Source organism: Passer montanus, unplaced genomic scaffold (genome assembly GCF_014805655.1).
Source record: "Passer montanus isolate IOZ18808 unplaced genomic scaffold, ASM1480565v1 scaffold172, whole genome shotgun sequence".
NCBI lineage: Eukaryota > Metazoa > Chordata > Aves > Passeriformes > Passeridae > Passer > Passer montanus.
The window spans coordinates 103796-171260 of NW_024364493.1; the positions used below are offsets into that span (position 1 = coordinate 103796).

At 43.4% G+C, this 67465-nt stretch overlaps 1 protein-coding gene across 1 annotated transcript; it reads left to right on the top strand.

Annotated features, from left to right (window-relative positions):
• Positions 1 to 14783: 14783 nt before the first annotated feature.
• CHST15 (carbohydrate sulfotransferase 15) lies at positions 14784 to 59181 on the top strand. Its single transcript, XM_039704347.1, has 8 exons — positions 14784 to 14843; positions 40307 to 41375; positions 42119 to 42458; positions 46134 to 46280; positions 50670 to 50826; positions 53607 to 53763; positions 57214 to 57361; positions 58539 to 59181. The coding sequence occupies exons 2-8, from the start codon at positions 40833 to 40835 to the stop codon at positions 58727 to 58729; spliced, it is 1683 nt and encodes a 560-aa protein (XP_039560281.1). The 5' UTR covers positions 14784 to 14843; positions 40307 to 40832; the 3' UTR covers positions 58730 to 59181.
• The last annotated feature ends 8284 nt before the right edge of the window (positions 59182 to 67465 follow it).

A 67465-nucleotide genomic window follows, 5' to 3' on the forward strand; every position in this document is an offset into this window, starting at 1 on the left:
TTTGGAAAACAGCAGTTCCATTTTGTAGGTGAATACTGGCATTCTTGAATCCCTTCTCATTCTAAACTGGAATAAAATGTTAACATTTGCTGGTGCAATAATCACTGAGTTAGCAGTATTGTGCTTTTATGGTTGGAAAAACCCAAACAAACCCAAAGAAAAACTGAAGGTAGCAACTTACTGAAATAAAACATTGACAGATTCATCAGGAAACTAGAAAATGAACTCCAAATTAATTTGTCACCTCGAACACTGCTGCTGTAAAACCAACCTGGTCCAAGTGCTGCTCCATGTCTGTCTTAGCAAGGATTTTTGGATACAGCCCCAGACATTCTCTGTTTCTGCCCCAGCAGCACCCAGAGGGTGTGAGACACAGTGAGCTTCATCCTGATATGTTTTGGGGTGAAAAAATCAAATATTTGGGAAACCACAATGTCTATCGTTCAACTTGCAGCCTCATTTCCTCTCCGAACTGCAGATTTGATCTCAGCACTTCAGTTCTACCTCAGCCCTAAAATGAAGCAGTGCTGAAAATGGTGGGAAACTTTATGGCTGGTGGACACAAAAGGTGACGCCAGTCCCAGAAAGTCCATTTTGCTCCAGAGCTCTTTAAAGTGAAAAGCCTCAAACATTTATTCCTGCTGACAGAGTTAGAAATGTATGAGGCTGTCAAAACCCAACTCAGATGCCATGTTGTGTCTGTCACGGTGTTGGTGGAGTTTAGATAGGAATGAGAAAAGGAATTTGTCTCCTCGGTAGCAGAAAATTGCTTATTTTACAAGGTGCCACGGAGAGTGTTATCTACTTGGGATTTATGGGGTGGAGGCTTTAATAATGCATTTCAGCAGGAAAGGAATATTTGTTTTATGACATCCTTCCCAGGGTGGTGCTTTGCTTTTAGATGCACTGTGGTTTGAAAATTACCAATGCACCTATCAGGGAGCTGAGACACCACTTAACCCCAGGGCAAGGCACGACGTGCAGAGGGGTGGGAGCCCAGATTTTCCCCAAGACTTGGGGGCAGCTGGGCTGCAGAGGCACCCTGGTGGGACAGTGTCAGGGGCAGAGCATCGAGGCATTAAATGCAGCTCATTATTTTGGACAGCACCTCTTTGTGTGGAAGCACCATTAGCTACAGCAGTGGGGCTGGAGGTGTAAAAACCAATTCCTGTAGGACAGCACCAGTGTGAAACACTGCCCGCTGACATCTGATAACAACAGCGAGATAGCACGAGCACTTTGAGCCAAATAAGGATAAAAATGACGCTGTTGCTTCTATATTGAAGTCAGAGGCTCTGCAAACAGGCTGTAATGTGAATTTTTCTGGCCAGCAGCAGCTCTGTCAGCTGAGTGGAACGGCCACAGCCGGCTGAGCAGGGGGGAAGCGCCGTGTGACAAACAGCCAACAGGAGGGCAATATCAAGGAGGTGCAGAGAGTTATTTGTTGCTTAATGAAGAGCCTCTCGAGGCTGAAAATTTACAGTGCTTTCACAGTTCAATTTCGTTGGAGGAGGGAATAAAAATAAGCCTTGAGTGGAGCGCAGAGGAAGCGGCACAGACCCCGCAGACCCGCGGCCCAAAACTGGATTGACAAGGGAAGGCTTGAGAACACCAGCCAGCCAAGGTCAGCCAGGGCATTGTATGGGGGTGGTAATTAGGCCCCTAATTAGATTCTCTAGGGCAGGCTGGGGAAGGAAGAATGCTTTACAGTAGGAGAAGGAAGAAACAAATTCCCGGCGCGCTGTCAGAGGCGTCCCTTCAGACCAATGTGCCTCATGATGGCCATGGCAAGCCAAGTGCTGGGGAAAATGAGGAGCAGCCTGAGCAGCTGGGGGTGGGATACAAGGACCTTGTGACAGGAATAAGTAGGTTTTCCTCACCAAAGAAACAGTGAAGTTCATAGAAGTACCTGCTGTGAGTCCTCCACCATCCCCAGAGGAAAGGCCTTGGTCAAACAAATGGGGTCAGAGCTGGGTTTTGGTGAAGGAAAGGGAGGATTGGAGGTCTTCAAGACAGGAATCTTCCCTTGCAAGCCAGACTGCACTCCCTGTCTCTCCATAATGTTTAGTTAATGGGAGTAAGGTGAATTAAAAAGGCTGAAAATATTCCCTGGAGAAAACCAGGTCCCCAGTGAGTACAAGAAACTGAATTTGTGTCATACAAACACTGCACATTGATTTTCTGAGGTGGATTCTTTGCAGAATCACACTACTCACTGACTTGTGTTTGGCTTCATCCTGATCCCCTCCTCCTGGTCAGATTTAAAAATCACATTTCATCTTATTTTTCATTTCCCGGGCTGTGAGATCAATAGTCTAGTCACATATAAACATAATCCAAATCTTCTTTTTGTACTGTTTTTGTTGTTATCACAGAAAGGACTTGGACTGAAAGGAACATTTTACAAAAGATTGTTGATTCTGCTGGGATGAATCAAAGCTAGAGCTGTAACATTGAGGGAAGAGAATTCAAACAGAAAGGCAAAAGTGAAGGATCTGGGACATACAACAAATGCATCACTTTAGGTATGATTTTTCACCTCCATTTTACCCTGTTCATAGGAAGAAATTCTTCCCTGTGAGGGTGGGCAGGCCCTGGCACAGGGTGCCCAGAGCAGCTGGGGCTGCCCCTGGATCCCTGGCAGTGCCCAAGGCCAGGCTGGACACTGGGGCTGGGAGCAGCCTGGGACAGTGGAAGGTGTCCCTGACCATGGCAGAAGAGTTAAAAATATGTGAACATATCTCCAATCTGTCCACAAATAAAATCAGTGCACTGTGCTGGGCCAACCAGACAGGAGGGAAACTGAACCTAATTAGCATTGCACTCTACTCTTGTGGTGTTTCTTATCTCTGTACAACTTGAAAGTAAAGTTTGGGGGTACAGATTATATTGAATGTATAGCACGGAAAATCCTCCCCACAGTCAATTATCCCCAACAATTAAATCTGAGGGGGACCAGTCTTTTTTGTGGATGGTCATTGGAAAGAGCCCAAGGCCTTCAAATCTACTGAAAAGAGTTCCCTATGGAAAAGTTGCACTCCAAAAGAAATCCCCAAATTTGGTGGTGACACTTTTCTGGTTGTATCTTCCTGGAATTTGGGTACTTTGGTCAGAATTGCAGCCAATTCAATAAAGACCATACATGTCAGCAACACTTGTCCTGTCACTTTTTTGGCCCAGCACTGGGACGGAAAGAGGGAGACTTTGGATAAGGGAGAGGACTTTTGGAGCAGTTAAAAACTGAGCTGTGCTCCTTGGCTATAGTAAATGTAAGAGGTCATTGGCCCAGAAAGTTAATCAGAGGTCACCTTTTCAGCTCCCCAAAGCAGAAAGCACCAGCAGCCTTCCCTCAGCTGGCGACCAGTTGAAAAGGAAAAAAATAGATTGTCATTTTTTCGGGCAGCAGCACTTGCCAGCCTCAGCTGCAGCCAGTGGTGAGATTCCTTGTTGCCTGAGGAAGTGTCCAGCAGAGCTGCAGGGAACACAGAGTACGGAGGAAGGGCTGGCTCTGTGTTCCTGGGGTTTGGGAATGCTCTACCTCCATGGAGCTGCCAGCCCGGCAGCCGGGGTCAGCGGCGGAGCATCAATCCAAACACAATTTCTCCTGGCAGAAAAAGAGAAGAGAAAAGGAGCAAGAATAAAGCTTGATTGTGGAGCTGGAAATTGAGGGATGTGGCAGGAGGGAGAGGAAGAGGAGTGCCCGATCTGGCAGGGCAGAGGTGCAGGGGGTGAGTGGAAGTCGGAGTGGAGCATCCCACTGCACGCCCTGGCCAGGACAACAGGAAAGGCTCAGCAAACATGGAGCCTTGGGGAATACAGCAAATATTTCAGCTTGGGATGGAAGCACAGATCTTATTGTATGACACAAATTCAGTTTCTTGTACTCACTGGGGACCTGGTTTTCTCCAGGGAATATTTTCAGCCTTTTTAATTCACCTTACTCCCATTAACTAAACATTATGGAGAGACAGGGAGTGCAGTCTGGCTTGCAAGGGAAGATTCCTGTCTTGAAGACCTCCAATCCTCCCTTTCCTTCACCAAAACCCAACTTTGACCCCACTTCTTTGACCAAGGCCTTTCCTCCAGGGGTGGTGGAGGACTCACAGCAGGTTTCAACCAGTGAGCAATGATGGGTTATTTTTATTTCCTTGAATAAATGGACAGAAAAGGGGAATTTTATCACCTCCCACCGTCAAAAGATGTGCAGGGAGTGCAGAGGGAGTTCACAACACCCTGGTGGCTTCTGAGAGCCTTCCCAAGTTCACTGGGCAATACTTTGTGTTATTTGCAGGCAGTAATTGACACAGGCAGTTAATTAAACAAAAACAGCAAGACAGTTTCTTGCTAAAAGGGCAGGCAACAATAATTTTCCAGAAATGGATCCTTCCAGCTTTCACTGAGGATAAACATTCAGAGCCCTTGCAAATTCTGATAAGTGACTTCAAACCTGCCTTGTTATCTTGCCTTTTTTTTTTTTTTAAATACTCTGAAGTTGTTGGGAGGAATAAAAAGAGCCAGAAATCTTTATTATTCTTCCTAAGGGATTCATTGCATTCTACTTTGCACTGCTTCATCTTATTACCAATTTTCACTGTACATGCTTTTAATAAATACTTATTGCTATAAAGATAATAACATTCTTATCACATTAATGGTTTTGCAGTGGTGTAAATGAAAATTAATATTAATAACATTAACAGTAACCTTGATACAGTACAGCACCGGTAACTGGGAAATATTTGAGTGTTTTACAGTACAAGAAACCTTTATTTTCTGTTTTTTCTATGCCAGCAATGGAAGGGAAAGTAGGAAAGACAGAAATTTAGATATTTGTGGAAAAGGCTTGGTGATTATTTCCCATTATAGATCACTGCAGTCTGGTTTATTAAAAATATCTTCTCATCCCCAATTCTTCCCTGAGGTATTTCTGCTGCCTACCAGCTCTGCAATGAATGAATGCAGACACCATATGGGCACTTGTCTTCCAGGCTGTGTGTGGGTCTTCTGGGGCTCTGCTCACATTCCAGCAGATGGGTCACACTGACATTTCTTTTCTGAACCAGAAGAGAAAAGAAAAAAAAGGCAATAGGGCTACACTGCCATTCTAGGCAGTTCTGCATCTTCTCATCCAAAAAGCTGAATGAATCAACCACAGGAAATTTTGCTCTTTTTTAAATTGCATCTCTTTGCATGAAAGAAAAAGTCACCTGCAAGCAAATCATCAAATATGGTGATTTTTTTTGTGTGCTTGTACATTTCCCAAACATTCTCCTTTGTTCATATGTAGGCTGAATTTGAGCAAATGCAGCTGAGCACCAAAGCTTTTTTGCATGATTTTTTTCACCTGTGCTGGCCTAAAAACTCCAACAGGAGCTGCTGATACCAGTGGTTGTAGGTTGTGCAGCAGAGAGAATAATCAATTCTGAGCAAAGTGCTCTCTGTTACTACAACATAGAGGAAATTCCAGTGTGCTGGGAGTGAAGTCAGAGGGAATAAATATTGCAAGATTTCCAGTACTTAGCAGAGATTGCTGTAAAACCAAGAGTTTATGTGAGATTAAGCCTTGAGATTTTCAAGTTGAAAAATCTGATAATGTCAAAGTTATTGTCTTTACTGGGCTGAGCCCTGTCACACTGCTCGTTTGCTTTTGTAGTTTGGGGACATTTTTACACACTAAGGCATAAATTTAACAGAATAAAAAGCAATGTAAAAAACTGCAGATGGTAACTGAAGAGCAACCGAGCATTGGCTCCAATGGTGAATTTAACTTTAGGGTTCCCTGCTTTAGCAGATGGCAGATTTCAGGCCTGACTTTGCATTGATGTAACTTTCTTAAGTGCAATCTTTTGGTGGGGGGGGTCAAATTCACCAAGATTTTGCTTTAGTTGAAGTTGCCTCAAACATCAAATGTATGTTTGGGTATGTAACTCATGTCATCTCAGGTGTTTGGGTTTTCAGTTTGGGGAAGGCAGCTGGATTCTACAACAGGATGGAGAGTGTCAGCCAACACCTGGTGACAGAAGTTACAAGACATGAAATGAAGAATTCCTTTAATATGATCATGTAGAATAACATATTGCTCTGCTTCTAACTGGAGATGGAAATAAGAAAATGTGGCTGTAGCACTGTAGGAATCTGCATTAACTCCATAAATGACTCCTGCAGAGCCTGAGGAACTGTGCAAGACTCTGACTTTGCTGTCAACATATCCTTTTCCACAACATTATGACAGTGTTTCTATCACTAGCTATAAATGAAAAGTAGATGCATTTTACAGGAATATGTAGATCCCAGCAGGCACATTCACCTCTCTACGCTGGCACCACTAATCTGTCTCTCTCCATCACTCTGATTTACAGCAGTCCTCAAAATGCAGACTAAGGCCTCTCAGTAGTGTTTATCTCACTGTCACTTTGTCACTTCGTCTTGCTCCTATGCCTCCGAGCAGGCAGGAGCTGGCAGCCACTGTCTCCAGCATAAAAGTGGATTGAATAGATTAAAAGTGGCCAAAGGGGGTTGTGGAAACCAGAGGTGTGAAGGAAGGTGGCCAGCTCTCCAAACGGAATGATTAAAAGATGGCAATGCAGCCTTGGCGGGTTAATGCAGCATCCACTGCCCACAAATAACACCATAATTTCACCATCCAGAAATCCTCCAGGGAAATAAACATTTCTCATCATTGCCAGGAAAGAGGAATCATTAAGGAACAGAATGATGATGAAATGCAGAAAGTCTTGCTTCTTGAGCACAACACATTAGTTTCTGGGACATGAGGCTCATTTGTAATAGGGATCTAATTCATATAATCAACACCAAGGCTAAACACTGAAGAGAAGATTTTCTGAAATAAAGACTGATTTCTGTGCCAGACTTTCCATGCTAAATACAGTCCCAAATTGCATTTCTGTGTCCAGGAGCGGGTGTTTAGAAGCCTAAATATCCATTTGTGCATACCAACAGGCAGCTTGCCTGTGCAACCCGAAGAAAAGCAAGACAGGGATGGGTTTTCCAAATCTCAACTCCCTGGTGGTGCTTCTTGGCTCTGAGTGAGAGCAGAACTGGCTCGCTGTGCCTCTCTATCCCCAGTGTTCCTGGGCAGGATCCACAAGGCATTGAAGTGCTCCATGGCACCGCTCCGAGCCCTTTGGATGGGGATGAGGCTCTCGCTCCGTCTCATCTGCTGTTACAGCAGTGCTTGACATTAATATTTCCCCCTTCAGCACAAGTTCCCAAAGCCCTTTTCAAGCCTTATTAAGGTTCACATCACACTCAGGGATGATGCAGAGGTCCTAATGACAAGGAAAAACGAGGACAAGAGAAGTGACTTGCTCAATGTCACACGATTGCAACCAGAGACCGCAACGGGAGGATTTGAGTCTCAGTAGTTTGTTCTGAGCCCTAATGAATACTAATGACTGGCCATATTGATAATTCATAGTGCTTCCACTGGGTTTAACACACACAAAGTGCTGTTGAAATGCTCATTTTTTTCAGTGATCACTGGGGCCCTGCATGGTGTTCATCCCACAGCCCACTCCACTCTGAAGATGTGGAAAACCACGGAGTTAATCAGATATTGCTCCACCAGTGGGAAGCTGAGCGTGGAAGTGGTTGCGTGATGAGCCATGACAGAGGATGTTCACAGCGTCTGGCTTCTGGCAATGTCACCCAATGCCTAATGGAGGGGTGCAGGAGCTGAGAACTTGGTCTCCCTGACTGCCAGAAGAGGAGCAAGCTCCATTAGAAGCCCATTCAAAGCATCTGAATTAGAAGCTGTTTCTCTCTGCTGAGCCTCTGGAGAGATGAACATTAAAGGTCTCAAGCTAGACATGTGAATATTCTCCCTTAAGTGCTTATTATTATTCCCATTTTGCAGGTGGGTGAACTGGAAAGGACAGGACTGTGCTAAATTAAGCGAGCTGCCCGCGCTGGTTAGGCTCCCTCTCTGCTCCCTCATAAAACTCCTGGAAATGTCTATGAGAGAAAAGAATGTAAAGCTGCATAAATCTCCAGGGGAATATGTTTAGGTTGTAAAAATACAGAGACAGCATGGAAATACCTCCAAGTGCTCTGGGAATATATGGTGAGTCATGAGCACTGTATATTAAATGGTCAACGCTTCTCCAACAGAAGCAATTCCTCATGCGAGACCACAGGAGTCACAGGAGTTGGCTTTGCCCCAAACTGCCTGATTCAGCAAGATAGCAGCAGTGTGCAGGAACCCTGCTCTTATGTTTCAGATTTTAGGCACTGGGAAAAAAGGAGAAACTGAGAGATTTTTGATGGATTTGAGCATGGCAGTGTTTTTAACTGTGTGAGTAGGAAGTTACCAGAAAAAATAAAATGCAGTAAGAATAGATAATCACAGAAGCACAGAGTGTTTTGAGTTGGAAGGGATCTTAAAGCTCATCTTATCCAACCCCCAACACCTTCCTCCAGACCAAATTGCTCAATATAATTATTGGATGAAGTGCATCCCTCCCATGCTATTTCTTCTGTCTCTCAGTTTTCTGCCATCTCTGGCATTCTTCCTAAAGCCAGAATTCAGTTTGCAATCGTGGTAGTCATTAAAAATTATCATCTAAGAAAGTGTTTATCAGCTCTATCATTGCAGGTGCACTGGAAGAATGATTGCAAATTAAAATGGCTTTGTAACAAGGCTTGAGCTAGCAAAAAGGAAAAAAAAAAGCAGAAAAAAGGTATATTAATTTTTCTGAAATTAGAAGATAGAATAACACTCGCAGGAAACATTTATCATTATGTCAGCAAGGAGGTTACATGATACATCTTTTTAATAATGGTTTTTATAACTTTGAAGGTAAAGACAGTTGGTCTATCTTGGTACTTTTCATAGAACATCTAACAAGTTAAATTACTTTATTTGTGTATGTAAAATGAAGGCTAATACAGCAAAAGGAGGCTTAGAAATTAATCTCTTTGCAGTCGTACAGGGGCAGGGCCCATCCTCTGCTCCTGAAGGAAAACTCAGGATGGCACAGGCCATGTCTATGCAAGTAGACCCCACAAACTCAGCATTAACAAATCAGCCTTGGTACTTGAAATATTTATAAATTATGGCTAAAATAAACATTTTTTTCCCTTCAGCACTATGAGATGTTTATCCAGAATGTAAATAATTTTTAAGGGAAGATTCATATGTGCACTCACACGACTTGTATGTAAATGTGCTTCATGCCACAAGCTGTTTTATTAATTCTTAAGCCACTGCTGAAGGCTGGGGTTTGCAAGGAACTTAATGAATGGAGAGCAACAGATAGCAAAGGGGGAAGACTGGGGTATGTAGGGAAAAGAGCCTACAAAATGAAGTTAATCTGTTTTTTTCTGGAGGTAGACAGAAGGGTAAAAATCACTTAAGGAAACAAGGCACACATATAATCCAAGCACTCATTACAACACATCCCTGATCAAATTTTAAATGCTTCATTTTGAATTCAGAGGCTGGAGGAGGAGTAATAAATGACATGCAAGTGAAAACTCAGGGCGTTGGAGTGTGAATGTAGAGGCCCAGTGACCTTAAATTCCCCACCAGAGGCTCAGGAACCAAATGTGAGAACACAAAATACATCTGGGAGCCACAGTTTGTGTATGGGACACAAAAGGAAAAATGTTCTGTAAGAGGAACTAAACAGCTCCAGGAGTGACAGCCTTCCCTCCTTATCCACCAGAGCAGTGTGAAACCACGGGGTTGCTCAGATGGGAAAAAAGGAAACAGGAGCAGAGATCCTCTTGACTCCAGTGTGTGCCTTGGATCAAAACCACACACGATGGTGGGGACGCAGAAGACACCTGATCATTTTAGCAGATCTGAGAAGTCTTAGAGCATCTTTCATCATTTAATCTGCTGCTCAGCTATCTCGAGCTCTTCATTAATCAAAGCTCTAAAGCAGTGCAGATTTATAAAGACTTTTTAAATTTAATATTTTATTAAAGCAAACCATTTAAACAGAGCTTGAAGCAACCTAATGTCAAGCTCTGGGCTGCTGCCTCCCTCAGTTTTGCCACGGCTGTGATGAGCCCCTGGGTGCTGTCACCTCTCTGGGAGCTCCAGGAGGAGCAGCGTGGAGCTGTCACACGTGAGCTGCTCCTGGTGCCAATCTGAACCCGTCTCCAGCTGTCTCCTGGATCATAACTCCTCCTTCACATCCCCTCAGAGGCTCACAGAGCTGTGCATGCAGCAGGTTTCAAAGCTTTGCCTGCCCTGGGAATCACAAACACGTGCCTCCAGAAGCAGCAGGTATTCACAGGCTCCAAGGCTTCTGGTGCCACAAAAGAATTATAGTAACTCTGAGCACTGAACCATTTAAATTCTATTTTAATTGATTCCCGGCTACCTCACAACTCCAGCATATTGTTAAATCAGTGGTGGATGAAAGTAGCAGGAGGGAACATCTTCTGCATTGCTGCAGGGAGAGCATATCTAAAACAAGGCAGTAAATCCTGGGTGCCTCATTGCCAGAGAGATGCAGACAAATTGGAAGAAATTCATAAGAAGAGTAATAAAAATGATTAAAGGTCGGAAGAGACTGAGTTATGAGTGAAGATTAGAGGAACTTAATATGCATCACTTGGCTAAATGATGACTAAGAGGGGAATGATACCCTTCAACAAGTACTTGGAGGGCATAAAGATCACCAGTAAAAGGGAGCTCTGGAGGGTGCTGAAGGACACACAGCTCAGAATGAAAGAATGGCATCAGGCAAAAGGCAACTAAAATCTAAAAATCATTAAAATCTAACAGAGCATTTGTGGGAAACCAGATTCTGCCACATTCACCTAATCAAGTTTCAGTTTTAATTTTTTGCCTGTTCCAGGGACAAAGGCATTGTCTTCAATTAAAGGCTGAGCATGAATTCCCAGAGGCATTCCAAGGATGTGCATGCCGAGAAGAATGATTCCCAGCCCAAGCTGGGAAACCAGCAAAAAAAGGCATTCAGAGTATCTGAAGGTTGATATACCCTTTACTCAGAGCTGAAGGATGTGCAAGATATGAAATTAGTGATGTGAATGTGCCTGTTGCCAGGATACCAGGGGCAAAATGAGAGTAATAATGCATTTCTTTAAAATATACACATTCCATTAATTCCAGTGAGAATTACAGCAATATTTTAATGGCAGAGCAGACAACTAAGAATAGCAAATCTCTCCGCAATTTTCTCACGGCACCAACTCACAGCCTTGGAGTTGGGAGAAGAGCTGAAACAATCTCTGGGGGTGCTGGAGCGCTGTGGCTGCACATCCTAAACCCAGCCTGCATCCATCAGGATGGAATTAGGCTGGAATTAGGCTGAGCTGCGGCTCTGCTCAGCGCTGAGCTGTTAAATACAACATCCACAGCACCTGGTGGTTCTCCAGGCTCACTGCACGGAAACTCCCGGCTGGATTTACAGGGTTTTTTTATTTATTTATTATTATTATTATTTTTTTTTTTTTTACCCAGGAAGTTGTTTGCTTCCAGCTCCACCACACCTCTGCTTTCCCTGAGAAAGGGGAGTCCTGCAGGTGTCCCCTGGGGGAGGTGGCAGGTCCCTTTGCTCCCGGCTGCTCGCGGCACAAAGGGGATGGAGATGTTTTGGGGAAGTTTTGGTTTTTTCCTGTCACTTTCCACATCTGTTTCTGGTGAAATTAGGATTTGATGTGAGGATATCACTTTGTGCTGGCACCCTGCAGCAGCATCCCTTGAGAAGGGCTTTGGGAAGCACTGCCTGGGGATGGAGGTCATGGGAAAAGGGCTCCCCAAAAGCAGCTGGAGTGGGAAGCAAAATCCTCCTCGGTCCTTGCGGGCAATGAACTCCTTCCTCTGCTTTATGAGTTTGGGAGAGAGGAAGCACAAAGCAGAAACATCTGCATTTCTAAGCCCTCTCTGTGAGAATAACCCAGAGATGCTGATGCTGGGAGAGGCACGTGGAGGAAAAGCAGCCCTTTTTCTGGGATTAGCATCCCATTACAGCGGTGCTCTGAGGACACAATCTGATTTATTTATCCCAGTTAAATCTGGCTATAAATGCACAGCTCTGCTACTGGCAAACACAGCCACTGGACCTGTCCACCAGATTTCTGCCCCAAGCCACAGCCAGCAGCAAGGAGAAAGGACTCACATGGTTAAAAAAATCACCTTTTAAATTCACAAGTTTGCACCACTAATTGAGGGCCTGCTTTTCAACACTGCTAAAGGACTCACCCATCTTTTTCATCACATAAGCCTGCTCAGAGCTAAGAAATATGTACAAACTTGTTTTAAAAGTGGGATGATTCTTCATATGTTGCAGAGTAAGCATGGCAACCAGCAGAAATCAGATTTACAGAGGTGGAGGTCAGGACCTTTCTTTTTATGAAACCCAATCTAGTCAGAGATAGCTCTACTATAATTTCTATATTGAAACTTCTTCATTTCCTTCCTCTTTGAACTCTGAATCATGAGAATTAAAGGTCAGTCTTAGCTTTCAGAGTTTTAGGCTCTTTATTCTGATTTTCCTTCCTCTGGCAATCATTACAAGAGCATGTAGTGACAGGACAAGGGGTAATGGATTCAAACTGACAAAGGGCAGGGTTAGATGGGATATTAGGAAAAAATTCTTCCCTGTGGGGGTGGTGAGGCCCTGGCACAGGGTGCCCAGAGAAGCTGTGGCTGTCTCATCCCTGGAAGAGTTTAAGGATGGGGTGGACAGGGCTCGGAAAAACCTGGGACAGTGGAAGGTGTCCCTACCCATGGCAGGGGCTGGGACTGGATGGGCTTTAAAGTCCCTCCAACCCAAACCATTCTTTGATTCTGTGATTTTTCCTGGTAACACTGTTCCTGGAGAGGGATTTATTGTGCCATTAAAGTTTGTGTTTTCCTCCCCATCTCTCCAGGTAACACTGGAGGCAGTCTGTAAGTGCCTGTGAGATGGGCAGACTCGGCCTTTATGGAGTGCCTTTATGGAAGTTTGAGCTACCACGTGTGGAAAACACCACCAAGATTTCTACTCCAGCTGCTGCTTGGTGAGGAATAATGTAAACAGAGACTTCCCCAGGGAATGAAGATCTTGTTTTCATGACAGCTTCTTTGATTTTTTGTTATTTAAAAATACAGAAAAAGGAAGGGACTGTAATTACACAGAAATCTGGCTAAGGATAATTGCTATTCAGAGCATCCCACGAGGCCAAAAAAGGCCTTGGAGGGCAGCATATTTAACTCAAAACAGAAATGCTGAATATGTGTGAGTATTTTATAAATCACAGGTGTCACCTCATCAGGGTCTTTTTTCTGGGTGTTTTTTTTCTCTTAAAACCAGGTGAGATTCAGATTTGATCTGAACAGAGATGCATAAGTGGGGCTGTTGGAAATGTGTGCATGTATGGCTTTTAAAAGCTTTCAAAAGTTTTTATATGGTCTTACAGGTGCACAATCACCTGCTCGAAATCCTTAATTTGTTTGGCTCCCAATCAGAGCTGTGTAATTTATAAACTTCTGCTTTGCATTTTACTATTAAGGTACATATGGTTTCACTGCAAAACAGATTCCCACAGAGCTGAGTTTTAGATGCTTCTGAAAGTTAAAACCAAAGATGGGCTTGATCACAAAAGGAAGTACTAAAATAGAGAATTCACTGTTCTTTCATGTTCAGCTTGTGCCTCATCACTTCAAACTCTTAGAAACAATATTGCTGAGTATTAAAAAATGGATTTAAGCTTAACAGTGTAAGGAGGGAAATATGAAGAGTTTTCCTTTGATAATATTGGCTTTGCAAGTGTTGCATCAAACCTTTGAGGGAAATGGTGTGTGCTGCATCTCAGAAGGGATCTGTGTCACAGATTTAATAACCAGACTATACATTTAACCATATATTTATCATCACAGAACCACGGAACAATTTGGGATGGGAGGGACCTTAAAGACCATTTTGTTGCAACCCTCCTGCCATGGGCAGGGACATCTTCCACTATCCCACATTGCTCCAAGCCAAACCTGGCCTTGGACATTGCCAGGGATCCATGGACAGACACAGCTACTCTGGGCATCCTGTGCCAGGGCCTGCCCACCCTCACAGGGAAGAATTCCTTCTTAAAATTTAATCTCTGCTTGCCCTCGGACAGTTTCACAGTTTTTTGGTATACTCACTTTATACACTCACATACATATATACATATATATATATACACATATATATACACACACACATATACATATATATATACACACACACATATATATACACACACATATGTAAGATCTCGTTGCTAACAAACTTTGCATTCAACTGACAGAAGACTTTGGATCCTTTTCCACGTTTGCGCTGTCGCCGTTCCAAGCCCGGAGCAGGGCAGAGGATGCTGATGCCGCCTGCCAGGTGCGCAGCAGGGCAGCTCTGGCTCTTCAACCTCGGAGCCCCGGCAGCACCCCAGCCGTGCCGAGAGTCTCCTCGGGCTGACCTCTGCCTGCACACAACATCGGGACAGCCCGAATTCCCGTCGGACAGCTCAGGAGCGGCCCATCTCCTCCTGGATTCTCTGCATCCATCCCCGGGCGCTGCCGCGGGTGGGTCTTGGGGCTCGGGGGATGCCCCGCGGCCCCAGCCCCGGGGGTTCCGCGGCGCTGCCCCCGCTCCGCTCGCACCCATCCCCGCAGCCCCAGCCCGGGGGAACCCCCACGCCCCGGGGCAGAGCCGAGCGGCCGCACTCCGCCTCCCGGGCTGCGCAGCGCGGCCGGGGAGCGGCGGGGCTGCTCCCTCCCCCTTCCTCCTCCTCCTCCTCCTCCTCCTCCTCCTCGTCCTCCGCCCCCCTCCCCCAGGGCAGAGCCGGCGGAGGCGGCGGGCGCGGGGCAGAGCGGAGCCGAGGCGGCGGAGGTAGGAGCGCGGGGATGGGATGGAATGGGATGGGATGGAATGGATGGGATGGGAAGGCGGGGGGTCCCCAGGCCGCGGCTCCCCAAGTTTGCAGGCAGCGGGACTTAGCGGGAAGTTGGGCAGCGCCGGGCACGGCTCGGCTCGGGGGACGCGGGGCTCCGGCCGGGGGACGCGGGACTGTCCCCGCTCCCCGCGGGCTGCGGCACCCCGGGCGCTGCCAGGGCATCCCCGGCGCCTCGGCAGCAGCGGGGGAAGGCGGCCCGGACCGGGGAAGGGCAGCCCCGAGCGGGGAAGGGCAGCCCCGAGCGGGGAAAGGCGGCCCGGAGCGCGGCCGTGCTCCGCGGGACCCCGCGGGGACAGCGCTGCGCGGGTGCTGTCACTGCCCGCAGCCGGGGACAGCAGCACTGGGACGGGGCTTTCCCGAAAGAGCCATTGCATCCCGGCAGCGCATCCCACCTAGGAGCGAGCCGGGCGTGGATGCTGCCGCTCGCGGTGAATATTTTTGGGTGAAGAGGGGGATTTCTTAAATGCAAGCTGTTGGCTGGTAAAAATAGCTTCATAGCTGCCGAGAATGCAGGCAAGGTTCAGTGACGGGTTATTATGGTCAGAGTCTGTTAAGCAACGATTCACCAGCTGAACTTTGGCGGTCTCATATATGGGCTTCTCTTTTTCTTCTTCTTTTATTATTTTTTTTTTAATTTTCTCTGCCGCTTCATTGTAATACTACAGCCGTACTCTGCAGTGATCTGAGTGTCTTAGGCACAGACAGATTTGTAGGTTAATAGGATATGTGAGAGTATTGCTTGGATGGTGCATCCAAACACCTACTAAACTCTCAGATTTGTATTTTTAAAAATTTTATTTTATTTATTAGATCATGCTATGTCCTAAAGTCCCCTTCACACTGACTTCCATGCGTATGACATCAGAATGGTTTCACTTCTTGAATGGTTAGCCAGACCAAAAACCCATCATCATCATCTCCTGTAGAACAAACACGTTCTTTTGTGTTTTGAGACTTAAAAGAAGGAGCAGAGTGGCCAGCTGGGCACATCACGGATTAAATCTCAAAGTTTGCTGGAACTGCTCATGAAAAATAAATATTTTTAAGGTTTAACTGCAAATCGTATGTGCTCATTTGGATAAACAAACACCTGATTGAACAGCACTGCACTTGATGCTGACTGGGGACTGCTTGATCTTTGGCAGAGAGGGAAATTTCCACCAATAAAACATCCCCAAATGGACATGACCCATACATATATATTTATATCTGTGCTATTTATAGACATAGCTATATTAAAAACATATATATATATATAATATAGGCTGTTTCTTATATACAGTCACTCACAAACAGTGAATCTTACTTAAAACCAGCAAACACTGACAGAGTAGCTGCCTTGAAGCCTCTTTTTGTCAGTGATTAAAATGTTGTCACACGTCTCGTGCCCTGAGAGCTTCTCTGCTGCTGCTGGTGCCATTTCACTCTTGGGCATTGAGTCAAAGGATTCATCTGGCTCTTCACATGCCAAAAGAAAGAAAATCAATTTGAATGCAGAAAGGAGGAAACTACTTGTATGAAGATTTAGTAGTGAAACTACCTTCTTTCTTTCCTTTTTTTTTTTTTAACAGCACTTAGATCCTGTGTCTGTGAGTTGCAGCCACTGTGCAGTTCTGAAATCAATAGGAAAATAGTTTTATGGTTCAGATTTTGTCACAGGAGAACTAATCTCAAATTCAGAGTGTTTTATTTGGTGGTTTGTAACAGGAACATGATCAAACAGTGGAGATTTACATTGCAAAACACTTAATTCCACTAATGCAATGGAAGGCAGTAATGGATTTTTATCTTCATTGCTAAACTAAAAGCAGGTATCTGGAAATCATATAAATGAGAAGGGTGAAGCAGACTCTCATATTTGAATTATTTCATGTGGTTGGAGGGGAAGGATGAAGGTGTGTAATCACCAGCAGCATGAACAGGGATTTTATGTAGGCATAATCACAGAGATGCAAATAAGGTACTGCTTGTGTTCTATTTTAACATTATTTCAAGCAACCTGTGGCAGGAGCTCTGGGAGAATGGGGAGGTTCAGTGCTCAAAGCTTTTGTTGGCAGCCCAAATGATCTCAGTTTTAAGGATGGGCTGGTCCTAAAGCACCTCTCAGAGCACTGGTTTGTGTTGAAGATCAAGTGGGGTGGCAGCAAACTTTGCCAGAGATTTCTTGTGGAGCTCCTCTGCTGACTAGGAAGGGAATCCTTCCTTTCATAAGCTACTTTTCCTGCACTGATTTCTTCCTTATATGTCCACAGAGCAAAATCTCACTATTGTAGCTCAGGGCTGTGTAACCACTGGGTGCTGATTGAATTTCTCCCGAGGTGAGCTGGCAGCAGAGGGCTGATCTCACCTAAATGACATGTGGATTTAGGAACTTGGAACACCCAACTGCACTTCTCTTCCAGCACAGCTGCATCACTTAGGTGAAGAAAAGCCATGACATAAACAGATACTGATATTCCCCTCTCCCTCCTAATTACCCCTACAGTTAATATATATCCCACAGTCATAAATTCCAATGAGATGTGCTCTTAAATCACTCAGTGCTGCCCTGGGTTCTTACCTGATGTGGAACACTGTTTCAAACATCTCAGGGGGTTTGCAGAAGATGCACCCTGATTTGAGCAGGGCTCGTTAATTGCTGGTTTTAGACTCCCATTTCCCCCTTTAACCCACCTGTTTTCCTCCATACCTCCCACAGGGAGGGGTAATTCTAAATTCCCACTGTACTCCTTGGCTGGAGTTAGGTTGCTCAGATAGAACAATCCAAAGTGCTGTGGAAAACCATGGTAGATTTCCAATAAGAGCATTTTTCCACAGCTTTCCCCCACAAATTAGCATTTCTTATTTATGTTTTTTAGTGAAGTGCCCTGTTTTGCTTGCTGACCAAGTGAGGTGTCAGATCTGGAGTCTAAACACAGCTATTCAGGGGAAGGGATCTGTAACCTCCTGCAAGTTCTTGTTTTGAAGCAGCCTGAATTGCACCCATCTCTCCACTTACACTGCAGTTTCACTAAAATTCTAGATGATCTAGAGCTTTGCTGACCCATTCTCTTAAAAATTTGTGTGGCTGCCTGTGTATCTGACAGAAAACGTGTTGTGTTTGTCCCCGCAGCCTGCTGGGTTGTGTTTCCCAGGCTCAAAGACATGATTACAATTCTCTCCTGGTGCCTGGGCTGGGTTTTTACAGGCGAGGGAGCCAGGGAAGCTCCCGAGGAGGTGGAGAGCCTTGCAATGGGAGCACTGTAATCCTTTGATTACACAGCTGTGCCTGACATGCCACTAAACAGCACTTTAGGGGCAAGCAGTTAATGTAGCTTTTCCATGGAATATTTATTAATTTATGTTACACCTGGTTTCCAGCAGCTGTTGAACGTGGCTTGTAAGCTTTAGATTTAAGAAGCATCCTCTGAGGGGAGGCAGGCAGGTGATGCCTTGAAAGAAGAAACAGAAGGAAAAATGTTGTCCTGATGGCAGTGACAAGGCAGCTGTGGGGAGGATGAGAGGCCTGGTGAGGTGGTGGATGAGAGCAGGAGTGAGGGACCCTTGGCACACTCTGTCCCCTCTGGTGGCAGCACACCACAGGTCACAATCTCGGACTGGTTTTTGTGGGAAGGGAACATGAAGCTCATCCAGTTCCAACCCTGACACCTTCCACTGTCCCAGATTGCCTTAAACCCATCCAACCTGGTCTTGGATGTTCCAGGGATTCAGGGGCAGCCACAGCTTCTCTGGTCACCCTGTGCCAGGGCCTCACCACCCTGACAGGGAAGGATTCCTTCCCAATATCCCATCTAACCCTGCCCTCTGTCACTTTGAAGCCATTCCTCTTCTAATGTCACTCCATCCCCTGTCAAAGTCATTCTCCAGCTCTCCTGGAGCCCCTTCAGGGGCTCTAAATTCTCCCTGGAACCTTCTCTTCCCCAGGCTGAACACTCCACTCCAGCCTTTCCTCACAGGACTGCTGCTCCATCGCTCTGGCCCAGAGCACCTCTCCTGCACCAACCCTCCAGCACCAACCTACTGCCTCTCCTCATTCCCAAATCCACCTTCTTCCAACTCCCACAACAGCCTGAGCTGCCCGAAACACCCATTTCCCAAACCTCAGCACCTGGCTGCTGCTTTCCTTCTGTCCTTGCCCAAAAGTGAGGTGGCTCACCTCAATTCCAGACACATTTTTGGAGCTCCTGGTGCTGTGGCCTTTCCCCTGTTGGTTTTCTGAAAGCAGCCACATCCCCTGCAGCCTTGGGGATGGTGGGGGCACCTGGCTGCTCCTGTGCCATGGGTTTCCTTGGAAATGAGCCCAATCCCATGCAGAACTGGTGGGATGGAGTGGCAAGGGAGCAGGCCAGGCTTTTATTTGTTTATATGCCAAGAAGCACCAGATACACACTGAATGTTCTTAAACTTATTGTGCTATCATTTACTCACTAAATAAGCACAATGTTTTATAAATAAATGGGGTTTTAGGCTAAATCTGTATCTAAGATGGGTTGTTCTTCACTGTAAAAGGTGCAGCTCTGTACCTAAATAGCAAAATACTCAAACTGACATTTCCCATTTGCTTCACGCCTTCCAGTAGGAAAAAATAAGTTTCATGAGGAGATATTTCTTTCCTCTAGAAAAACCTTGATTTTCAGTGTGGGTGAATGTACCCTGCTATCTAACCATAAAATTAGAAAAACTGATGAGAGTGAAAAAGGCTTTTGTATTATTATATTTTACTTTGGTTTTGCATTTATTGGTGTTTGGCTTAAATACAAGTTTGACTCGTAACTTCTCAGGATTGCATGGAATAGAGGGAAGGTAATTTCTTTCAAGTAAGTCATTGAGTTACAGGTGAGTTTGAGCTGGGAAGAATTCTGAGGTCAGACAAGAGTGAAGATAAAATGTAAAGTTCAAAGTCATACAGAGGAAACAAGATAAGACTGCTTTGAAAAATGAAAAACTCTACAAGATACAAAGGGAAAAAAAAAGATTTATGTGCTGCATGTGTACTCAGGAGATGGAAGAAGCCTCACAGTGTTCAAAGAGTGCTCTGAGGATGGGCAGCACATGGATGTGAGTTTGTAATGTTGGATGGTTTGCCCAATTTCAGGGGGCAAATTTCTTGGAACAGTGTGAAGAAAAACCACTTAATTAAAGTGCTTTAGAGCTGGCACCAAATGAGTAGTGAGATACCAACAAATAGGAGAGACCTCAGGAAAAAAAGTAGCAGAAATTAGGATTCTGCAAGGTTTTGCCCATAATTTAGAGGAAATGTAAGAGCCCAGTGTCAACCTTGCTGTGCCTAAATTGGGATATAATGGTCTGAGTGCCAGAATTTATTAATCCAGAGAAAAAGGACTCTTTGACTGGGGCAGCCAGGAGGTTTGTCTGTGTAAAGCTAGAAATAGGAGGAAGTGGAGAAGGATGGTTTAATAGTTTATTAGGAGAATGTATCACATAATGAGATGGGTTTGCCTGCAGGCCCAGCTCCTCACAGGGGAGCTTCATCTCCTGCAAATCCTTTAGCAGCTCTTAAAACCAACACTTCCTTGCAAGCCCATCAAATACCTTATCTAATATTCCTTCCCAGCCTCTTTGATTTTGGCTGCTTTTTAGTTGTAATTTGTCTTTCTTGCTCAGCTCTGTAGATACTAGATAATGTTAAACAGATATTGGTAATGCTAAGTAAATTAAATGGATAATGAATCTCAAATTTTTTTAAGTTCATCATTTTGTAGATGTATTTCACTGGGCTCCTGCTCTTGTCTTCCACCCCTTCCTAGTGCATTTTTAGGGCTGCTGCTGTGCAGCTCATCCTTGGGATTGCTGAAGCCTGAGGACATTTCCTGGGGCTGCTTCTGGAGAGGATTTTGGGTGCTGCTCTTGCAATGGAAGAGGAGCAGGTTTTGAACCTGTCCATCAGGTGTGGAGCCCGTGCCCAGGTGATTCCAGGGAAGGAATGCTGGTTCACACTGTAATATTGACACCTTCAGGATTAGGGATCCTCTGCCTGCTTTGTGTCTCCCTGGAGCTCCGGGCTGGGATAACACTGAGACATCTGGGTTGTAACTGCATCTGTGGCAAGCGATAAAAATTCAGATAAAAACCCTGCTGTGTGTTAAAGACTGCCAATAGAAACTGCAGCACGAGGTGCAATGATGGGCTGTTAATTTAAGAAGACAAAAACATGTTCTGGAGCACTCCAGCATGGAGTAGTACAGCTTTATGCCCTGAGCGACTCATCGGAGCCGTTCGGAAAGTAAATAATTTAGATGAAAAGTTTCATCAATTATAAAGCTCTGAAAACAGTTTCTCAGCTTCAGGATTAACTTGCCTGAGGATCAGATAAGGATAAATCAGAATGAAACCACTATTGCACTTGACACTTAGTATTAGAATTACTTTGCAAGGCTATTTATACCATCTTTAAAACAAGAAATGAGATGTGAGAGGTGAGCAGAAGGGAAGAGTGGAATCTGAGCTGATCCTCTCGCTGAGGAAAAAGGAAATAAAAATTTGTCTGACATCAGGTGATTTTAAATAGGGAGTTTTTAACCCTTCAGAGTAGATTTTTGAGCATTGCTGAGGAGATCAGCAAAATGAAAATAAAAAGCAGAGTAAATGCGATCTGGATTGGTATCCATGGAAATCCCACCTGGATTTATCTGGCATTAGGCTGGATGAGGAGTAATGCACCTTTTGGGCTTCACTGGTGTGAGGGGGACCAGGACGTGGGAGTGGGAACAGTTTTCCAGTTTTGGAGGGATTCAGGGCCCTGTGCTCACCAAGGAGTGTGACAAGGCTGGAAAATCTGGGTAACCCCAGAGCAGGTCAGGGAGCAGCTTTTCCTGGAGTCAGTAACTCTCTCAGATGGTTCCACTCACCTGCTGCTCATTCCTGCTTCAGCCGTGCAGATTGAGCATTCTCCTGGTTTAGCATCAGAGTCAGAGTGTTGCAATAACTCATTCTGGTGTAATACAGGGGAATGCATAAAAAGCCTCTGCTGAGTTTTGATAGTGTTTTCCTGTAATGATACCCATTAAGTGAGTGTAGTAATCTCTCCAGTTTTCCATTTTTTTTTGTCTTGCTGTGCTGGTACATTGGATAATGAATGAAGAAAAAATAAGAAAAACACTAAAAATGTGCCGTGAAAATGCTGATAAATATGTAAATACCAACAGTATCTTTTTTAGACTGTTACAATTCCTACAAAGCTAAAGCTTTCCAAAACTGCAAAATGAACAGGCACTTTATGACAATTAATATTTTTGCATTAAAAACATGCTTGTTACTGAAACAAGAGTATCCCATCCATCATCACTAAACATTTTACATTGCACAACTTTAATGTCCTCCTTTCTCTATTGTGACAGCAAATAATTCTGAGATAGCAAATATCATTAAGTTGCATTTAACAGAAAACTTGGAAGGTTTCAAATGAGATAACATAAACTCTATGTTCATTCCAAACAGCAATTCTCTGGATGAACCTCTGCCTTCATTAAAGTCACTGAAATGTCTTCCTGCTGACTTCAGCATGCCAGCATTTCAAAAAATAAATTGAAATGGGATCTTAAAAAGTTTTCTTCTTGATGAGTGGCTGGAGCTAAAGCCATTCAGCTGTGCATATGTTATTTAGCTCAGCCAGGAGGTCTCGAGGTGAAGATAATGTCTGGCGGGGATGAGGGAATGTGAGCAGGAAATAATATTTCTCTTTGAAATAATCCATCAGTAGCTGTGCTATCCCAGAGGCCCCTTTTTATGGAGATCCTGCAGATGTGGAGCCCCCTTTCCGTGCTGAGGGAAGCCAAGCATGCAGGTGGACATTCCTCTCAAGGATATTTAGGCCTTAAAAGTGATGGAAAAGCCCCAAAGTCCAACTCTTTATTTATTGCACTGCTGCAGGGCGCAAGTGCAGCCTTCAGACATGGCTTTGGGGACATTTTTAACTTTGTCCTTTTGGCATCAGGGGGTTTCTATGCAGCAATTGAATAGGAGGAAGGAATTAATTTGATTTAGCCATGTCAAGCTGAAAATGAAGTTCCTCCCTGCACATCCTTCGAGGAACCCTCCATGGTCTGGATTTAGCTGCCATCCGCTCCATTTTTACTGGTATATTTTTGGACTTCCTCTGCTGATAAATATTTAGAGTCTGTTTATCTTTCATCTCATTTCTGTTACATAGTGCTTACAGATTTTTTTTTTCCCCCATAAATACTTATTACTGCAGAAATTAGTGTTGCAAGCCTTGATATTGCAGTGCCAGCAATTTTGTAATTTTAATTGAGGCTGGCTGACAGTACTTCTATTAATTATCCAGGAGAGGCTTATGGCTTTCTGAAAGAGAAGTGTATTTCTGGCTGGAGGAGTTTGAAGGGGAGTTGTAATTGCTTTATGTCTGGAGTGCAGGTTTAGGTGCAGGAGGCTTGGCTGGATTAGATGTGGCCATTGCTGAGGATCAATAAAGCATGAAAAGGGGAAAAGCTGTTTCAAATTTGTAAAAGTTGTAGCCACCAGGATTCTGCTACACTCAGAATGAAAAATGCAGCTGTTTCTTTTGGGTTTAATCAACATCCAATGAAAGACAATTCGGAGAGACCTAAGTTGACATTAATTACTTGGAGCATGTGAATAATGGGAGCAGGTGAAGGATTTCCTTCACAAAATTCTGCACAGGCTTTTCTTACAGCCTTGGCTCTATGTGATTATTACTGATGCTGCCCAGCTAAATCTTAGTGCTCTTTTCCTGTGCCTTCCAAATTCCTTTGTGGAGGAAAAACATCTTGTGTTTTTCCTGATGTGAATATGACAGTCCCACTTTAATTGGATAACAGCAGTTGTCACCCTGCAAGAGGGATTGTGATGCCCATGGGCCTCAGAAGTATCTGCATGAAAATAAATAAATAAAACATCTGAAAAGCTTTGCTAAGAAGCAGTAAATCTAAAAATTGATTTGGTTAACAGCATTGAAATGAGGTGCCTCATTCTATTACAGCATAAAGCCACCAGATGTCACTTATTTTGTGCACCACTCTTCTGGGGAGAAGCATGTCCTTGGCATGGAAAAGACTAAAACAAAAACGGACAACTTACTTTAAGTGGCTTTGTTTCTGTTTGTGTTCTTAACTGGCAACTGTCTTTCTTGATAAATATTTTCATCTTAAATCATATACACTCATTTCTCACAGATCAGACAGACTTGCATTTTTTATGCACCATGAATGTCAGCAGTACCATTTTGAGATTCAGTCTTTAAGAAAATAATTAATAGGCTTACTCCATTTTCAGAAGGGGGAAATGTACATTTTAGGGATAGGATGGTTTTATTTTCATGAACTGTTCTGTCATTAAAGGCACTTCAGCCAATGGCTCACACAGATATTCATCTTCAGCCAAGTTAAAAGCAGTGGGGGGAGTTTTAAAGTCATGCAGAAGGTGGAAGTCCTTGTGGAGAGGGAAAGGAATAATTCTGAAATCAGAGACCAACATCTGCTTCTAGAGTGGAGCAGCTCATCCTCGGGGTTTAAAGGCTTCAAGGAGAAGTGGAGCAAAGCGGGGTGGGGATGTGTCCCTAAAGAGGAAAAACACTTGGTACCCAAGGCAAAGCTGGATTTCCTGGCTTGGCTGGGCACAACCAGTGTCAGGGAGCTGGAGGAGGTGACAATTCCTCACCAGTGAGAGCCAGCAAAGGGCTCCTTGTCCTGGGTGTGTCCTGTTCCACTGTGGGTTTTCCCTCCCATTACCAGAGATGCCAAACTGAGAGGTGCACACCCTCTTTCTGCTCCCTGGTAACAAAACCCTCATGCTCTTTCATTTTCTGGCCTGTACTCAAAGGCAGCACCATTACAAAGAGGAAATTTAATTTGCTGGACTTGAAGTAGAAAGGCTGAAAATGGAGTGTTTTCCTGATGGGTAATGATTACTGATTTTTTTTTTTCCACTCAGTGGTAGTACTGTAGTTTGTTTTTACATTTTAGATGTGTCTCCTCCCTCAGATTTCAGCTTGGGATGGAGTCCTGCTCACTCTGTGGATCTCATGCAGGTTGGAGGATGTAAGTCCACAGCTCTGAGTGAATGATGTGAGAGTTCCTTTCCAAATAATTTTCCATTTCAGTCCTCAGGAGCAGCTGTGCTGAAAGGCTACCTGCCTTCATTTTTCATCTGAGGTGAAAAATGTACTCTAGCATGGCATTCTCTAGCTGGAGGCAGAGTACATGACACATTTTCCCCTCCCTTTTCCCTTGGTGCTTGAGCAAAAATAGAGGTGAGCAAAACACTCCTTAACTAATAGAAACAGTGTTGGCTTCCAAATGCAGCACATTTGTATTTTAGCACCTCGTATGAAACCAATTACATTAATGAGGGCTCCAGTTCTTAACTGGGGGTTGTTTATGACAGGGAGGGTTTCATTTCCTACTGCAGGTCTTGCACCATTGCTCCTGAAAGTGCCATCTGCCAGCTTTGGACCCAAAAATGCTCCCTGCCCGTGTTGTGCAGGGAGATTCTGGCACAGCTCTGGGATGGGGAGCATGATTGCAGCTTGGGAAGCTGGGAAAATCCACTTTTCTCTGTCTGTCGAGCTTATGAGAGGCTGAAATTCATTCTGTTTAATATGGTTACTGAGGGAAAGTCAGAGTCCATGCTGTCTGCTTTAAATGGCTTATTTAGAAATTGGATTGCTGGTGGCTTTCTGTCTTGTGAAACACATATCTGAATTTCAATCAAAATCCCTCAATTCCCAGGTAATGGGATTCTGGATGGTGAGTTAGGAGATCTAGGTTTTTCTTGGACTTCTATCGTGTTAGTCCAAATGATGTTACAGGTGACATGTGTCGGAACTCTATCATTTTGTCACCCAGAGGGGGAGCATCACCTTTGAAAAGCACTCTGAGATCTGATGTTGGGAGTTCCACACCCTTCCTGGACCATAACCTAACCCCAGGATATATTTGAATGCACTCTGAGGCTCTGTGTACAGCATGAATGGCAACAGCTGCATTTTCTATTTTAATTACTTTCACCTTGGGCAGAGGCATCTCTGTCAAAACACTGATAAAATGATACACATTTTATTTAATTGTCCATGTCTGGGTAAAACATTTTGTCTGTTCCAGATCAGTTTTGTTGGCCCCATATAAGTAACCTAAAGGAGGAATAGTAAGAATAACATCAAATGCAAGTTTTCATAAGCAAAGAAAGATACCCATATAATTGTAAGGTTTCATTCTGATTTGCTATTCTTCTCAAAGTGTAATTTAAACCACTGAGCCATGCAATAAAGAAACTGAAGGGTGTTATCAGCATATGATTTACTTTTTCACTTAATGAGGAGAACTGTGGAATTTTTTGGGTTTATAGATTATTCTGAACTTCTGCAGTCACTTATTTTGATTATAAAATGTTTTGGATGCTGAAGGCATTTTCCAGGATTTAAACATGCAGGAAAATTTTAAATCAGATGATCAGAGGTGAGACTTATTTCTCTCCTGCACCGTGCTCTAGAATTCCTGATTTTCCACATAGTGGTGAGGTAGCTGCTGTAAAAAGAGCAGGACTTGGTTATCCACATGGAAAAACTGCAGAGTCACAGCGTGGTTTGGGTTGGAAGGGACTTTAAAGCTTGTCTCATTCCAGCCCTTCCACCACCCCAGGCTGCTCCAAGCCTCGTCCAACCTTTCATTTTTGTCCAGGAGGGTCAGAGAACCCATCCCTGGCTGCCTTCCCCTGTGGACTCTGGTGTGGAGCTCTGCTCTCCTCAGGCACTGTGGGGATGCGCCAGGGGATCACCACACTCCAGCTGCCACCTCCCCTTGACAGCAGAAGCAGAGATGAGCTCCTGGAGCAATTCTTTGGCCAGAAAGTGGAGGTTTTCATGGCAGTGTCACCTCAGCAGTTCATGAGGCAAAAACTCAACCAAAAGAACCAAAGTGTCTCCAGGCTCAGGAGGGCTCTCCCAGCTGGGGGCAGTGGTGAAGGTCATGCCTTGTGCAGGCTGCCCTAGAACAGAGGCTGGACAGAGTTCCAGAATAAAGCAGGGATTGACTCAAAGGATCTCCTCCATGGATGCCCCTTGGGCAGCACCAGAGCCCAGCCAGGGCTGCCCCCAGGATGAACCCAAATGGCCCCAAAATGCACGAGCGCTGCCGGGGTCTCTCCCTGGGCTCAGCTCTGCTCCATGTGCACATTGCAGTTCAGTGTCCAATCCCACTGCAGCCCCTGCAGTCCCACCCTGCTTGTTTTTCTCTCTGCAGCCCACGGGGTTTGTGCTCCTGGGCTGGGATTGGGATCATTTGTCCTTGGTGCCCAGCTGGAGCAGGAATTGTTTTGTCTCCCTGCTCTGTGCACAGAGCTCTGCATCCCCTGATGTGAAGCTCAGACCCACACACTAAAGCAGCACTGAATCTGAAAAATACAAAAGCCAAACCTGAGGCATCAAAGGTGGCAGCTTGAGGTTGATGGTTGGACTCGGTGATCTTAAGGGTCTTTTCCAGCCTTAACAATTCTCTGCTCAGGCTGCTGAGTTCACCCTGGAGCTGTTGCTGTTGAAGCCAGGGCAAGCCAGAGCTGCTGGGGTGTGAGCAGTGTTGTTTTTTGGACATCTCCTGTAGAGGACATAAAGCAGGGTGGAGGGGCTGCAGTGCCCAGAACTGCTCCAGCCCAGCTGCTGGGTCACATTCCCAAAGATTTGGTGGAATAAGTGGCATTTCTTGGCCTTTTGTTGCATGTTGCTGCCTTTAGCTATGGGCGTGGAGTGATCTTTGCAGAAGACAATGATTGATACAGCTTGTGGTGGCAGCTGCTGTGCTTTTTAAACACCATTTTTGAGGGTGGAAAGTGTTAAGGAAGCCTAGCACAGGGCAGCTTCCACAATGCCTTATTCCCAAAACCTTGCAGCTCCTTTTGGTGCCCACTAAAGAGTAACTCAGCCGCATTAGTGATGGGACGGCTGAGGATAGAGCTTTTTTCACATTTCTCTGGATGTGTGGCACCAACAGAGGTGTTTCCTCCTGCAGATTGATTCATCAGTTGGGCCGAGCTCTTCTGCTGGCCAATACAGCTTTTTTCTCTATAGATATCTGCATATAATATGAATATTTTATTTATCATTGTTTCATCATGATCAGGTGTCGCTTTTGAGAAATGAGCATTGTATTCATCAAAGCTTGAGTCCTCATTTACCTGACAAGGCTTTAGGGGTTTTCCTTGGTGTTATTATTTAGGTTATATAGCAGTGCTTAGAAGGAATAAGTGGGCTTGGAAACCATCTCTTCCAGCCTAAGACACCCCAGGAAGCTTTTATGTAAGTGTAGTCCTTGCTGCAGAAATAGATTAAGGAGTTTCTAATTTATTTCTCATAAAAACATCCCCTCCAAATGTATCTGTATTCTCTTCATGCTATCTTAGTCTCCTGCATGTTTGAGAGGTTTGAATGCATTAACAGCCTGAACCAAGTTATTACATTAATCTCATGAAATCCAAGATTTAGATCTTTGACTCAAGGTAAACACCATCAGCAGCAGAGAAATTTAACAGATGGAAATGTGTTTCGAAACTTGGGAGGCATTTTTGCTGGAGATTTTTTTGTTAGATATGTTAATTTTGCTTAAGTTGGAGTTTGTAAGTTCCTGCAAAGTATTTTGTGGGGTGTAATCTGGAGATACTGTTAGTTCTTTGCAGTTTTATAATGTTAACACAGTTTCAGTCTTTCTGCATTAGAAACAGCTTTTTGGGTTATCATTAACAGTCATGCATCTGTTCTTGAAAATCTGGCTGCCAACTGCAGTTGATGGAATTTGTGTCACTTCAGATTCTTTGTGTGATTTTCCTCAGCAAAGGGTTTATTTCAAGCATTGGTGCCATTTCAGCTGCAATGTCCTGTAGCGACTCCGCGTCCTCCTCTATTTGTCTGGAACCAAACACATCAACAAGCACTGCTGTTTAGAAATAAAACCTCATTTTACCTCCCACTGGTCACTTCTGTGCCCTGCTGCCTCCGGGGACATGGGGGTTTTCCGTGGCAGTGAGAGATTTGTGGCTGGAGCAGGGCATTTGGGAGCAGATGTGCTCCTTTTCCGTTAGAACTCTGGGCTGTCTCAGGAGATGCTCTGTCCCACAGGGCAGATCTGGAGCATCCTGGTCCCAGGCATCCCTGTGTAGCTCTCAAAAGGTGTTCAGGTAGGGATCAGGAAGGATCTGAATAAGGCACTTGTGCTGTCTCGGAGCTCCATCAAGGGTGGGCTTTGTTTTCTCAATTTCTCACTTCAAAACCTTAAAAAGTGAATTTTGACCCCTGTGCAGTTGAAGCAGAGGGAGAGTGGAAGGTTAGTTTGGGACAGTTTCCCAATAAGAGAAGTTAAGTAATTAACATATCCATTGGAAAAAAAAGTCTCTTGGAGCATTTGCTTTGGGTTTCCTCTGCCCACAAATAAAGATCATGTAGTTTGCTAAGCTAAATGTTGTCTTTATATTGCAGAAAATGTTGCAGAAGAGGCATGGTGTGAGGGAGTGCATGCCAAATTTCTCTTGGTACATTCATCATTATGCAGAGTTGGGGTTTTGGCTTGCTTTTCTAATTTCTTTTTCCCCTTGGTTTCTTTTCATGGAGATTGAGTAAAGAACATTCTCAGATTTTTATCTTGTTTGTTTACAATCTGGAGGCCAGCTAAGTGCAGCGTGAGGCACGAAAAGGTATTTGTGGTTGTGTTCTTTCCAAGTGGAAAACAAGCACACTGAAGCCAAACACGGGAGAGACCTGCAGGAATAGAGAGTAGAGTCAAGGGAGTCAATGGTTCAGTGGCTGAGGAACAGATTTTCTTATTATTGTCCTGGATATTACAATATTTACTCACTGGATTCCATACGTTTTTTCCCTTTTGTTATGACTGGTGTAAACTGGGGGCTTTGTGCAGTTGCAAGATTCCTGGGCTGGATTTTGCCCTTTTATGAGAACAGCACCAAGAGCTGTGATATTTTTGAGAGGCTGGTGATGGGGTGCAGCACATCCTTTCTCCTCCAGTCATGGAAATCAGTGAGTTAAGATATTTGAACTGCTTTGAAGCTTGTGATAGAAGTGTTGTTCTTTAGATGTGATGATGTGAAGATAGGAGAGGACAATCATGACAGTTTAATGCATTATCAAATGGCTTTAGCTTCCACATCAGGTGTGTGCTCTGCCAACCACACACACCTCAAAGCCCGGGGTGCAGAGCTGCAGAAATGCCTTCAGAATGATGGGATCTTACAAACTGTTTAATAAAAATGTATTGCATTTTTTTCATAGTTAAAAATGACAGACAACAGAGGGGTGCATGATGGAGCCCAAGCCTTTGATGAAACACTCAGGAATAGTGGTAGGAGACTCTGGAAGTAAATGTTGCTTGACTTCTGCAGAATAAACACTTTCTAGGAAGCTGGGAGTAGTATAATGAAATTATATCAAAAAGGTTTTGCTTAATTAGGTGTAGCCAGCAGTTACCTGCAAGAATTTTATCTGGTGATATTTTAGAGATAACTAATTAGAAATTTCTTGAGAACACTTAGAGCTTTCTTGGGTTTTCCACTTTGGGCTCTGAGTCTGCTGCACTTTGTAATGAACAAAGTGGTTTATTGGTTAATGGACTGAGGTTTATCTAATGTGTCATTGCTTAAAGAATTAAAGTTGTTGAACATTTAGAAAAGTTACTACTAAGCTTGGAACAGAGTTGGGTTTTTTTGAAGTGCTGAAACAAAGCCCCAGTTGTGATTTGGCATCAATGAATAGTTTGAGTTGAGTAATTTTTGTTTGAATTTACAAGAAACTTTAATGACAGACTCTAATGCTGAGTTTGTCTTTTCAGGATGCAGCTGTGTATGTTTCCTTTCACCCACTCAGCACTAGATGAAAGATGAAATGCCCTATTCATGAAAAAGCACTTACATGGTACTTATGTACAGATGAGATACGTTTTTCCATCCATTTCAATGCGTGTCTCACAGAGAAGGCACCGTATATGAGTCACAACAAAAAGAATTCAGATGACTCTGTTAAGATAGTAAAGTTTATGGAGAAAATTCAGCTTGGGGGTGGAGGAAAATCCCTTCTCAGCCACTAAAAAACCAAATGAGCAGCTGCGAGCATTTACGTTGCTCTAGAATTGCCATAACTATTGTGTTTAAAGCAAAGTTAAGCCTCACATAGAATGGGTCCCCTTTCAGGAAAACTGCTTGTATATGAAGTGTGAAGGTGTATCAGATGAATTGTAGGAGATACCACTTGGTTGCATTATTGCATGCAAAACCATCTTACCACAGCATGAGATAAACAGGCACCAAAGGCATTAAGTGATGCAAATTCTATTTATTCCATACAATGTTATTCATCCCTCAAAAGCAGCCTTAAATTAGCAGCTGATCTCTCACAACCCACAGGATTTAGCAATTTGTGCTGCATACCCCTTGCAAAGTGGCAGAAAGTATTAGAGATCAGATGGTGGATGGAATATGTTCCTCACTTCAAATCAACCTGAGGCAGCAGCTGCTAAAATCAAGGAAAATCAAATGTGTAAAAGGAACAGGATGGTAATCAGAGTAACTCATAACTGTGAGTTATGCCCACTATTTTGCAGCATGTCAAGGCTGAAAACGCTTGGCAGGACGCTGGAAATACTCTCAGAACATTTTTCCCCCACGTGCTGGTTCTGGATCAGTAATCAATGCAAGAGACAAAGAGCTGGGCTTAAAATAAGCCTTCAGCACTGACAGATCCCCTCCTGCAAACCCAGCTGAGCTGCACCAGCTCTCCTCCTCTCCCTTGGGTCAGAGTCAGCTGGCACGCTGACTCTGAAGGTTTATTTTCTTTTGCACAGTGAAGTGATTCCACTACCCCAGGTTGCTCCAAGCCCTGTCCAACCTGGCCCTGAGCACTTCCAGGGATGGGAAATCACAACTTTTCCTGGTGTTCAGGTAGAGTGGTGAAATCACTGTGCTGTGCTCACCTGACTGAGCTCTGCATGGAGGGCAACCCTCGTGTCTCTGTGGAGTGAGCTGCTCCACACGAGCTGTTTGAGTAAATTGCAGCAATATCTTTCCAGAGAGTCAATGAAGCAGCCTTGGGAGCCTGAAATTAAACAGGATTCACAGTGGATGGGAAGAAACAGGTAACTACAGAACAGCTGGGTCTGAGACATCAGCTCTGTCAATACCAGACCAATTCTTTGCCTTGGGCATTTTCTGAAGATAAACACTTATTTATTTCTGATTACAGCCTGACTGCAGGGCGTATGAGAGCTGTATTTAGAGATGATATTTTTTTGCCTCTTGCCAACCCCCAAACCTCTTCAGTTTGTTCTATAAAAATAACTGCAGTGAAAGAGCTTCATAACAGATTCAGCCTTCGTGCTCTGTGGTTCCCTGTTGCACTCACACTCAGAACAGGAATGTGGCTGATTTGTGGGATGAGAGTGGGATGTATTCCTTGAAAGAGCAGGCAGGTAAGAATTTCTGTTATTGTAAATTACTGTGATGTCCTGTGTTGGAAGTCAGTGGCTGCTTGGTCTTACTAAAAATGTAATACAAACATTTATGACAAGACCAGCCTTGTCACATCAATTTCTGCACCTGAAGTTGTATTTCAGGTGATCCCTGCGCCTTCCCAGGGAGCTCTTAGCTTATTTTTTATTTTCCATAAAACAAAAGAAAGTACATAGGGCAAATTTAGACTGAACGATTCTCATGGATATGAAATCACTGCATGAATTGTTTGACCTTCTGTATCTGTCTTTATCTAATTTTGGCATTGGTGTCTCTCTGTACATTTAGGTAGGTGCACTTTTTCTTAGGAAGTGGTAAAAATTGACTCCCAATGGCATCAGTCCTTTATTCTGGCTCTTGGTGAATCGATCATTTTAATGAGGGACTGTCTGTTTTTTGTTAAATAGATGCAATTTCTGGTTGTGTTCTGAATGTCAGAACTTTCTAATCTGGCTCCAGATTTTTGGGAGAAGGATCTGTGAGCCCCACAGGATGGGTGCATTGGTTTATCCTTGTTTCCATGGAAGGACCCCCAGGACCATGTGGGGTCTGTTGGGAGGCTGCTCACAGTAACTGTGAGGATTGAAAATAAAGATACTGAACTTCGACCATGCAGAATGATTTCTGAAAGTGGATTAAAGTGGCTTTTTTTGTGAGAAGAAATGCACTGGAGTAATTTATGTAAAAACACAGTTTTTTTTCTACAGTGTGCAACTCTTTCATATTCAATATAAACCTGTCAGTGCTTCTGTACCAAGGCACTATGTGAGATGAATAGGAACTAAGGGAAGGGAAAAGATGAATTGCTGGAGCTGTTGCACATCGTAGGCAGCAAGTTTTGATCAGGAGTTGAGAAGCCAGTGTGCACTGCAGGCAAAATTCTGCTCCAAACATCCTCAGAAATGTATGAAAACAGCACTCTGCTCCATGTTTGTACAGAGGGAGGATTTAAACACATTGATGGGAGCTCTGCCCTGACACAGGAGCTCCAGGCGTGTGCTGCCACAGGTTGGGTGGCTGCTGCTGCTTTTTCTCTTCCAGGGTTTTTGGACCTTTATTTCTGGAGAAATTGTTGATTTTTGATTCTACTTTATTTTCCTGCCTGCAGTTTTTATCCTGCAAGTAGCCCAAAAAATAAGATTTTTGATTTAGAGTGATTTAAATCACATAGAATAGAAAGAAGGAACACTGAAGTCTTTAAATATAATTGGTTGGTTGGGGTTTTTTTCCTGCTGAAAAAAGGCTTTAATTTAAAAGTGGGTAATACTGAGTTTTTATTTTCACATTCTCAAGGCAGACCAAACAACAACACATCAGAGCATGTGGCTGTGGCATTTTAGGAGTGCAAGGAACTGGACCTTGGTAATTTCCAGGAACTTGCACAAGACTTTAGGTGCAATAATGCATTTCTGGGGGAGGGCATGACCCTGCTGTCACTGATCCAGGTCAGGGAGCTCCCTTTCCCAATCCCCACTCTTTTTTCCTTGCTTCCAATAATCTGTTTATTCAGGCAGTGTTTATGCCCTAACTGAGTGGTGATTCAAGCTCAGTAACTATTTCCTGAGCATCGCAACCCAAATAATAGAAGTCATCCTTATGTGATTGAAATGACTACTGTTATGCTGATTTTAGGGGAGTTCGCTGATTTTTGTTTTTTGCATGTGGAGCGCAGAATTTATTCCATTCTCACATTTTATTTGGAAGTGTATGGATGAGGAAGGAGCAGATTGTGTTTGGATTAGACTCTGAGAAAGGAACCAGCTGGGTTGTGGAAGAAACCACTGTTGTTTTTTAGGCGAGATTGCTGATTCAGTGGTGATTCAGGAGGTTTTCTTTGGCTTTAAAAGGACATGAAATGGGTTCTTTAAATAAAAATTTTAGTCTTGAACAAGTGTTCAGCAGTTGTTCAACAGGTTGAGTGTGTAGCCATGGGCTGTGGCCACCTACTCTTGCTTTTAGGATGTACCTGTTTTCCCATTGATTGCCTTGAAAACAGTTCCATGGGTTTATACAGAGTCTTGGGAGTTGCCTTTATTGATGGTTCTTTAAAAATTAGGGTTTAAGTAAGTAGAGCTTTACATAACTTCAGTCTGCAGGAGGTTGCTGAGCTTTGTAATGAGTCCTGTGGCTTTTCTAAATCACTGCAATTGCTTTTTGCTTGTTTCTGTTGTTTTGTTTTGGGTTTTTTTCCCTTTTCTTTTTGCCAGAAGTTTGCAGAGCTCAGTGATTCATGATCCTCTTTTTATTGACATATCATCTTTCTGGCATCTTTCTGATTTCTCTGAGGTAAATAGATGTGAGTTCAGGCAAAGTTTATTTCCAAAAATGTAAACTTGAGGAGCCAAATATGTCCAAGAAGCAGGAGAGAGAAAATCAACGATTATGTCTCTCTTTTCCTTACATAATGTTCTTTATTTTTTAATTCAGCTTAGATTTTATTCCTTCTACTGGTCTATTTTTTATTGAAATGATACAACCTGCCCACTCACAGGATGAACTTCCTCCTGCTGTACAAATACTCCACTACCCTTGTACAAATACTTCAGGTTGTGTGCTGCCTGTAGGCTGCTTCAATTCTAACCATTTCCAATAAGCTTGATAGCTAAAAAATATCTGTCCTTGTAAGGTTTTGTAAGTTTTTTTGTGTCCAGAGGTCAAAAATGTATCCTGCCTGGGTGAAGAATTGCTGTTGTACATGGACAGTGTTGCACTGAGTGATGGAGGAATGGAAAAGGAATTACGTGGTTGTGCTGCATTGCTACTGGATATTGTTGGGCTTTTTCTTTCCATATGAAAATGTTAGGAGGATTTCACTCCACCAGCTTCGCTTTGCCCTTTCATGTTTCCATTCCTCTTGATGTGAGTCATGGAAAGTTGGTTGGTGGTAGGACTGTGGGCAGCCTTTCACTTCCAGAGCTGCATCTCTGACTAATGACAGCCTTGTCTTCACAGGAGCTTCTCAGGGGGAAACATTTCCACAGGGAAGTTCATTTCTGGAGTGTTCTGGAGGGCGTGGGATCAGCTTTGCGCTGAGATTTCAAAAAACATCAGCAGCGCAAACTGAGAAGTTGATTTAAACAAACCTTACTGATTTGGCAGGGAAGGCACTTAGGCAGAAAGGATATTTATCCAGATTAGTGGAAACAATTAGGAGACTATGGATAGAATAACATAGCTGGTACTCTAAGAATGGCATTAGATATATTAAATTAGCAATGTGATGTTCCTGGCCAGATGATTCAGCAGTATTATCTTTTGCCTCATATTTTGTTTGGGTTTTTTTGGATAAAAGTGTTCATCCTTAATTTTCCAGCATGTGTATCTTTTTAAGTAGGCTTCATCCCATCTAATCTGAGAGCTGGTGGATTATTTTCTTACTTGCCTTAGACATCCATATTTTAGGTTGTGAGCTGCCCATCAGGACTGATTTACCTGAAATCTTCAATTATACTGCGTGAAGGGAGGAAACAAAGTGCTGTAGCTCTGTTGACATAAATTCAGGGGAGCATTTATACCCCAGGATGAGAAATGTCCTCCTGGTGTACCTGAAATGTGTTTATAAGAGGTAAACAGCCACGTTTTCATGTGGTGGGAGGAGAAGCTGACTGTGATTAGAAGTATCGAGGCTACAGAAAAATGTAGCCTGAAGAACACCAGCAAAAGTTAGATTTATCTTTATTTTAAAGAGTTTTGAAAGAAAGGAAAGCATATTAAATATTATGGAGCTGGTGACCTGGAAAACATGTCATACACAGAGGTATATATATGTGTAAAATCTGTTCAATCTGTTTTATCTAATTCATAGAGGTCATACACAGAGGTATATATATATATATATGTGTAAAATCTGTTCAATCTGTTTATCTAATTCATAGAGGAGCAGAGTTTTAGCTACGTGACTGAGCATATGAAAGTAATTGCTTTTTTATAGCCTGTTGGTCTCTTCTCCCAAGGGACAAGCATTAGGACAAGAGGAAATGGCCTCAAGTTGCAGCAGTGGAGGTTTAGGCTGGATATTAGGGAAAATTTCTTCATGAAAAGCCCAGGGCAGTGGTGAAGTCATCATCACTGAAGGGACTTAAGAGCTGTGCAGATGTGGCACTTGGGGACATGGTGGCCTTGGCAATGCTCAATTAATGCTTGGCCTTGATGGTCTTGAAGAGCTTTTCCAACCTCAGTAATTCCATGATTCTGAAATTCTGTGGCCATTTTGGTTGCAGTTTTCCTTACAATCCTTACAGAGAAAGAGGAGGAATTTTATGAAATGTTCATTTAATAGGAATAATACAGAATTTCAGATATTTTCTATACAGTCAACAAAACCTGTGTGGATGTTAAAAATCTTGTATCTTTTCTTTTGAGGGAAATGTCTCTTTTCACCCTTTGTATGAGATGAGCAGGGCCTGGTGGATGCTGTATTTTCAGTGCTTTGGGGTGAGGTTTGGTGGTTTGCTTTTGCTGCTGTGGTACCTGCCAGTGTTACCTGCCAGCCTCCTCTCCTGCATCCTGAGCCCCCAACAGCCCCTGCTCTCATGCAATGCAGGAATTGTTCAGGGAAGCAGCCATTAAAAGGTCTCACCTGTTTGCTATTAAGTTCTGGTACATATAAATACCTTTGTTAGCTTGAGCCTGCTTCAGTTTGGAGCAAAGTCCCCTTGGCTTCAGTGGGAATATATTGAAATCTAGGGGAGCTTTTCCTTTTTTCCCCCCATTCCACTGTGTGTCATCTTGGATATCCATGTTTCCTCCTCAGGTTATTCCCAGAGATCCTGATTTTTATGTGGAGGCCTGCTTTTGGCCAAGGAGCCTGTAAAGGTTGCTGTTGATTTCTGCTCTGTGGTTAGGGCTGGCACGCATTAATGTACAGCAGACAAATGCAGTATAGACGTGATCATAAATAATTCACCCTTCCCTTCAACAAGGGGAAATTACATGCTACATTATTCAATATACAAAGACACTGCTTGTTGTGTAAAGAGAGTAATTTTCTGCCAGTGAACAGCCAGCAGCTTTGCAGCTAAAATATAAGGAGACACACATGGTTTATTACCAGCTCAAGCCTCATAACCTTCCCTCTGCCTGCAATCCACATCCTTCTGCTCTCAGGAGTGGAATACAAAGAGGTGACGTGTGCTGGTGGCTGGGGCTGCTGGGAATGTTGGATGGAAGGAACAAAACCACGGCTTTGTAGATGTCTTGATTTCATGGGGTGAATGAGTGAAATGAGGGCTGGGGGAAGAGCCTGCCCTTCTGGTGGGCATCCTTCATGCCATGGTAAAATCTTAGGGAATGAACTTCTACCAAAAACTGCTTGGGAAAGAGAAGGGAGTGGCACTAGTGAATTATATCCTTTTATGTGTTTATTACAATTCATTTTTTTAATTTCATTAATGTGACAGTGGAAAATCATGTAAAATGGTGTGTTGGCAACTAGCAGTTATTAAAAAAAAAAGAGATAAATGTGTGTATTCTATTAGCTGAGTGATCTGTCATTGTCCTGTGATAGGTCATCAAACTGATCAGCTAATTAAGCAGCCTGGTGCAGTGCTTGTGCATGAGCTGGCAGAGTTATGGTTGCTTGTGGAACTTTAAATTTCCCCTCATGACTGGTGTGATTAATATCTCAGTTTTACTGTAGCCTAAACATATTTTTAGTTTTTTTTCCCCTTGTATCAGCTTCCCAATAAACAATTTTCTTCACCTGCCAAAGATGTAATTAGCATGCTTTTTCCTTGGCTTTGTAATATTTGTAGCAGATTTTCATGAGAGGTGTCTGCAGCTGGGAAGGGTTCAATAAATTCCAGTCCATTTTTTAACACACAAATGGACATAGGACAGAGAAGGTTATGTGGTTTTTCTAAGGTCCTGTGGTCTGCATTCATTAATGTATTTCTGATTGCTCTTTTTAGAGAATTGATGTCAAATATACAAACCTGGAATTGATCCCATAAGGCTATCTCAGATAAATCTGTTCAACCAGTGTCACTGAGCAGGTTGCAGATAAATTGGATTTTTTCTTTATTTTAAATAGCCAGTTCATAGGAATTGGTCTATGAAAATAAACAGCAAGAAGCTGGACAGCAGAGGTTTGAGAGGGTGCTGAGATGGATGTCAAAGAAGAGGAATTCAGGGTAGAAGGATTTCATAAAAACAAATGTGAACAATGTGATAAATATAATTGAAAAGATGCTGTAGGGTGAATTTTGGTTACCAGATCTTTTCTAACTACTGCTTTAACCTCTAGCCTGTTCTTCATGCTTCTTTTTTCAGAGGGGCTTTTTTCACCTTCCTGTTTTTTCTTTTGTGATGAAGGCCCTCATCTCCATCTCCCGTTTTTTGTTTCTTACTTTTTTTTTTTTTAAATTTTCTTGAGCTATCTTTGTTTTCATGATTTCCTCTGTTGGATGTGGATGCTGCCTGAATCTGCCCTGACGCTGCCTCTGTCTCTGGCCCCCTTTGCTTCCTCTCTGAAAATGTTTGATCAGGGTCTTATTTCGGCCTGAAATATTTACTGGGGAAGTGGAAACTTCTCACTTCTTGTCAGGAGTTCCCTTTCTTGTCCCCCTTCTCACCACCATTGGTGGTGGTTGGACAACCATCAAGGTCTTTCCAACCTTGGCTCCTTTCCATAGTTCTTTTTCTTTTGGACGTTTACTGGGGGGATATTTTACACATAAGAAAGCATAAACTTTCGAGGTTTAAACTGAGCCATATGAATCTGATTTAATGTCTCTAGTTGTTCAAACTTCTGTCAAAGTCATCACAACTGCTTCTTTGGAGAAGTTTTTAAGACTGGTCTCTTTGAGAAGTCTTGCACTGGTTTCTTTCCCTTTGGTTTAAATACAGTCAGTAATGATTATGCTGTGATTTCTGTCTGCCTCATCTGGCTTAGAGAATAAACTCATTAAGGAAATGAACTTTTTTGGATGGAAGGAAAGTGTTTTGCAAATACTTTTGTTCAATATTTATCTAATTATTCTTGAGTCCCTGAGATACAGCGTACTTGCTCTGATTGCAGAAACCCTCCAATATGTGATGGTGTTCAGTGGGGGAAACATCAGAATACAAATAACTTTTACAAAAGCACTTTGTCTCATACAAAAATGCAGCCAGAAGGATGATGATAAATGTGGGATCTCAAGTGACTGCCTCATTTGATCAGGACACTTTTGTAGGAATGAACCAGAAGTTATTATCTAGAATTATAGAAGTGTTGCTTAAGCATTAAAAATAGGTGTTGATAGAGCTAAAGGCAAAACAGTCAAATTGTGGGACTCATAATAGTAATGATTATACTTCTCTGATTTGGTGAATAATAAGAGAACCCATCATTTGGTCCAGAAACCTGAGATCCTGTCATTAGCCTTTCCCTTGTGTCTGTTTTTTAATCCCTTCACTTTGCTGAATGTTTTACTATGGCTTTTGATTTTTTTCTTTTTGTTTGGCTTTTTATCTCCCATGTTTGAAAGGAGATTATTTTATCCCTGCCTCAAACAGGGCCTTACCCCACTTCAGGACTGCTCATTTAAGGTCCTCAGGAGCAGATAAAGTGTAATTATTTAAACCTGTGTCCCTGGCTACTGTCCAGAAATGCTCCCATATTTCAAAAGCAGATTAAGATCTTTTGGGTGGGTTAGTGAGTCGTGTAGTGTTACCTGTAGTAGCAACCAGTCATTGATGTGAGCAGATGGGTGATGGAAAATCAGGGGCAGCTCACTGTGAAGCTGGAGCCAAATGTTCCCTGGGTTTAATATCCTGAGTGCTGTAATTAACAGACTTGGCAAATGGCAGGCATCTTTCAAATAGAAATCTGAAATGACTGGTGGTACGTTGTGCTTTGCTATGGCTGTGGATGGTGTGGATATGATTCCTGGGTGTGTATAAATATCTGGGTTTGTTTCTCTAGGTTGGACAATGCATCTGTTTGGAGCCACCTCTGGGAAGATGAAGCTTCCAGCAGCAGCAGCAGTGCGGTTTGGAACATGCTTGTTTTAAGAGAACCTGGAAATTTCTAGCCATATTTGCCTATTCCAGCATAAAGAAGAGGAAAATGAGTTATTTTTATTTTTTGCATATTTTCACACTACGTAACAATTTTTTTTCCTTCTCATTTTGTTCAATGGGAAAAACTTGAGCCAGTTTTGTAGCTGATCCTTACTTCGCCACATTCCTCTTACTGAGCCAAATTCTTTGGAACCACATCCAGAGTACATTTATTTTTGTGTGTTGGTGGTGGTTAGGGCTTCTTTTTCTTTCTGTGACACATGTCACTTTTTATTCTGTTTTGAACCTGTCCTTTTGCATTGCTGAGTAGTTGTAGAACCACTCCAGGAACGAAATAATTTCAGACTTGCAGAAGATGACTCATATGCTTCAGAAACATTTTTATGACTGTGCTTGGCTCATTAATGTAGGAGTTTAACAGTAGTAATATGAGGTATTGCATTAATTGCTGCATACATTTATTACCAAATGACTTGCACAGACAGTGTTTCAGATGCCGTGGACCTGATCACAATAACCAGAAGTGTCCTGTGTGCAGAGGAGACAATAAAATCCCTTTGTACACCGACAGCAAGCAGATGAAGTGGCTTGCGGTTCTGGAAGTGAGGACTGATCACTGTGAGAGCTGGAATGGGTTTTTCTGCCTGAGGAAGGGGAAGCTCTGCAGTTTGATGTTTGGGTTGATCATAATGACTCTGGTGATGGTGTCCTACATACTGACTGGAGCCAAGCATGGCCTGCTGCTGATCCCATCTCCCTTCCATTACGGAGCTTTTGCTAGCAATCCCAGCTTAATGGACAATGAAAGCCTTAGTGACATGAAAGACTATTACCAGCCTTCAAAAATGAATATTTCATATGTAAGGGATTATCCAAGCATTAAATTAATTATTGACACCATTACTTCAAAGATAGAGTTTATAACGAGGCAGCGCCCTGATTTAGAAGAGCTGAGGAAGCAAGAGCCACATGTAAGTATGAATTGAGGCGTGTCTTAAACTGCTTTTCACATCCTTATTTCAAGGCTTGTGGATCAATCTTTTGCCTAGATATAAAAAAGTGCAACTGCTTGGATGTTCATGCAGTGATTTACACCATCTAGAGTCTCTTGATTCACAGCAGCTGAGAAGTTGATATTGTAGATCACATCCCTCTGAGTCACGGGCAGGATGGATGCGTTCTATAAATGGTCTTGACACCTGAAGCAAAAAATCAGGCAGTCTTCTGGTAGCTATACAACGTCAATGAACTTTTACCTTCTCTCATGCAGAATCATTGGGACTTACGTTTACCCGTCACCTGAAATGATAAATAAGATAAGAGCCTTTCTAATAACTGCTTGCCAGGGCACCTTCCTGAAAATCATTGCAAACCTTGTATTCCAGAGTTAAAAACTGGAAGGTAATTTGATTTGAGTATTAGGTGTTCGACTTCAAGAATCAGTTCTTTGGATTGCAGAGGAGTTGGGGCAATTATTGAGGCACTTTCTGGCTGTAAAATAAAAGGATTTCTAAATACTTATCTCCCAGCCCAGTGGGTTGAACAGGATTTGGTTGTGGTGTTATCAGAAGCAATTAATGGGGTCAACTTTGTAGTACAAATATTCAGGTAGTGTTTCTGTTCTCTCACTGCGCCAAGTAAGAAAAGTAAGTGCTAAGTAAGAAGAGTTGATTGCTTGCTGCCTTGACTGAAATTGTTGTTCTTTATGTTGCAGATGTTTTCGGTAATTCCTAACAAATTCCTTCCAAACAGCAAGAACCCTTGTTGGTACGAAGAGTACCGCGGGAACACAACCACAGATCCCTACGCCACCAACTCTTACGCACTGTACTCCAAGCGCTTTCGGATCATTTTTGATTACCTCAGGAAGGTATTTTGGAACCACTTGTACCACTACAAGGACAAGCACTACCGCCTGCGCTGCCTGCCACACTTCTACATCATCGGGCAGCCCAAGTGTGGCACCACGGACCTGTACGACCGCCTCCGGCTGCACCCCGACGTGCGCTTCTCGGCCATCAAGGAGCCCCACTGGTGGACCAGGAAACGCTTTGGTGAGTCAAAATGTCCTTTGCCAGCCAGGCAAGTTGTCCCCCTTAAAATTTTGTAATTATTTGGGATGAAGTTTATAGATTTGCTGCATGTTGGCTTGCCTAGAAACCGCTGGAGTTGGTGGTTATAGATTTGCTGTGTGTTGGCTTGCCTAGGAACCACTGGAGTTGGTGGTTTTGAGAAATCCAGGTGGTGGGTGCTCAGCCTGCTGTTGTTCATTGGTGTTTTGGGTTAAGCCTCTTGAGAAAATGCACGTTTCATTTGGTTTTATTTGCAGCGGTTTGGAAAATCTAAGGGAAGACAAAAACTGCATAAAACCAACCTTATGAATTTGTAAAGGCAAGAAGAGAAACTGTTAGGTTGTCATGGGGGAGTTGAAGAGCAGCAGTGATACGCTTTACAGAATTTTGCAGTACAAAACTTTCTTACATCAATAAATGATGGGTCACTATTTAAAATTTCAGTCCTTATGGTTCAATAAGTACAACTGTGGCAGGAGCTTCATTAGTGCCACAGCTCTGGGTAACACTGATCAGTAGAGATGCTCTGCATGAGGAATCTCTCACACTGAGGGCCCTGCATGTATTTTTGATCCTTTTTCTGGATGATATCATTATTTCCATCTCTGAAGGCAGACTTGACTACCCGGGGTTGTGGCCAACTGGAGCAAAAGGCATCCACCCCTCGTGATTGCACCTCCAAAGGGTGTCTCAGGGCACTGGGATTTCATCCATCTGAAGTGTTTTTCTCCTTCTCCTCTCTCTCTGGATGCTCTCTGGGGAAGGTCAGTCTTGTGGTTAGAGATTAGATGAGCTGCAGAAGACCCGTTTGAATTTCCTATCTGCTCCCCTCTAGATGGATGAGTATTGTGCCCTCTGAATTCCACCCAGGCACTGGATTTTCCTCTTCTTGGGTCTGGCTGTTAAGTGCTGGCGTGCCCTCGCTTTGTATGACTTTGGTATCAAAGATCAAAGACTTTTAAGTGGTTTTACTGTTTCCAAAAGGAAGATTCTGCTTATTTTGGTGGCATCTTAATTTCTGTTTCTCATTTGCTGTTGCTTTATGGCAGACACAGACTTTGGAACAGGAAAAACTGGCACTGGAGTGTAGATGAGGACTTTGATCACTGCTTTCTTTTGGTGCTTTTCTAAGCTTACTGAGAATGGGAAAATTATGAATTTCTGTGGCTAAATGCAAGAAAGAACACTTTCTGAGGCATTGGGACACCAGCAGTGCTACTTCAAATTCTTTAGTTCTCCTACATGTGGTCTTGTCATATCCATCTTGTTTCCTTGTGCACTGGATCCCAGAAGAATCTCTGAGCTCCTGCAGACAGGGTTTTGTTCCTTGCTTTTTGGAGAGGTGCTCACGGCCACAAAGATGGGATTTCATGATTTTGCTGTTAAATTTTCAGTTTTCTCCCTTTGCAAATGCCATAAGAAAGTTGCCAAACAAAATACTGTGGACATCTTCTAAATACTTTTTTGTAAACTAAGATGTAAAGCCATGTGATGAAAATGCAGCTTTGCTTTTGAGATAACTTAGTCCCGTTTGAGAAACACTGGAGGCACCAGTGTGAATTGAAGAGTGAAACCAAGTCAAGCAAAGAGAAGCATCGTGCTGCTCCTTGAAGACCCATGAGAAGGGACTTGTTCATCACAGTCAGCAGTTGACTGAAGACAAAAGATGGGAATTATGGAACAGTTTGGGTTGGAAGGGACCTTTAGGACATCCAGTGCCACCCCTGCCATGGCAGGGACACCTTCCACTTTCCCAGGCTGCTCCAAGCTCCAGTGTCCAACCTGGCCTCGGACACTGCCAGGGATCCAGGGGCAGACACAACTTTTTCTCATGTTCAGATAAGTAATGGAAAGAAGGGACTGTCAGCAAAATCTGTGGAGGATTTTGTGTTCCATGGTAGTGCTGGCAGGAAGGGCTGAACCCAACTGATACCTTAAACTAAAATGTTTTGCACCTCCCCTTACATGAACCTCAACATAAATGTTTGGAATGAATTTTGGAGGAGGTAATGCACCCAGCCTCACTTCAGCAAGACTGGGCTCACTAAAGCTCTGAACCTGACCTAGCAAACAGGCAGAAGAATGTAAAAAATCAGGCTGGAGTGCATCTAAGTTGAGAACAAGGGTGAATTCCTATCTCTGTGCTGGCATTCACAAGCCTTCCACTTGCAGAGTCTTGTGGTCAACCACTGGGGACCAAGTGCTGATCCTTGAAGAGAACATTCTTTGCATAATTCAGTTTTTTTGAAGTTGTTTTGTAAAGCTGGAGAATGAGGAAGCGTTGCAGAGCTCGTGGTCTCATGGGAGAGGGATCTGTAGGGATGACCTTCTGATCATCTCAGCTGTCTGCCACTGAGAATGAAAGATCAAGTTTATTCCTGGTGGCTCAGTCCTTTAATTCTGCCTTTAAAGTACATTACCTAATGGTTACTATTTAAAAATTAAGAAAAGAAAAACAGAGGATATGACAAACACACTCACAAGTGAAACTGAGACAGCCAGCAAGTGGCTATGACTCCTATGCTCCTGGCTATTAACTGGTTTGGTTTCTAACACTTCAGCTGAACAAGAAAGTCTCTTTGTTCAATAGCATCCTCTGATTCAGTGGATTTTTATGAGACTGACTAATTTCAGCTGAAGTTAAACAGCTCTCTGGGGAGGCCCCATTTCGCAAATCACTCCTTTCCCCTTCTGCTGGGATGGTTGATGCTCCACAGGACTTAGTCTCAGCTTGACTGTCTCTCTCTCCTGGCTCCTTGCCACTGTTTCTGTTCCCAGGAGTGGGGTGGCAACAAACCAAGGCTGTCTGTAGCACTTTTTCCCCCCCTCAAAACAAGTCAAAATATGCTGTTGAACTTTCTTCTACCCTCATTAAATCCCACTTTCCTAAAGGGGAAAATCAGAGGCAATGGACAAAAGAACTCCCTTGCTGAGCTTTCCTCTCACATAATTGATAATTATTGGCCTTGAGGGAACAAGAAAGGGAGAGCTGAGAAGTCCTGTGTGGGGAGCATGTACAGCAAATGGACAAGGGAGACTAGATTTGAAAACAGCAGTGGGAAAAGGAATATAAAAATCACAGGATGCAGCTCAAGATGCTGAGAAATGCAGGGGGAAGGTGATAGTGAACTCATCCTGGAGCGTAGGGAAGGAGAGGAGAAAAACAAGATACTACCGTGGAGCTTTATTTGCATACCTGTGAAAGGAAAAAACCCATGAATGATTTCCCAGTGTGTGTTGATTTGCATATTTGGCATCAGAGCCTGTGCTCAATCTCAAAACAGTAAATCTAGTGGGAGTCCAATATTACAGCAATTTACATGGGTGCAAATGGAAGTAGAATCTTATCTTCTGTATTCCTTCCAAAAGCTAAATTTAGAAGAAGATAAATCCAAGCTCATTCATGCAGGGACTACAAAACAGAGCACTTAAAATACTTCCCATCACTGCGAATTTATGGTGTAATCATTCAGTATCTCAGATCTCAGCCACTTCATTATTGGCACTTTTATCTGAGGGTTGCACTTGGTTGTTCTGATCTCGTGCTGATGTTGGCTGGCTCAGGGCCAGCCACCTTGGTTTGCACCAGTGGTTAGTCTTTCCCTGTTGATGTTATAATTGCTGATTTTAATTCTCTCCTTTTGGCTGTTTTTCCAGGAATCATCAGGCTGAGGGATGGATTTCATGACCGCTACCCGGTGGAAGATTACCTGGACCTGTTTGACCTGGCAGCACATCAGATCCAGAGTGTGCTGCAGAGTGATGCAGTGAAGGAGCGTGGCAAGAGGAACAACATCATCATTGGTAGGGCAAAAACTGCCCCAAAATTCTCTGTAGCTCCACATTGGCAGTGCTCGGAGCTGAGGCACCAGAGGGGGGTTTGTGGCTGGTTCTCAACACAGAGCCCCTGGTGTTCCTCTTCTCTGGTGTGCCTGGAAGCTCTTGGCTTTCTTTTCTTTCTTTCTTTGTTAAGAAGCTGTGATTATCTTCAGAAATTCCTGAGCAAGCACTGTATATCTGATGAGCATCAGCATTTAATTAGTGTGGGGGTTTTTTTTCCAATAATGAGAATGACCTTGGTGACTTGTTCAAACACAGTTTTCATTTTGTTTTCACAGAACCATTTAGGATGGAAAAGCCCTCTAAGATCATCAGGCCCATCCATTCCCCCAGCACTTCCAAGGTCACCACTAACTCATGTCCCCAAGTGCCACATCCACTTTAAACACAATTATAAGGGGATTGCCTGTAGTGCTGGGATTGTGGCTTCACTTCCAAATGCTGGAGCAGTGTCTGGGGTAAATCAGTAAATCTGTGGAGGATTTTGTAGAGGTGGTATGGCACGCAGTGGGTGCTGCAGAAATCCTGGAGCTGCTGGGAGATGTGGTAGCAAAAGCTCCCAGTGGCTCTTAAGCTCCAACAGAAGAAATTTATATAATTAGTTGGTATTAAATTACCTAATTACCACTAAGAATGGTCTAGAAGTGCTGTTTTATTGTCTTTGTGGAAGTCCATGGTGAGCACTGGGCTCTAGGGAGGGGTCTCTGGATTCCTTTCCATGACTAACAGTGGTCAATCCACTGGGCTCATCCACTCTGGCCCACAGTGTCCTGATTTACAGTGCCCATGAGGAACATCACAGACTTCTAAATTCTGCTTTTGCTGTCTGCTAAAACCAGAAAACTGAGGGGATGGGAATTTTACCAGTCTTATTTCACAGGGAAACCAGACACATGCCATGCAAAAAGTAGTTGTGCAAGTGACAGTTCCCTGTCAAAAAGAGACTTTTCAAATAGGCTTGAAGACACAATTCTACAGAAAATGGAGACAAGATTTTACTGCCTGCCCTGAGAATTATTGAGGGTTTGATCTCATTATAACCTAACATTTTAACCTATTGCTGGCTGGATGAGATGGTGATGGTGCCTTAGGTTGGTTAAACCAGAGCCTTGCCTGAGTCACATTTCTTCAATACTTCCCCAGCCTCCATGTAAGTCCATCATCCACTTTATTAAACATTGCAACACTGAGCAACATCTGCAAGATGGGGTTCTTAAGAAATGTTGCCATCAAGGACATCTGCAGATTTTCCTGCTACTTATAATAATATCTCCTGTCCTTTGATGGGTGAAGTGCTTATACTAATTAAATTCACTAATCTAATTGGCAACGTACATCTTTGATTACCCACCTCCTGTTGCAGCTTTTTGTAGGGTTCACTTTGTGTTTCTTTTTCCTGTGGTCTCATTTCTTGTTTCATTAAGGTTCTGCTGGGTTTTCTTATTAAGTTTACAGGAAAAGTCTTGAATGATTATACTCATTAAGGCAGTCTTTTATGACCTTGGTAAAAAACAAAACAAAGCCATCTAGCCTCAAATGAATCTGTGTGAATATCAGGTTTTCTCATAATCTTCCTTTTCTTATTTCAGATGACTGTAAAGAAAAATCAAATTAAAACTGTAAATATTTCAGTAGTTCATCATGGTATATTATTTTGAACAGTTAGGCTTCTTTTGGATATTAAACCAAAGAATATTACTAGTGGGTAATAACTGCATTTTCCAAAAAAACCCCCAAAATCTGTTTAGAGATGAACCTCAGAGGACAGGGCTGATCCAGCCCGAGGCATTCTGAACAGGATTTGTTTATGTGGAATCATTAATAAGATAAATTCAGAGGAATGACTTGTGAAAACACCATATGATGTTAATCCATTAATGACTGAATGGGGAGGTTATGCACCATTCTTTAGGCAATTTAATAATTCATATGATCTTTAAGTCCATAAGAAAAAAAACCAATTCAGTTGCACTGGCGTAATTAAACACAATTAATTGTTGGTGATTAATTTATCTCATGTTCATTATGGCTTGTTCTCTTTGCAGGTATTAAACCTGTATTATAAACCAAAACCAAACACTGTCAAATTGTCAGAAAAATTTTTGTTTGCCTGCTTCAGAAAATTGAAATTATAAAATTCAGCAGGGACCAGAATGATTATTATATTTTTTTATATATTTTTTCCCCTCATTATATTTGTGACAGTCATCTTGTGGGGAGATTTACCCCCTTGAGCCCAGGTTTTGCTGGGCTGGGGCAGTACCTTGAGGTCTGTTAATGCTTCCGCATGATTTGATTTCATGCCTGTGATCTTGGGTTGGACCTGACAATCTTGGAGGTCTTCTCCAGCCCTTATGGTTATGGGATTTCCCCTCACTTGTGTCCTGCCTGCCAATTTGGGGTGGTGGAATTCACAGTTTCTGTGGAATATGGGCTCTGATTAGGAGAATCTGCCCATTTATGTGTGAATGCACTGGGGTGTTTCCGTAGTTCACACTGCAGCACTGCAGGGAGGTGTCTGCAGGTTTGGCCACGCTGATTGGGATAAATCCAGCAGAACATCCAGGGTGATCAGGGAGCAGAGCAGAGAGCTGTGCAGGATGATCAGATCTAGCCCAGAGAGGAACCGGTGGCTCGATGGGTCACAGACTTTAATTACCTCACCATGATTGAGGCAAACATCTCTGAGGGCTGTGCCTGTCAGGGGGATGGAGCAGGGACTTCCCAAGGTCACCCCCATCCCTGGAGTGTGTCTCCAGCAAATCCCTACCTGCAGGTGCTCATTCCCTCTGCCTTTCCCCACGTTCTGGTGGCTCAGGAGAGGTCTCTGTGGCAGGGCTGTCTCAGCTCCTGGCCTCTGTTTAATCCTTTGTGTTCCTGCCTCACCCAGCGTGGGAGCTGGGCTAATTGAGTTTTAATTGACAAGTGGAAGCCCGCTGGTGATTAGGCAGTGCTTTGGCTAATTAATTTAGAATGGAAGAGTGGAGCTGTTGTGGACACCCAGCTATAGCCAATGGACCTGATCTCCTCCTCCTGAAAAGAGGCAAAGTGAACGTGACAGAAGATTAATGTGTTTTCTAACAACTCCCAGACTTTATTAATGAATCACATTATGTTCAGCTGAAGTTTGGAGCCAGAACCTTTCTCGTGTTGTGTTCTGTCTGTCTCTTTAAATCTTTATTGGGCTTTTCCAGCAGAGGAAAGAAGGAAAAAATAGGGAAATAATGTACAAGTCTATAAGCCTACAACATTATTATTTTTTTAATCTCCTTCCCTTTGATTTGAAAAACCTCATTAGCAAGAGTTAGCTTTCATTAGACTGTCAGAGAGTGCAAGTCCCCAAAAAGCTTCTGTACATGTTTTATTGAACAGTACTGTGCCACATAAATGCCAGGATTACTTAAAAAGACAGAGAAGGTTACAAAATTCAAAACAACATATCAGATCATTTATTTAGCAGCTGAACCATCATATACCTCACTCTGGCAGAGATTTTTACTGAATATATTTCTCACTGTAGCATTGCATTATGAGTGGGCTTCTTCAGACACTAAAGATACCAGAATCCGGTATTTTACTAGAGTGTGCTATTTATTCTAAAAGCCCTTTATCTATTAATAAATAATTGACTTGTTTTATGTGACTAATTATATAAAAAATAAGATTTCAGACCTTAATGACACATCTCAGTTGCTTTTTAAATATTTCCTATTATGCTTACTGATTCTCCTGATTATGTTTTCCACACTGTTGATCAGCAGGGGTGGTTCTTTCCACATGTTTTCTGTCAGAAATTTTAAAATTTGCTGCCAGGCTGCTTCTCTGAGATTGGGAGTATTAAGGCCAACCTGTGGGTGTTACAAAAAACATTGCAAAGCTTCCGCAGGGACAAACTCCTGCCTCCTGAAGGTTGGATGGAGTTTGGAGCCACCTGGCCTAGTGGAGGGGATGGGAACAAGATGATCTTTAAGGTCCCTTCCAGCTCAGATCATTCTGTGATTCCATGATTCCTCGCTGGAAAATGTGCTAAAACCCTGAGCAGTCCATTCCAGCCCAAATTAAATCTATTTGCATGTGTTAGCCACCAGCAGGAAGCAGTGTGGTCATGGACAGCAACATTTCAGGTGGAATTTCATAAAACCTGCCTTTAAGCATCCCTGCCTTCCCAAAGGATGGGCAGTGGGATTGCTGCAGCTCTGGGAGCTTCAGCCAGAGCAGTCTACACGAACTGGGGTGTGTTGAAATTCATGGAGTCAATTTTCATCTGCCTTATAGCACTTAAAAATTCAGCCAATTTCCACTCCAACATGAAGAATGGAATGAGTTACCAGCAGAGATGCTTTTCATTTCCAGGGGAGGCCAGTGCCTCAACAATGTGGGACAACAATGCTTGGATTTTCTTCTATGACAACAGTACTGAAGGAGAACCTCCCTTCCTAATCCAGGATTTTATCCATGCCTTCCAACCAAATGCCAAACTTATCATCATGCTGAGGGACCCTGTTGAAAGGTGAGCATTAAAATAATAATATTTTTTAGCTCTCACTCTGTTGGATACAAGTAAATATTCACGTGGTGTTTGAGAGCTACTTGGTTGTGACAAGAGGGGTTTTTATTCTGTGTATTTTGGCACAGGTAACAGTGATAATCTTTTAAAGAGAAGCATGTGAGTGTGAATGCCATGAGTGCCATGCCTGGACTCCTGAGCTACTCTGCAAAAAATAATTTTTAGGTTTCCAAATGCAATCTAATGCCATTACCTGAGCTAATATGCCCTGGTTGTCAGCAGGGCTCTTTAGACTAGGAGGGCACTGCGTCTCCAAATCTCAGCAGAAGTAGTCCTGGGAAATGTTTCATTTCATTTAAGCAGTGAAACCCATGTTTTCATGGGGTTTGCAGTTCAAACTGATTAAATAATAATGATTAAGAATTATTAAATAGCTCTGGAGTCAGAAAATGATACAATGTTTTTAAACTCTTTCAAGTGCTTGGTGAGACAGTCATGTAAGGTTTCACTGGGCATTTGTAGGTCGCACAGCCAACAGATACAGGAGGTCATCCTTGGTCTTCCTTTGTTTGCAGATAAAGGGCCTGGCTTTTCCCAAGGTATGGGCTATTTTAAATGGCTGTGGAGAGTCAGGAATGTCCAGCTTTCTATTTGCATTTCACTTTTTCTCTCCAGTCTTCCTCCAGATTTCTGGCACAACCTTTCCCATTGTGTCCTCTGAAGAAGGATAATAATAATGAGAGTGATGGGGAGGGTGGAGGGGATGGAGGCAGAGTCCAGAAGGATCAGAGGGGGTGTGACATTTGCATTTCACGTTTTCTCTCCAGTCTTCCTCCAGCTTTCTGGCACAGTCTTTCCTATTGTGTCCTCTGAAGCAGGATAATAATGATGGTGATGGGGAGGGTGGAGGGGATGGAGGCAGAGTCCAGAAGGATCAGAGGGGGTGTGAACTCCTTCTCTCTGTAGCTCCATGGGGATATTCAGAATACTTGTAGGAGGGTCAGTGCTCAAGGGCAAAGCACCAGAAAAACTCAGGGAAGGAAAGGAGGGAGGAGATGCAGGTGGTGGTTGGGATGCAGATGATGGTGGGGATGAAGATGATGATGAGAACCAGGCTCTGGGAGAAGAGCAGAGCCATGCTCTGCAAGGATCAGACTGAGGGGGTGTGAACTCCTTCTCACTGTAGCTCCATGGGGATATTCAGGATACTTGTGGCAGGGTCAGTTCTCAAGGGCAAAGCACCAGAAAAACTCGGAAGGAAGGAAGGAGATGCAGGTGGTGGTTGGGATGCAGATGATGGTGGGGATGAAGATGATGATGAGAACCAGGCTCTGGGAGAAGAGCAGAGCCATGCTCTGTGTGCAGGCAGCCCGTACCCAGTGCAAAATTCTATTCTTGCAAAACACTGACATAAATAATGAGTGCTGAGGGGCTATTCCTGTGCTTAAGTGCTTTGTTGGATTAAGGCCTAAACTTCCCAAATGAGGTGTTTTTAAGTACCCACGGAAATATAGGGAAGTTAAAGGATAAATAAACTGACTGCAGCACAAAAGGTTACTGCAGTAATAAGTGAGACCTAAATAGATTGGTGTTTTTATTTCTTAAACACCTGTGGTTTTTTAAAAGAGGCTGAAAAATATATAGGGTTTCTGGAATTTTATCAAGAGAAGGGTGTTGTGGAGGCATCAAATCTGTGCTGTAAACACACTTGGGGAAGTGACTCCTCTAGTGATACAAAATTATCTTCAAAATCCTATGGTATTGTTGTGGTTCTGGTCATTCTAAGCCTAATTATGAATGGAAGTTAAAATACCATGTTCAGCAGATGTAATATTTATGTCATGTCTGAGCATTTCCTTTGTCTCTTTAAAACATGTTTGTCTTGCAAAAGCCTAATCAAGGTTTCAGGGCTTAATGCTAAAATTGATATTTTCCTTGCCTGTAGGTTTTGGGTTGTTTCACTGCATCACCCCCAAAGGAATTTGAATTTACATTATCTTTTTGAAAGGATTTTGAGTAAATGTATAACTTGTGCTAAAAGTGTGCAATGAGGGGATAATGCTTTGTAACTTAGAGAAACTGCTTCATCTTAAAAAAAAAGAAAATCAACAGGTAGACTGCTGTAAAATGGAAGTTTTTTGATGGAAAGTCAATGGAAGATTGGAGGTGAAGCTTCCTGCTAATGGAAAGGCAAATCTGGACTCTTTCTTAGTCATGACTGTAGCCAGCTTGGTAATAAGAATTACTCTTTCTAACCCACCTAAAGTTAAAGTTTCTAAAATCAGCTTTAGTCCATGACTGTAGCCAGTTTGGTAGTAATATAAGAATTACTCTTTCTAACCCACCTAAAGTTAAAGTTTCTAAAATCAGCTTTAGTCTTTAGAGACAAGGACTGTTCCTGACCATGGAACACCAGGTGTAGAGGGGCAGCAACATCAGCTGAGACCATTTCTGTTCACAGAGAACATTAATTTAAAGTCTAAATTTTGCCTTCAGGAGAAAATACTGGCTCACACAATTTCTAGGGTCAGGTCTCCAGGGATGCAGACCTTGAAAGTGGGAATGCTTTTCAAAATCCCCTGGAGAAGGTTTTTCTGTGAGCTAAAACTCATTAAAATGAATGAAAAAAAATGCCACTGGATGACAGGCTGTGGGTGGGACGCTGTTACACACACAGTTCCTTCCCCTGGATTCCTGCAGCTGATTGGAATTGCCAAATCTGTTGTGTAAATAAATGTTCTTCCATCCCCTCAGCCCCTCACTGCCACTTTTTCCCCTCGCAGGTTGTACTCTGATTATCTGTACTTCGCCAGCGCCAACAAATCCGCGGAGGATTTCCACGAGAAGGTGGCAGAATCCCTGCAGCTGTTTGAGAGCTGTGTGCTGGATTTCTCCCTGCGAGCCTGTGTCTACAACAACACCCTCAACAACGCCATGCCCGTACGTATTTCCAGGCACTTCTGGCTCCTTGCTCTTTTCACAGAATTCCCAGAATGACCAGGTTGGAAGAGACCTTCAAGATCATTGAGTCCAACCCAGCCCCAACACCTCAACTCAACCCTGGCCCCCAGTGCCACATCCAGGCTTTGTTAAACACACCCAGGGATGGTGACTGCACCACCTCCCTGGGCAGCCATTCCAGAGCTTTATCACCCTTTCTGTGAAAAATTTCTTCTTAATATCCAACCTGTATTTCCCTTGAGACTGTGATCTCTGGGTGTGTCAGTGCTGCTGCAGACAGAGCCCAGCCCCAGCTGAGCACAGGCACCTTTCAGGAGCTGTGCAGAGTGAGGAGGGCACCCCTGAGTCTCCTTTTCTCCAGGGGAGCACCCCCAGCTCCCTCAGGGGTTCCTCTCAGGGTTTGTGTTCCCAGCCCCTCTCCAGCCTCGCTGTCCCCTCTGGATGTGCTCAGTGTCCCAAGGTCCTTCCCAAGGTGAGGGACAGAGCTGGGCACAGCACTCCAGGTGTGACCCCAGCAGGGCAGGGACAGGGCAGAGTGACCTCCCTGCTCCTGCTGGTACCATTCCTCCAGGCCAGGAGCCGTTGGCCTTCCTGGCCACCAGGGCACACTCTGGCCCATGTCCAGCCCACTGTCCACCAGTGCCCCCAAGTCCCTTTCTGCCTGGGCACTGTCCAGCTGGACAGCCTGGTGGAAAGTTGTTAAGACCCCAAAATCCCATGCCAAGGAAGCAGTGAGCAATCAAAACTTTCTCCCATTTCATTTGTAAAGTGGAGGGTATAAATATATATGTAGACATGTAAAAGATGGTGTGGGGGCCCAGCTGTCTCCTCAGCCTGTTCCCTGCTGAATGCCAACAGGGATAACACAGCTTTCCTATTGTGCAAGTGCATGGAGAGCACATTTAGTGAAGATTACAATTTAATGTGCAAGCTTTTTGCAGATGTCTCCAAAAAAGTAGCTCTGGCAAAGATCTTTGCAGTACCAAATTGCCTCAAAATCAGAATAAATTATCTGTTCTTTTGTAAGAAAAGGCTACCAATAACTAGACAAATTTTTTTTTCTTTTCTTTTTTTTTTTTAATTGTGCATGCCAGAAAATTATACAGGAAAACACAGAAACTCCTGGCAGGGGAACGGATAAGTATTACAGGCTTACAATTCCAAAATTCTCAATTTTAGCATAGAACTGACTTCAGATTTTGCTCGAGGGCAGAGGATAATACAGAAGAGATGGACTTGAAGTATCTCATCTGGTCACTTTACCATTCAATCCTCTTTTATTTGCTCAGGCTGTAAAGGATTCGGAGGGAATAGTTCCCTCCTTTGCCTCTGGGGTGAAGTTATTGCCTCTTCCACTGGCTAAAATAACAGTACAAGAGTGTATCCCATGGGCTGGGGTCCTGCAGCAGCAGAGCAGACAGGACACTGCTCCCATTTATCAGGTAGGCTGGAGCTGCTCATCCCTGACTGCAGCCCCCAGGACTTCCTCACACACCAGTTGCTGCTGGGCAGCATCACAGAATTTTCCAGCCATCTGCTTGCACAAATGTATTCCTTCCAGTGTGGCAGAGAAAGGCAGAGAGAGAACCAGAAGGAAAGCTTTTCCTCTTATGTTCCTCCTCAGGGTGCAGAACCCGTCTCCATTTGTTGTCCTCTTGAACAGCCCTCTTGAACAAGATGCTTTTGGAAATGAGCAGAGGAGGCCTCTTTCCTTCCATACAGCCACAAGCAGGTGCTTGTAATAAAACCCACATGCCAAGTGTGTTCCTCAGTGGCCTTTTTTAGCTTCTTCTTCAGCCAAGTTGCTAAATCTGTTGTGTTCGTGGTTTGCTGTGCATTGAGGAAGTGAGGATTGCTGTCCCTGGTGAGCTCATTAGGTTGTTAATTCTGTGACTGTGCCAGGAAAAGAAGGGGTTTGCTATTTGTTAATGTGTTTCTGAAACCAGAGAGGTGTCCTAGGCATCCTGGCTGCTGAAGGATGCTAAGGGGGAAGAAAGGGGTGTTTGGCACCTGGAATTAGTGGAAAGAACATTACCCAGAGAAAGGCACAGTGACCAGGGTGATCCCAGCTGTGGCCTGCCAGCACCTGAAGGAGCACACAGGGAAGATGGAGAAACTATTCACAAGAGCCTGGAGCAAGAAAAGAAACATTAAACCACAAGTTTGCCCCAGTGCTGAGTGGAATGAGGCACTGACTGAGGGCTGGGGTGCTGCCCAGCCAGAATGATCCCATCTTAGCCTGGTGTCTTCATCAAATAAGAGGTTCCAGGTTCTGGTGTAGCACATCTATGAAGAAATCTGATAAATATGGAGACTTATGTTATAAACAGCCAAAGACACACATCAGAATCACACAGGATAATAATTCAGCAATAATTCAAAATAAGGCTCTTTGAGGGGAATTTAGGTATCATTGTAGGTCATGGGGCAGTGTCAGGAGTGAAAGGGGCTGTTGTCTGACTTGATGGGCTCTGTGGTAATATGAGCTGAAGATGTTAAGTCTCTTTTATGAAAGATGCTTAAGACTTGGGATTCATGTTCCTTTCCTCTGAGCCTGAAGGGATTTAGAAAAATATTTATAAGCACAGTTGGAGGCTGGACTTTTTAAGAACACCAAGGCTACTCTTTTTATGTTTCAACTTGTTATGTAAAATTGAGGAGGGAAGAAAAACAGAGATAAGGGGAGGAGAGGCTGAAAATCTGCCTTTCCCTCTCTCTAGTCTGACTCTCTGGGTATTCAGACAAGGCACCATCAATGCTGCTGCAGCTGAGATCTCAACCTAATTATTGCAATCAGAGGATGCAGCAAAATGCACCCAAATCTAACACCTGCCAGCGAGGCAGAATGCTTGTCCTGCTCATGGCAATGTGACCTCCTGCAGCTGAAAATCATGGAACCATTTAGATTGGAAAAGACCTGTAAGGTCACTGAGTCCAAGTTTTAACGCAGCACTGCCAAGCCCACCCCTAAACTATTTCCCCAAGGTGAAATCAAACTGAAATAAGCAGCCATAGGGTCTGGAGAAGGGGCAGGACTGAGCATCTTCCCTTGAATCCCTCTTCATCCTAGGGTTGAGAGCCCTCAGTGTCTCCATGGAGGCTCCAAGCACAGAGAGCTTGGGTGTGAGGTGGCTGAGCATCCTTCTACAGAGAATTGGGTTTGTGCAGCACATCTACACACACCTGTGGCTGGTGCAGCTTGGTAAAATGACATCTCTCACCAGCAGAAAAGCTGTTTGCAAAGATTTCTTTAAGCTGTTCAAAAAACGAGAGGAAGATTGAAAAATATTCACATACTGTCTTTCTGTCATTCCTTAAAAGCACATTTTGGGGATTTTTTTTTCCCTCAGATGACAGAGTTGGGTGTTGTTTTTTTACAGCTAGAAATGTTGTAAGGTGAACTAATTTGGGGTTTTTTTGTACTTGCAGGTGAGGTTACAGGTAGGGCTCTATGTTGTGTATCTCCTGGACTGGCTGACAGTTTTTAACAAAGATCAGATCCTTGTTCTTCGCCTGGAGGACCATGCATCAAACATGAGGTACACCATGCACATGGTGTTCCAGTTCCTGGATCTGGGTAGGTGCTTGCTGGCTGGTTTAAGTGTGCAAAATCACTATTATCCTTCTCCTTTTAGGTTAGTTTTGCTTTATTAAGGGACAAAAAGAGAAGCAAAGGAATTTGGCTTGAAGGATGCATTAATCTCATTGCCTGCAGTCAAGCAAAATTAAATTCTCAAATGCCTGGTGTTAGAAGATTTTAGTAAGAGTTTATAAAGGAAAAAAAAAATCCATCCAGACCACTCAGAATGCAGGGATTTATCTTCCCACACAGAAGCCAGCCCTGCTTCTGAAGGCACTCAGGGCTTGTTTGCCACGGGCTAATGGAGATGCAGAGTTATCCTCCACAATTTTAACAAACTGAAGTGCTACCAGCCCAGAACCTAAATCTGAGCATGATGAAAGGTTGTGTTTGTAGCCGAGGAGAAGGGGGAAATTGTGTTTTTGCTGTGTTGATTGAGACATCTGTTGCTAATCCTCGGAAGAAACGCCGGCAGACAAAACGTTGCCCAATGTTGATTTGACAGTAGCAAGAGAATGAAAATGTGGCTGGAAAATTGTCTGTCTGGTCCAAGGATTGGTCTAGATGATGAGAAGGCTTGGATGTAGCAGGCTGAACAGATGAAAAGCTTGGCATCTGCTTCCTGAGTGTGGTTTGTGCTGGAAAACTCCCTAGGTTTTTATCTTGCTGATGCACATTTATTCCCAAAGTAGGGTGTCACTACACCTGTGTCCACTTTGATCCCACTTCCAGCCTCCAAAATAAACAAACCAGGGCTTTCCTGAGTGCTGAGTGAAGCTTGTGGGGTTTCTTGGGGGTATTAGTCAACTCACACCATGAAATGAAACAGCAGCATAAAATACCTGCAGCTCCAGAATGGAGGGGAAGTTGTCTTCAATCACAGGGTTTTTTTCTGAAAACAGGTATTTTCCTCCAAGAGTGATTTATGCTGCTTTTTATAGAGATGATTAATTAATGCGAGAGGAATGTGTATTATTTTCATATTTATAAATCGTGATTTATTTTACTGATTTAAGCCTGTATTCAATATTCTGAAACACTGTGGCTGCTAACAAAAATTACATTTTTCTCCCCATGGCAAACCTTCTGATTTAGTCACTAGATTTCTTTAGGATGGGCATTTTTCGGGAAAATATTTGAAAATAACAATAGGTAATATTCTCTTTTTCCACAGGACCTCTGAGTGAGAAACAAGAAGCTCTGATTACCAAGAGTCCTGCATCCAACACCCGAAGACCTGAAGACAGAAGCCTGGGCCCAATGCTACCAACCACCAAGGCAATTTTAAGAGATTTCTATAGGCCTTTTAATACAAAACTGGCACAAGTTCTTTTTGATGATGCTTTTTTATGGAAGAGGACATAATGTGTAAATTTCTTGCCACGACTACAGTGCTTAAAGGAGTTTTTATTTTTTTAAATTCTATTTTTGTGCGTGGATATTTTACATTTCTTTTCCCATTCCAAAGAGCAGCCAATGGATGAGCTGAGAGTCTCATCTTCAGCCAGCACACATCTCAACAGCTCTACCACATTTTCCTTGGGAGAATGGAAAGCATCTTGCTTTAATCAGTTTATTGCAACTTCTTTCACCCCAGCAAAGGAGTGGACAAGCATTAGGACAATGATGTCTGACACTCTTCCACAGGGGTGTTGAAGTGGAACCTTCTCTGAGATGCTGCAACACAGAGTCAGCATCAGTTTCCTACAATTACACTTATAATCTCTCATTTTCAATATATGTTATTCACTCATTTTTTTTTTCAAGCAATCAATGTCATTTAGTCATTAAAATTTTTAATTGAATTCAACCTAAAATTCTGTTTCTTTTTGTCAGCCTGTTTAAAAATGGCTTACACTAACACTGTGTTCCCTTAATTCTGAAAGAAAGTTGAAGTGCATTCACATAAATTTCCAAGTCTCATTTATATCTTCAAGATAAATGGACTTTCCTGGCTACAGTTCTTGTAAAAGAAAATTTTATAATCCAGGTGAGAATGGATGGCTGAAACCTAAACAGGCCAATTTGGTGTTTAGCATAACAAATTCACTGCCTTCCATATTTTGTTCATGTAAGTGTGTATAATTTATTCATATCACTCACACATTTTCCCAGGAAGCCACTTTTATTTAAAAGTCCATTCCTGGCCATGAAGAGCTTTTATGGATATTGCTGCTAAATTCTGCAGGATTACTCTTCTCTATTTTGAAGGAATACACATTTAAAAGCCATATGAAATTTTGCTATTAAAATCATAAATTAGAAGGATTCTCAGTACCTTACAGAAAAGATGTGTTACCTGAGGAATTCGGTTATGTGTTTCCCTCTTCAGGAAAAATGTCTATATTTAGTTAAAGAAGTTGAGATACGCAGCCTTGAGGAAAAAACCCCAACATTTTGAAAAGTATGGAGAAACTTTGGACTACCTGAAAGTTTTTATTGGACAAAAAGAAGAGATTTTTCTATGGATGTGCAGCAATTCAGTCTTTGATTTCAAACACATCCAGTTAGGTCACTGTCAGCTACAATCTGCAGCCTTCTTCAGGTGGAAGTCCCACCTAAGTAAGGGATTTTTTAAGAGACAAATATAAATACTACCTGTTGATAATTTCTTCTCATGGGCTAAACTATTTCCTCCTGAATGTGTTTTGAGTGAGTCAGAGGAAGCTCCTGTCCAACTGACAGCTATCAAAACCCCAGATAATCCTCTGTGATTGGCTTCATGTGTCCTTTCAACCACAACGCAGTTTTTTTGACAGATTCACAAGTACATTTACAAATATTAAAGGTAACTTCTCCCTATCCCCCTCCATGGGGACCCGTTATTCATTTCATGTGTTTCTAAACTGAGAATTAATGCTGAACACTTGATGGATCCTGCACATTTCACACGGGGATATGATTGCTGACATGTGAGATGTTTTGCAACAGAAGACTGTTCCTAGGTTCTTTGCCAACTGGTAATGTGCTGTTTAAAAAAGAATTCAATCTGGGGTTTGAAAAGCCTAAAATAAGTAATTTAGTGAAGTGTTCTAGACAACCAGAACAGATTAGTTCTAGTTCAGAAATGCTCAGAGACCAAAAATCATTGGAGAGCTGAGAGTGGACTACTTTAGTAAGTACAAATAAAAAGTATCATGGGACTGTGAAACAGAAAATCAGACTAATTTGCCACCATTTGTAGATGTACAAAATTTAATCAATGACTTGTTTACACCAAAAAGTTCACCAAGCTGTGCTTTGATTTGGAACCAACGCTGTGTGGTCAGGATAACTCTACACAGATGTTTCCTAACCTGGCCTGCCACCTACAGCCATGATCTAATGATATTATTTTACCAGCCCTAGAAGCTAATTAATACATCTGTCCTTTTCATTAACTTGAGCACTGAACAGCTCACACACTGATTTGTGCCTGTGGTCCTTCCAGTTTTCATTGAGGCTGCTTTTATGTCTCCATTTCCTTCATGAGCTCCAAAATAGGATCTCCTGCTTTTAACACATTGCAGCCTTATGCTGTTGGGTTGTGACTTGACTAAGAATCAAACAGCAGCAAATATTGGTCAAGAAGTCGTTTTGGAGGTAAGGATATCACTCTCTAGCTCGGGATGTAAAAATAAAATTGATCTGGTGACTCAGAATGAAATAAATCAGCGTTTCCTTGAGTGATGTGGCAGTGCTGGGTGTCAGAGCCCCTCTGCCAGTGGCTGCACAGCAAATCTCTACACAGGACAAGGCTCACTCAAATTCTTCCAGTTCCCCTTACCTTTCTGCTGACAATTCTAGCTGTGAAAAAAAACCACTTTTATTGTTACTATCACTGTAGCACTGAGGTGACCCACATCCCCAAAAGAGCAATTTGCCAAGAAGTTGGAATTACTATCAAGACAATATGTTTTCATTTTTGGGGTCTTGTGCCAAAGCACAGCAGTGGCTCCTTGCAAAGACCTCAGAAACTCCATGTCTCATGCTGTGCTTTTGCTCTTATCTCTGCTGAACAAAACTAATCAGACAAAGACGCAGCTTTCCTGAGTGCAAAGGCACTGAGGAAAGGGTTGTTTCCAAATGTTCTCGCTGCTACTGCAGAGGAATGTGAAATGTGTTTTCTGTGAGACCTTGAGCGTTTGGGCCAAGCACCTTGGCTGTCTGGAAGAAGTACAATAAAAACAAAAGAGGCAAATATTGGTCAAGAAGTCATTTTGGAGGTAAGGATATCACTCTAGCTCAGGCTGTAAAAATAAAATTGATCTGGTGACTCAGAATGAAATAAATCAGCGTTTCCTTGAGTGATGTGGCAGTGCTGGGTGTCAGAGCCCCTCTGCCAGTGGCTGCACAGCAAATCTCTACACAGGACAAGGCTCACCCAAATTCTTCCAGTTCCCCTTACCTTTCTGCTGACAATTCTAGCTGTGAAAAAAAACCACTTTTATTGTTACTATCACTGTAGCACTGAGGTGACCCACATCCCCAAAAGAGCAATTTGCCAAGAAGTTGGAATTACTATCAAGACAATATGTTTTCATTTTTGGGGTCTTGTGCCAAAGCACAGCAGTGGCTCCTTGCAAAGACCTCAGAAACTCCATGTCTCATGCTGTGCTTTTGCTCTTATCTCTGCTGAACAAAACTAATCAGACAAAGACGCAGCTTTCCTGAGTGCAAAGGCACTGAGGAAAGGGTTGTTTCCAAATGTTCTCGCTGCTACTGCAGAGGAATGTGAAATGTGTTTTCTGTGAGACCTTGAGCGTTTGGGCCAAGCACCTTGGCTGTCTGGAAGAAGTACAATAAAAACAAAAGATCTCCTGCAAAGGAAAACAGGCACTGCTTGACGTGGAAAAGGATGTGTTGTTATCTGTTGAGTCCAGGCCGCAGGCCTTGGGCTTCAGCTTGGAAAACTGAGGATAAATGGTGAGTTCTGAATGTATCTTTCTGCCAAGAAATTAATCTGTTTTCCAGCTAGGCCAAACGTTTTTTTGTTAAAGACAAGGTACAACAGTGCCATAAAAAGTCATTGCTGCCTGATCCCCCTCACACAGGTGAGGGGACATTGGACAGGACCAGAGGACAGGGCCTCAATCTGCATCAGGGGAGGTTTAGGTTGGAATTTAGGAGAAATTTCTTCACTCAAAGGGTTGTCAAGCATGGAACAGGCTGTGCAGGGCAGTGAAGTCACCATCTCTAGAGGGATTTAAAGGACCTGTGGATGTGGAGCTGGGGGACATGGGTTGGTGGTGGCCTTGGCAGTGCTGGGGGACGGTCTGAGATCTCCGAGATGTTTTCCAACCTTAACAATTCCATAAGCAGTGCTTCAACAGGAATTCTTGTCTTGCAGTACCATCTTGTGGCCAACCCCAGCACTGCTTTGTGCCTTGAACACAGGGTTTTCCTGCTCTGGAAAAAGAAGAGGCAGGTGCAAAAGGAAAAAAAAGAGTTTCTGCTTCTTTCCAGATGCTCACGGGAACACAATTTCCAGTGCAGCTCAGGAGCTGGTGAGCGTGTGGAGAAGTGCTGGCTTGGCACAGCCTCAGCATTGTGGAATCACAGAATCACTTAGGATGGGAAAGACCTCTGAGATCATCGAGTCAGAGACCCCAGCACTGCCAAGGCTACCACCAACCCATGTCCTCAAGGGTCACATCCACACAGCTTTAAAATCCCTCCAGGGATGAGGACTCCACCACTGCCCAGGGCTGGACAGCCCTTTCCATGTAGAATTTTCCCCTAAAATCCAATTTAACCTCCCATGTTGCAATCTGAGGCCTTTCCTTGTCCTGTCCCTTGTTACTTGGGAGAAGAGACTGACCCCACCTCATCCAGGGGAAGATGTCCCCAGCAGCTGAGGCTGGGAGCTGCTCACCCCTGCTGGATTCATCCCTGTCCTGCTGGGGACAGATGCTCTTGAGTCACAGCTCCTCTGAAAACCCTGCACTGTCTCAATCAATAGGAACACCCTCAAAATGATTGCCAGCATGGCAGGGGCCTAATGGGACACCACGCTGGAAGCTGCCATTAAAATTAGAGGCCTGCTGTGTATGTATTAATGCACAATTAGCAGAAAATAAGGTCTGAAGGAGACATAAATAGTAATCACTACATCGAAGCTCAGAGGAAAGTCACTTTGCCTCACCCTCATAATCTCTGAACTTCCCTTTGCTGGGTGAAAAACTTCCCCTTCCAGCAGGAGTTGATGTGATGGTGCCTCAGCTGGGCTGGCAGGGGTGGAAGATCTACTGAAAAAATGCTAAAAATTCAACTCAAGTAGTTTAAAATGGCAATTTAGTCTCTGAAGGAGCAGTTGCTGTGTGACACTGAACAGCAGGACAGGACACCTTCCTTGAGGAAAATGGGGCACATTTCCAGTTATTTCCTCATTCTGGGAATGCCGCACACACTTAGAAAATTATTTCTTCCTCTTAATGAACAGGAATGAGGAAAAAGAAAGACTCTACTACTACTCAGAACACTGCAGTAGATAGATAGCCTCAGAACAGCTCCCAAAACTTCATTTAATTTAAGCTACAGAGGCCTGAGCCATAGATGACTTGCAAATAACTTGGCGTTTAGCTTTTAAAGAAGCTAAAACCAGTATATCCTGATTATTGAACATGTTGGGTGTCTCAGAGACCAAAGATTTAGGGCTGCTACTGGACTGTATGGTTAAGTGGGTTGACACACATTATCTTCTCCTCTAGATTATTGAAATCAGAGACAGAGAGTAATGAAAACTTCTGTCCATCAATACAAGCTGGGCACTCCTACAGGGCAAGGAGGCAAAGGCTGTGGTAAAACAGCTACAGAAAGGAATGGAGAAATGGGAAAAAATAAGAAAGAAATCCTGCAGCTGTGTCTAGTGAAATCCTGGAATGCTGAGAAAAAATTGATGACACAAAACTGCATGGAAAAAAAGTAAAGCCAAGCAAAAAAACACAGAAGAAATAAGCCAGAGAAATAAGCAGAAAGGGATGTGTGGCTCTAAGATGAAAAAGTGGAAATTTTTTTTACCATCTGAAAAGGCTTAGGAAAGGAAAATAATCATGTCACCTAGGAAAGTGTGTTGGCTTGACTGGAGAGGCATCAGCTGAGCCCATTGCAGACTTTGCTTTTGTTGTTTATTGCACTGAGATGTGTAAATTCAGCATCAGGGATGGGATCCATAGAAACGTGGGTTCCTCATGGCTTGTACAATACTCAAATGCTCCATTTAAGCTTGGGAAGGAGAAAACATTGAAAGGGGATAGAACAATTACTGAGGAGAAGGTCTGAAAAAAGAACAAGAGGTGCTTGGCTGGATGAAGAGTCTGAAGGAGAGGCTAAAAGCTGCATTTCTGGCTAAGAAGAGAAAAGGATTGGCATTAGAGATGTCTCAGGTATCATCTGTCCCCGAGTGCAGGCTTTAGATGAGAGGACCCATAAAAGAGCAGGATGTATAACAGGTGGCAAAATACAACATGCCTTTTATTTCGTGCACTGTCTGGGGGAAAACTCACTGATCTCAGGTGCTGCTGCTGGCAGAGGCAGGGTGGGGTGCAGCACTTTGCCACCCCAGCCCTCCAGCTGCAGCTCTGAGGGGTCACCAGGCAATTTTTTATTTTCCAGTGGTGTGGGAACAGCAAGAAATAAGCATGACTGGGCCAGCAGCACACCACGAGAGGGCAGAGCATAGCTGGAAATTCAGCTGCAGCTAGAAATCCAGTGCCACAGCCAGAGCCAGCTCCTTGTCCTGCATCACAGGACACCTGGAAAGTGGAAAAAGGGGGAAAAGGAGGGACGTGCCTGGGAGTGTGTGTCTGGTGGGCAAAAACCCCAGAGATTTCACCAGAATTGCACCAAGAAAAGAGAGAAATTGGTGCTCATGCTATGGAACATAAACACACAGATAATATAACACAATATAATTCATAACTTACGCAAAACATAACTGGGAGAGTTAGAAGGGCTGAAACACATTCTGCAGTGTAATTTACACAGTATACAATCATGGAATTGTTTATGTTGGAAAAAAACCTTTAAGGTCATCAAGTCCCCCCTCATGGCACTGATGCTCCTCACACAGAACCAGTGGCATCATAATCCCACTTCTTTTTCCTGCATGAGCCAACCAGAAGTGGGGGAACTTAAACTCACTCTGATCAACGCTGCTGAGTGCAAATCCCTTCTCAAACCTCAATGCCATTTTGAAGGTGCCAAATAAAAATCCCAGTTCCTTGCTGTGAGTGGCAAACATAAGCCCAGCTCCCCTGAGTTTATCATTTCAGTGGGATATTCAGTTATCCTGTATCAGGATATGTCAGGAATAGGACCCATAAACAATTGATTCCCACTGAAAATTCCTCCTGGGACACTCTGAGTGGCACACTCAGTAGCCAGCTCAGTATTCATGGAATCATTAACTGCATTTCCCAAGTGCTCTGGTGTCTCACAGTGATATTACCAAACCAAGCACTGCTGGAGCATTTTTTGATTCAGTAGTACTATTAATCCACAAAAAAAAGTTTCTTGGACTGAAAAAAAATTTAACACCTACCAAACTGGCAAATGTGAGTCAGTCCTTGGCAGTGCTGTGTCATACAGCCCAGGGTGAATCCTGGAACTTTTGTTCCCAGTCCAAAGCCAAATGAGCAGGAAGCCTGGCCTATTCCAATGGTTAATATGTGCCTTCCTAAAACTGGATTAAAAATTATTTCACCTCAGCAGGTGGTGCTGCAGAGCAGCCCTATCATTCTAACCATGCCTGAGCTTTTGTACTGCTGCATTTGAGAAGAGCTGGATTTATACATTTTCATTGGGCTGCTCTCAGTAGTTTTCTTTTCTTCTGTACAGAAGTGAATATTACCTAATGAACACCCCAGTAGGTACCTCTTGCTCTGGAATTACAGGCTGGGGGGCAAAGGCAGCACAGCAGGAGCTTTGAAACAGAACAATTCAGCAAGAAATCAACCCCCTAAGCTTCTGAAGGCAGGAGGTTCAAAGCACTTGGACTAGCAGAAGTGAATGGTTGTGAGCATGATAAAACCTCAGGAGGCAGGAGCTGTAGGTGGCCAGCACTGCAGGGTTGGCTGAAGTTAACAGCTGTCAGAGGCAGCAAATTGGGAATTTTAACACTTATATTGAAGAATTGAGGTGCTGGTGAGCTGAGGAACTCGGGGCAGAGAGGGGTGAAAGGCTCCAGGGGCAGCCCTGGTGAGGGTGAGCTGATTCATTTTAGAGAAACTGAGGCACACGTGAGAGAAACATGTGCCAGAGTGATGTGGTCCTTCAGCAGCAGAGACAACCAGCTAACAGGAGATCTTTGCTCACTGTTCACTGCTGGCTTGGCAGGTGTCTCAGTCATTTTAGACTGCAAATCTTTAACATTTGAAGGGCCTTCACCTGTGGGTGTTCAAAAATCTGTTACTGCTCCAAGGACTACTTTTCTTTAAGATCCACACTTTTTCTTCATTTTTCCTGTCTTCTGTATTTTCTTTACTTCCAGGACTGCTGCATCAAGGATTTTCCTACAGACTATAGACCCAGCTCATGGCTGTAGTCACCAAACCTGAAGGAAATTATGATCCTGCAGCTATCCCCTGCTTCCTTGGGATTCAGAAGGCCTCAAGGACCTTGTCATGCCCACAGCCTCCTCAAACCTCAAGGAAACCTCTAACAACAGCCCTGGGCTCACCTTGCCTTCCCCTCAAGGCTGGCAAACCAGCCATGCCGTCTTGGCTTTACACCTGAACTGGGAGTAAAATAGCACCAAAAGTTCCTTGTCTCATGAGATAAACTGGGAAAAAAACCCCAAAAACCAGAAGGTAATCCAACCTACCCAGACATGGTTGCAGGTGAGACTGAAGGACAGGGGAGAGAATTTGGTCAGGTTTGCATCCAGCCATGGGGAGAAATTCCTCTGCTGCAAGGAAGCAGCCCAGTGTTTGCTTTCTGGTTGCTTTAAAAGGACAAGGCAAAAGGGGATATGTGGAATGTAACTGATTAGAATAAGGAGCTTGAACAATATCCTGAGATTGTTTTGGTACATGGAGCTGTTCACAAAGCTTTGTGAGGGTAGCCAAAAACTGGTTGTCATTAAGTCCAAGAACTAAGAAAATATTGATTTTTTTCTTATAA

Coding starts and splice junctions, on each gene's coding strand:
- CHST15 (XM_039704347.1), top strand. CDS start 40,833: ATGAGGTATTGCATTAATTGCTGCATACATTTATTACCAAATGACTTG. Junction 41,376..42,118: donor TGAGGAAGCAAGAGCCACAT/GTAAGTATGAAT, acceptor TTTATGTTGCAG/ATGTTTTCGGTAATTCCTAA. Junction 46,281..50,669: donor GAGGAACAACATCATCATTG/GTAGGGCAAAAA, acceptor TTTCATTTCCAG/GGGAGGCCAGTGCCTCAACA.